Source organism: Prunus avium, chromosome 7, assembly GCF_965620075.1.
Source record: "Prunus avium chromosome 7, drPruAviu1.hap1.1, whole genome shotgun sequence".
Classification (NCBI taxonomy): Eukaryota; Viridiplantae; Streptophyta; class Magnoliopsida; order Rosales; family Rosaceae; genus Prunus; species Prunus avium.
The window spans coordinates 38,600,146-38,654,535 of NC_142290.1; the positions used below are offsets into that span (position 1 = coordinate 38,600,146).

Sequence of the window (54,390 nt, forward strand, 5' to 3'; positions counted from 1 at the left end):
TATAGAAAAATCGCAGATGCATACTTTTTGTTTAATTTTGACAGAACATGTAAAAAGGGTTAACTATTTATGCGGGGTTAGGTCGATATATAAAAGAAACCCTAGATCTTGTTCGTTCAATCAAGGGATTTGAAATGTTGGTATGTGGTTTACATGTATAGTTTGCGAAGAAAATTAAGTGAAGGGGTGGGGGTGTATGTAATATGTATGGATGTGAATGTGAGCGGATAGCTAGGTTTCAGATCTGACTCTTTCTCTCTCTCTTGGTGTGTGTGTGTGTGGATGTGGAATATAGTAAAGTAAAATAGGGGAAGCTCAAGCTTGAAGCTACTGACAGAAGAGAGTGAGCACACAAACGCAGGCAATTGTATAAAAGCATATACCTTGGTGCGGTGCGTGCTCACTTCTCTCTCTGTCAGCTGCTGCTGCTGCTGCTGCCGCCCTTGCCCTTCCATTCTTTTTTCTCACTTAAATTCACAGAGAAGGGCACTGTCCACAGATGCTTTCTCATCAGCGGCCCAGGAAAAAGGCAGGAAAGTAAAGCCAGGGGCCAGGGCCCCCTCTTCTCTTTCAATTCTCCTTCTTCCAGGTGTCTTTCTCTCCAGAACATTCATTTATGTACTCTTCCATATGGCACACACGTCCATCACACATCTCTATCCATCTCTCTCCATCTCTCTCTCTCTCTCTCTCTCTCTCTCTCCATTTACTCAATTTTTTTAATTATAAATATTTTCTTTTTCCATCCCAGCTGACCTGATGGATAGATCATAGATAGATTCTATATATATGACACATTTCTTGCAGGATTTAGTACATGGATCATCATCTTTTTATGTGGATGTATTTTCTTCTCATCTCTTTCTCACTCTCACAGGTGTCTTTCTGTTTGTAATTCAAGCTTACTGGATGGATCTACGTGGCTCCTGGAGTTCACAACCAAATGTAATTTTTTGCTATTTTTATTTGTATGTAATTTTTGCTACCCGTGCACAATTAGATCTTCATCCATCTATCAGACACACTCCCTTTTTGTTCCCTCTTCCCTCTCCCTGTTACATATAATTTGTTTTTTCTTTCTTTTATGTAGATGATTTTTATTGTTTTTTATAATTATGATTAGTATTAAATCATTTCAACATATGTTATTGAAATTATTTAATAGTAATTATTAGTTATTCTAAGTGTGTGACTGGAGTTTGAAAGCGTGACTTTTGATGGTCCTTGCTAGATCTTCTTGAGCAGTTGAAGAGGACGAATTGGGTTTTGAATATTCAGTAAGGTACGCCTTCCTTCGTATCTACTATCTCACTACTATTCACATTATAACGGAACTTTTTATCTTTCTTCTTCTTCTTCCATGCGAGCAGCCTTTATCTATGCACTCATGTCATATAGAACTTTTTTTGAAAGTTAAAAACCAAAATTGGATCTGTTTTTTTATATTATGCATTTCTGGAACTATCCATCCACGAAAACTACCAGTGGGTACTTTTTTTTTTTTTTTTTTTTTGGTGTGGAGAAATACCAGTGGAGTGGGTACTTTCTTCCAAATAGAACCAAACTAGATTTAAGTTATATTAATTTCTGACGATTTTTTATTTTCCTCTTTGTTGATTTCATACCCATATGGGCCATATGTCCATTTTTCGCTCTCGTTCCCAAATCGGAAACATAAACCCTACCGTCAGTCCTCAGGGAACTGCTAAATATGGAATACATCTCATTCTTTCCTCATATGGCCAGATCTCAGCTTTTCTTGTGTCAGAAATTACATTTTCGAAGATGGGATGAATTTCCTTATACAGGTCAGTTTATTTTCCTAATTTCTCATTTATTTCCCTCTCTCCGAAGATCTTTCCTTGGGTACCAACCAAGGTGAATGAAATGAGTAGGGCTTCAGTTTTTTTTCTTTACAGGAAGAATAGGGTTTCAGTTGTCTAAACTCAAATCAGGTTTTTAATTGTTCTTACGGTATTGATTATGTTTTGAAATTATATTTGACAGGAAGTATTTTTTTTTTGTTTTGGCGTCAGGGGCAGCAGATTTATGCTTCCATTCATTTGCAGAACGTTAATCATCAAGGTAACACTTGTAATCTCCTTAGTATTCATGATACTTTAGTTTATTGATTTATTTTCTATCACTTTTTTTTCTCTTCTATTTTCATATATGTGGGTTTGTAATCTCTAAATTTGATTTTAAATCCGTTTTTTTGTTGTTGAACAAATTCATTAAGTCCAACCTGTTGTGTGTGTTTGTTTATTGTTTCTTTTTTACAAAACTAAATATATTTTCAGAGATACCTTCACAACGGTCCAACACACTCACAACAAAGTTAAGCCAAAACTTGGCATCAAACCCAGCAGAGGATTATATTGTATTCGCATCCATGTGATGTTGAACTTGAGACCTACACTAACGAAGTGGAGACAACTACCTAGACCAAAAACAAATGGGAGCATTTGCTCACCACTTTAACCCGAGGTGTATACTCACCACCCTTGTCAACATGTGTCCATAAGCATAAACATGGTTATATAAATCAAAGCAAAAAGTTAACCATAGTTATGCCTATGGACACATGTCAAGTATAAAGAAGGGTGATGAGTATACACCTTGAATTAAATTGGTGAGCAAAAATATTTCCAAAACGAATTGCTAAAACATTAATCCAGTTTGTCAAACAAAACTTGATCCTCTCCATATCTCAACTACGAATGATTAGCAAAGAGAATTTGCTTGAATTAATAATTAAAGGATATTTTATGAATAATCTTGGGTGGAAAGATAGGATCGTGTTTTTCTCAATTTACATAGTGGGTGGGGAAATAGGACAAGGGGTGGAAAACACTCTTTTTTCTTATAATGGGAATGAGAAGTTGGTAATGAACTTGAGTCATTGAAGATGATTTAATACCTTGATTACACATTAGTAGTAAGCATGACATGAGATACCCTCTTTCTCTGGACTTTATTTGAATTACATTAACTTTCTGTTCTTCACAAATTAATTTTTTTTCATCTCGGGTACTGTTTCTTACATATATTTTTATGTGATATCTTTAATATGAAGCTCTGCACAGCCACCTTTTTTGGAGAAACTAGTATTGAGAGGCTCATTTAATACATGTTCTTGCTGTTGCTATTGATTCTATCTTATTGGTATTTGCTAATTATTCGAGATTATAGTCCACTATACTCTTCAGCATTTTTGTAGGCACATTGTATAAATTCGAAACTTTTGTAAGACTGTTTCTTGAGGAATTAATGACGCTTGAATAAGCACTGAAAATTTAGAACTTTCAGGTAAAAACAAAGGTAATTGCATTCTATGTTTCTGTTGTTTTTTAGAAGTTCTATGTTGGTTTTTAGATGCGACACATTCCGCATGCTTGACTTGCTTTTCTTTGTCATATTTTTCCTTCAAGTCCAAATATGAATAATGCAAAATTATTTTAAGCTTTGTGGTTATCTTGAAAGAATCTTGAATAATAGTATGTTTTTATCAAAGGAGGAATGCAAATAGAATGACTGAAAGTAATTTCGCAGTTGTGGGAAACAAAGGTAGTAACGATTATGACATCTAATTAAGTAAAAGTACTCCTAGTCCTAGCCTTGGTCAATTTTATCATGATTGGTCATAATTTATATATTGAAATCAAATGGTTTGATTAACCTTGTGGGATATTCAGTAGTCATAACATTGTAATCGAATAGGGGTACAGTAGTCTCTTTTTTGGTTTTTAGGCCTGCTTCCAGGTGAATGATGATTTTTAGTTGTGTCCGTATGTATTGGTCTTGTTTGATATGAGTTTTAAGTTTTGGGGATTAATTGTCCCAATGAGGAGATTTTAAATGGTGTACTTGACTTTTGTCCCGAGGCCTATCCTAGGTTTGAGCAGGACCAACATCTGGTGCTCCATCATGTTGGTCAGAGTTAAATGGCTTGGATATTGCATCAGGATATACCTTTTTTGTTTCCTTTTTTCTGATCCAATCGGAATATACCTTCTGTAGGGTCATGGAATTTGTATGATTTCAAATTTTATTCTGCCTTACATTAATATTACAATGTTACTTGTATTTAACTCTCAAGTTTGGGTTCTACTGTACTGTTCTCCATAGATATTAACATCCATGTCACTTTATTCTGTGGATGTAGGCCATATAACCTGAACAATCATCATCCGTTGTTTTCCTTTATCTTTTCCTCATCTTCTCTATATCTAAATTTGAACATTGTGTAGTGTTGGTGAAGGTTTCATCTTGCTTTTCTGTTTTATTTATATCCTTTGCACACTATTCTCAATTGCCTGTATCTATCACTTTCTAGCACCTTATTCGCAATGAAGGCTTAATGCTTCTTTTTTTCTTTCTATTCATTCTTTATCTCTCACTACATGATTCTCAATAATTGGCGGGTTTAATTGCTTCCTATTAAATACTATGCATTCCAGTCCCTGAAAAGTTTTATGGGTTCTATGATGGCAACTGTGCAGAAATGAGCTGAAAGTGTTTAAATTTAGAGTATCAACCCTAATCATAATAGAAACCAGATCTTCATTTCGAAAACTGTCTAGGTCATGACCACAAATTGCAATCTGCTTTTGTTCCCAAGCAAGGACAACTTGATAATTTTGGTACTTGTTGCTTTAGCTAGAGTAAATAACGTTTTGAATTTGGAAAGTTTGCAAAACCAGTACTCTCTGTACCGCATATGCAACATTTTAGGGTTACCTACCAAATCCTGTTTTATGTACCACTCAAAACCTGATTATTGTGTGGTTTGGTTTCTAGTTTCGAAGATACACAGAGGATGGGTATCAGTTTTTGACCTATGTGCACTTTTTGTTCCCTTCTGACTTGAACACTCAGGTTTGAGATGTACTATCAAGCCACCTTAAAGTGATGGCTTATGCGCTGAATTGCCAGCTTCCAATTCACCTTTCATCTTTTGGCTTAGCACAGATGAAGCAAACGGTAAAAATGCATTTCTTTTATCTTTTTTCCCCTTGAAGTGATGTTGATCATGGCTTAATAATCTAATTGGCCGATTTATAACTAGATCTCGCCATCATTTTGTGTTGGTTTAAAAATTAATGTCCTGGCAGTCTTTGTATATAATGTAATATTATTGGCTTTACCTTCCTTTGTATAGTGCAGAAATTACTCTTTGTTGGTGCGAGCATGCATGGGAAACAGAATATCAGTCTCTTCAAAGTTCAAAGGGTTTGGGATCAGCAAAAGGGTTTAGCTTGGCACTTAGAATTCCTGAGATGAGAGGAAGCTGCAATCTCAAAGCTTTATGATCGATATCATATGAGCATTGCTCTGCAAAAAGCTTTGGAGGGGAATTGAAGGTCTGGGCCTTTCTAAGACTACAGATTTACATATAGTTTCTGTTTGTGTATCTTTTCTTTTTCCTAATTCTTGTCCAAACGATAAGATATTTTACAGACAATATGTTATCCTTGCATTTGGTTTGAGTGAGTCGAATTTGAAATCTTCTGTGAGTGGAAGAATATCTTGATGTTTTTTTAATTATTGGTGTAGTTGGTGCGGATGGAGGATCTATTCTAAGGTGGATTGGATTTGGGTCTATTGCATTTGGAAGAGCGAATCAAAACAACAGACAATGGTGGAAGATCTGTCTGACAACCCTTTTTAACCCCAAACTCAAAGGGTCGAAGGTGGATTTGGGCTTATTGGAAAGTTGGTAGGAAATAGGCCCATCTGTGGTTCATTATCGGAATGTTAGGCCCAAAGGACAAGTCAAATTTCTGAAAGCCAGGCAGCCTGCCTGTGCTGTGGCTGTGCTTGAAGAATCAGAAAGGAGACTTTTAGGTTGATGAAAAGGCAAATTTTCTGCTGCTATGAATCAAAATTTGGCTCTCTTGTTGTGATAATTAATAAATCCAATCCAAGGAAGGAGATAATCTTTTCATTGCAGACAGAAAGAATCATATATAGACATGATTGTCTTTTAACTTCTTGTGTTGTCTGGATTCTTGATGAATATGATATTAACATGATTGAGTTGCGATATAATTATGTTGTTATTATTTCATAGCAGCAACATAACACTGTGGTGGCACATGCCGTGATGATCCACCACCTACTCAAAGGCAAATATCCATCAACCTTTACCTTACCTAGCTAGCTAGCCATTATTTGTTCGGACAGTGACAAGTGTACAATAATAATCTGAGCAACTCCTTTCTTACTTGGCTCTGACTCTAAGAGATAGAGAATACACTGCTGCGTACACACAAGACAGTAAGAGTTAATTATGAATATGAACAGCAGGAGCTGCACTGCTAAATAAATCAGTAGAGCTAGCAACCATTCATCACCTTATTGTTTTCATAATTAAGCAGTTGAGTAGTAATTAATCAAAGAGTGGAGTGGACCCCAGCTTTGTAATTATGATCATGCTTAACTAGGGTAGGTGTCAAGGTGAGGTGTTGGTGAATCGGTAGATGTTTGTCCTCTCCTGAGATTCCTTATTTCAAGTGTGCTACTGCTGCATATATAAGTCAATCAATCATCATTATTGTTATTTTGTTAAAGCGTGAATTAATTAAGAAGCTAGCTATTAATTACAATACAATTAGTGACTGATAGAAGAATAGATAGATGATTTGAGTGGAATAAAAGAAAAAAGATGATAAAAAGAAGAGCAAGTGGCCTTCCCCAGTATCAGTATGATCATCAGCAACACCAACAGACACACGAACCCATCGTCCTGAGTCGAATGTTTTCGTATTATCTTCTGTAGGTTTGCTCCTAAATTACAATTATTGATGGGCGCCTACAATAATAACTACAAAGGTTAAAGGCGAATTGAATTGGGAAAGCCATGTGCTACTATCCTATCCTAGTTCCTAGTTCCCAGTTGTTGCTGATTGAGTTGAGGCTGAGGAGATAGATGATGGCTGCCGCTGGCCCTACCCTGGGGACACTTGATCATCCACAGTCCACATCTCTTTTTTTTTTTTTTTTTTTTTTTTTTTCACACAAATATTGGTTTAAATTATTCTAAATGAATATTTAAACTTAAATGCAAGGAGTGAGTTGATTACCCTGACGAAATGACCTAACTTACGTCATGCAATTTTAGTTTCTAGTAACTCATAAGATAAGATGATGAGTAGGCAGGCTTCATTTTTTTAATATTTTATAAATGGTAAATGAAACTGAGATCATATCCAATGTGAAGGATCAATCAAGGAAGGACAACGTTATCTTATACCACATGTATCAGATCATAATTGATTATGAATGTTAACAAGTGCTTATGGAATAACTCAATTCCAAATTCAATTCATTTTGCTCATGGACAAGTAATATTCAATACCAAATCTGTAATTCCATATCAACATCAAGCTAAGTAGTAGGATAAAAGAGAGAGAGAGAGAGAGAGAGAGAGAGAGAGAGAGAGAGAGAGAGAGAGGATAAGCGCAGCTCACAAATCAATTCACAGTTTACTTCTTCCACCCTCACAAACACACAACATACACAACCATAACAAAAACAAACCACAGAGATAGCTTGCTTTGCTTGATGGGTGGCTCGGCTTTGGCTACAACTTACAAGCCCCAAAGCCCCAAAGCCCCAAAGCCCAGACCCAGTTTCAATTTGAACTTAATAATTAATTGAAACAACAACAATAATAATCACATCATCAATCACAACAAATTATAATCTTAATTCTTCTATCAATCAAGCAGCCGTTGAACCGTCCACTGGGGAAGTCCACACGATGTCCTTGAGCGCCGGTCTCAGCTCCTTGCTGCAGAACTGGTTGTACTCCAACGTATCACCATTGTCCTTCTTCACCTCCACCACCAAAAACGACGGCGTCACCGCGAATATCTCCGCCGCAATCGCCAGTTTCCCCTTCCGTCCGCTCTCCTCCCCCTGCAGCCTCACCATAGAGTCGCTCTTCTTTATCCTGAACTTGCCAGCCTTCGCTACCTCCTCCAGCGTCGATATCACGCTGCTCGCCGGCTGCGTCGTAACGAAACGCAGCTCCTCCTTCTCCTCCCTCTTCTTCTCCTCGAACAACGGCGACAAATCGAACCCCTCCGACAACGATATTATATGAAACGCGTTCAACGTCTCCGTCTGCTTCCACGTTATCTTCTCACTCGTCTCGTCGAATTCCTGCTCTTGTTTCGTCCGCACGATCTTCGGCACTGATTTCTTGAACCATGATGAGTCCATCACCTTCGATATGGTAATTCTCGTACTCGGATTGGGGTCCAGAAGCTTCGTCACGAGCCTTCGGGCTTCCGGTGAAAACCAGGGCGGGCATTTGAAATCTCCTCTGTAAATCTTCCGATACATGGCCACGAGATTATCGTCTTGAAACGGCAAAAATCCGGCGAGAAGCACATAGAGAACGACCCCACAAGACCAGAGATCGGCCTTGGCTCCGTCGTACCCTTTCTTGCCTATCACCTCAGGAGCAACATAAGCCGGCGTGCCACAAGTTGTGTGTAGAAGCCCGTCTTGCTTCAAGTGCTCGGAAAAAGCACTTAACCCAAAATCAGTGACTTTCAATTTGCCATCCTCGTCCAGGAGGAGGTTCTCCGGCTTCAGATCCCGGTGGTAGACGCCGCGGCTGTGGCAGAAATCGATGGCTGAGATTAGCTGCTGGAAATAGACTCTGGCCACGTCTTCTTTGAGCCGGCCTTTGGCGATTTTGGCGAAGAGCTCGCCGCCGCGGACCAGATCCATGGCGAAATAGATCTTGGACTTGCTGGCCATGACCTCGTGGAGCTCGACGATGTTGGGGTGCTTGACCATCCTCATCACGGAGATTTCTCTCTTGATCTGCTCCATCATCCCAACTTTGATTACCTTCTCTTTGCCCACCACTTTCATGGCCACACTTTTCCCGCTCTTCAAGTTCCTGGCATGGTAGACCTTGGCGAAAGTACCGTGACCCAGAAGACGGCCCAGCTCGTACTTGCCGTGGAGCAACGAGGAGCCATCTCTGCCTTTTTCATCCGCCATTGGTAACAGTAACTAAAATAAAACTAACTAAAAATTGAAGCTGAGATGTTTGATGAAAATTTAACAGTTACCAAAAACAACTGGGGCGAATGGGTCACCCGTCTTCTACGTGTTTTCGGTGGCAATTCCTGCCGCCGATGCAGCGCTTGGCACGTGCAGATAGCTCAGGTTTGTGCAGCGATGCTCCTCTCATCTCTCTGCATTCCCTAACCACCTTCAGCTTGCTAAGATTGCTTAAATTTTAGGGTTTGTAAAAGGACCACCGAGCAGCAGAGCTCTTTTGGCCTCAAATCTCTTTTTCTGTATTTTCTTTTTCCCCGTTTCATGGCGTCTGGTTATATAATGGTGTTGGTGTTCAAAATTACGATCTTGACTCGCCTATGGGGTTTCGTGGATCAGACGGGCTTGAGGCCACTTCGAGGTGGGTACGTGTCATAGCTCAACTGCCTGGTAGTGGTTTTGACGTAATGGATTACTGACACGTGTTAGGCTTTACATTCGGTTTCGGTCACAGCAGCGGACAGCAGGGCAAAGGAATGTTATTACGTTTCTGTCCTTGTGGGTGATTTTTGCCTTATTAGGCCGTTTTTTCTTTTAATTCTGTGGGCCACAGGCGCATTTTGTGATAAGCTTTCCCCGAATTTGGTGACGATGATATGTGATGGGTAAATGCCATATGAGATAAGTAGTAGTAAAATCACGAGAGTTGGTTTGGAGCGTAATTTTATTTGCTTAGACCATCTCAGGTTATATGCCAAATATAATTCTAAAATAATGTAAAATTCATCTCTAATTGACGTCATCGATGATTTAGATTTTTTATTTTATTTTAAATAATCTTGTTAAATTCATTTTGTTTTTAAAATATATATACAATTGGTTGGTTTCTGATCAATGGAGAGGTAAGAATCATTGATTAAAAAGTTATTTTTTATTTATTTATTTAAAATCTTTTTAAATGTTTTAAATTCATTTTGTTTAGAAAATATATATATATATATATTAAAAAATATTGTCTCTAAATCGTAGTTGAATTAAATTAAACAATACATAATTGTGGAATATATGAGTGTTGTACCATTGTTTTTCTCAAAATAATAAAATATGAAGAGCCCTAAAATATAGCCATACATGGCTGGATATGGAAAAATTTTGCTTTGCACTATTCTTTAAAAAATTAATATTTTAGAGGGCTAAATTTTTAGTCTTAGATTACATTTAGCCCTATAATTGAAGATGGCCTTAAGTATGTGTTATGTATACACTCTCCTCTAGATGGTGTGTATTATGCATACCCTCTCCTATAGCGTCGAATTGAATTCTCTTTACGAATATTAGAGTAGTTTAAAATATCACTTTGTTAGATAAAAGTAAAAAGAACAAGCTGAAGGATGAGTTGCGGTGATATAACCGTGGAAAGAATATCCTGTTGATTCCTTAATAATAACATAGTTGGGTTGGGTTCATGTACGTGCGAGTATATTCAAAGGTGAAATGCATTTCAAAGCTACCCATTCCGGAACTGACGCCTGTATCCATTATTGAAGGTGGGCCCTCCTCGATTTCCCGCTGTCAGTTGGTGTGGTAAGTGATCAGTCAGCTTTGAGAGGATGTGGACCTCATGCATGCATGGTGCCACCTGGCGGACAGTATCACTACCTGACCTTGAATTTTGTTTTATGTGTATGGAAAATTATAAATTCATAATCCAATCTCAGAAATTTAAAATTATTACGCAATTCCTTTGGTAATTCCTTGGTTGAGAGCATGTATTTTGTATTCCAAGTTTTAAATTAATTAATCATTTTCTTAATTCCGCTTGTATTGTATGTATCCAAATAATAAAACACTACGAAAAGAGATGAAGTGTTTTATTTTTTTTCTAATGGATGATTGGTTTGTGAAGTTTGACCCCGAAAGTTGATTATTTTTCACAAATATAATTATCTGTAAACTTAAGTCGGTCTATTGTGTAAGAGTAAGAGTCGGTGAGATAATAATACTATTATTAGTAATAGGTGTTGAAGCAATGCATTTTGATTTATGACCACAGAAAACAGAGTTACAGAGAGCGAGCGAGATGATTGCAAATTGCAATGGTGACTTAACTTGTAGCCGCTAAAGAAACAAGATAGCTTTCCAATGGAATGGATATGTTGCTTTCTTTGTCTTCAGAGACAAACAACACCAACTTGTATATACAAATATATAATTTTTCATAAATATCTTAGCTTGTCCCCCACCACCAATAATTACAGTGAGTGAGTCAGTATTATTATCTTTCCACTCATAAACTTTGTTGTTTGTTTCCAACTCCCAACTCCTCCCAACTCCCAACCCAAGTAAATATATATTAATCTATTATAAAGAGGAAGGAAACTGATATGAAATTCATATGGCATTGGCAGCTTCAGCTCAATTCTGTGAACACGAGTCAAGTCTCAGAAAATCTCTTGAGTCTTTTGTGGTGTGCTTTATATATAATACATCAGAGACCAACCTGACTGGTCACTGGCTGCTGAGAAATTGCTAGGAACTGCAAATTGGGTTTGGGCGGCTGCAGCCTGCACTGCACCTTCACCCTTTTGGCCTGTCACTCGGAGAAACAGCTGACCGGGCCCTTGCATCTTCGTTATGACGCCCAAGCATGTTATTTGTCCAGCACTAATTTCCCACCCACAGTTTTTATTTTTTTATTTTTAATTGGATTCTGTGCAGCCATCCACAGTTTCTTTTTTTTATTGAAAAGTAGTGTCACTCGATTTAAGTAATGTCAATTTGTCAAGCACTAATCATGGGCTTCATTCAGGGTTCGTTAACCATAATCACTCACTTCTTAGAAGAGAGAATCGTCTTCACCTACTTTTCTGTAAAGTAATTTTTTGAAAAACTAATTCTTTCATATAAGTGATTATTAGTCTATCTCTTAAATGAACTCTAATTCCGTCACGTTTAATGTTTTACCCACGGTATTGAATATATACTTAAGCAAGCAAGGAGCAAACAGGAATATTTAAAAAATGACAAAAATAAATGAGAAAATAAAAAAGGAGGTGGTGGGGGAGTTTTTCTGGTTCAGGTCACCTTCTCGACTGTGTTGTTGAGTGGGAGTGTCCCACAACAACACATAAACATACATGCTTTGTGTTTTACTGTCCTCTGGTTAATTGATCAAGTTGAAACTTGACCCCAACATGCCCTTCAAATTTGCAAGTCTCGTCATATTCATATTTAATGATGAACACTTGTTGGGAAATTTCAAATTTTGAGTAAATGGCTGCATATGTTGTGCATGAGCATATATATATATATATTGAAACGGATTTTGAGTGATATTTTCACATGGGTGCATGCATGGATGGTCGACAAATGCATCCTTAAATCTTGATTAATTATGTCTCATCTCATGAACTAATAGATAGAGATCTGCATCTGCATCTGCATGCAGACTGCTGTCAGTTTTATCCTCACGAGTCACGCTAACTAACCATTTTGAAGACTCTGTTCATTTATCGGATTTTGAATATGAAATATTATCTTGTAACGCTGGTTGAAGGCCCCGCGGTGCGGTTCCCTTTTTATTGATCTTGACATATACATAATTGAGCTGAATAATGATGTCTCGCCTCTTTCTTGGTCGCTGTCCTTTTTTTTTCTTTTCTTTTTTTTCTTTCAGATTTGCTTTTAGCCTTTTAATTAGGTCGATTGTGAATAAGTTGATGATGATATTGTTGAGATTATTTGTCCCACATTGAAATGTTAAGGGACCTAGCCTGGGTTTATAAGGAGTTGGGCTACTCCCCCCATTGCCAATTGATTTTGGGGTGGAACCTCAACTTCCTTCAGATATGATATCATGCAAATTAATTACATAAAAAATTAATCTAGAGCCATTATTGATTCTCTTGAGTCACATTGTCTATCATGTAGATAAAACCTGTCAGTTTTGTGAATTGTGAGTGAGCCATCTGCCATCGTCATTCATTATCATCATCTTGACTATTATAATAATAAGCATAAAAATGGTTGATGAGTTGCTTATGTATCAGTTCAATTTTTATTCTTAATTACATTGGTGTAGTCTTCATCAAACTCATAATAATTGTGAAGTACACAGATTATTTCGAGCCAATTGAATTAAAGGAATGTTATATATAATTTAAAATGTCTCGGAGTAGAGTAAAACCCTAGAACCTCATGATGATTTCAGGTTAGAGTTAAGAGTATAATTTTATTTTATTTTAGAGAAGAGTAGAACATTTTAATTCTAAAGCGGAGGGAAAGAAAGAAAAAGAGCGACAAAAATGTCATCCTCAAACTTTGTATATATAAGTGCAATTAATTTATATATACAATTCAAGCACGATGGCCATTTACTACACGCAAAACTCATAGCAAAATTGAGAGAGAGAGTGAGACTAGGTTTGGTTGTAGAGACGCGCACGCATCCGATAATATTCAATGTCTTGGGTCACTGCAATGCTTGGTAGTAATTAGCATGAACCTTCCACTCCAGTCTTCCGTTGAATGTCAACGCAGATCACAATCTACGAACAATTAATTATTGATTAGGGGTAGACTTGCACACGTGTTCAACACTAATCCCACATTTACATTTTGTATGTAGTATTAACGTGTTGATTTGGGGTGTGATGCATGTGCCTAATTAAGACTTATATATCATCGATCCATCGTGCTCTTCACTAGTTGAAGTTGAAGCTGTATAATTCGCAACGTCTGTTTCTTGAATATTCTTGAAGCAAACTCAGCCGCAGTTTGTGATTGCTTTCTTTGTGTGCGCGTTTGAAATTCATATGCATAATGCATGTTAATTATGAACTTAAAAATCCAAACATATATAACAAAAAAGAGATGAGATATTTATTCAAGAGAAACAGGTTGTTCGTTTTATTAAACATTTTTTCCTGGCACTGCTCTGCTGCTACTGCTTCTGCAGTTTTTCTTTGTGTGCTACTGCAGATGGTCCAATTTCATTAGTTAATGGCTTGTTGTTTTCAAAATGTAAGGCTCGCCCCACATGCAACAACAGGCTTGTTTTTAGCTTGCCCCCCAAAAAACCAAAAAAATTAAATTCAAAAAATAAATGCATTGCAATTTATAATAATTTGCATGTAATCATAATATTGAGCGATCGCTGGAGGAAAAGAAAAGGCATATTGGTTTGGGTGATGAGGGAGGGATCCCCTCCCCTCCCCTCCCCAGATGTTGCTTAAGATTAGATTTAATAATTATGTAATCTGATGAAACATTATTGCAATCATATCATAAAACAAAGTTAAAATCCCATAAAATTAAGTTTTCTTATTTAATATGTAAGGAATAAAAGCCGCCAAAAATTATCTTGAGAAAATGATTATTTCGAAAAATCATTTTTCATACTTAATCAATATTTTTACATAAAACAAATTTTCATGTATGATATGAATGCATGAAAGAACTTAAGATTAATCTAGATAAATAAAAACCTTAGATATTCAATTTCACAAAGAGTTTTTAGCTTTTTAAAATTACACATCTGCTAAAAAATTCATGAATCCACCAATGGATACCCTCCCCAGATGTTGCTTAGATTTAATAAATATATGATCTGATTAAACATTATTGCAATCATATAACAAAGTTATAATTTTGGCTTTCGTCCAAAAAAAAAGGTTATAATTTTGGTTTCTTTTTCTTTCTTCTGATTGCTATTTGTTGGTTGGACCGACACACAAGTCAGAAGACGTGATGTATAACAAATGAACAACACGACAAAAGTTTCAAAATTATTGCTACCTAATTAAACTAATTCTATTTCAAATACCAGAAGCTAGCAGGAATATTAATACAGCTTTCTCCACTCTCATCTCCCCCCCAATGAATCCATGATTATCTATCGATCTCAATATACACTGAAGATTTCATATAGTAAACCAAATTACAACAATTATTTGTTATAAAATAAATTTATCGGCCGGCCAGCGGTTTAACTGTCGCTTATAAGTTATATGCAAATGCATGCACCAAAGCTATAAACTATAAAATTCATTCTCCTACGTACTGATATATATATATTTCTACTAATTTTGTATCAAAACAGTGATGACGTACGCGCTGTGCAAGACAGATTCTCTCCTACTTATTATTATTGAGGAAAGTTTATGACAAGGAGATGAAGTCTAAGTTGAATAATGATTTTGTTTTTGTTTTTCACTGGAGATTTTTAAATGAAAAGCTGCATCCATCAGAATCAGATATATATATATATATATATATATATATATTACAATTTACAACCTCACGGGTCACGTGAACATGAGAGCTCATATGCCACCATGTGAAAAGATACATCTGGACCCTTTCATGCCCGAGGCTAGCCTAGCTTGTGTTTTGTTTGGAATACAAGAGTACCATAACGTAAACTTTGGTATCATTTACAAAGCAGCGGAGAGGTTTAAGATCTTAGGGTCTTACAATTAATTCATGTGCATAATAATTAAATCATAATCGATCTATCCAACCTTAGGTTAAAGAATTATTTAACTTAAGTTTTGAATGAATATGATCCACAAAACAAAACTAGGGTTTTTGAATGAATGTGAGTTCCAGCGGCATTGGATTGGAAGCAAGTAATTGATCTCCACCGCGTCATTATTTGTTTTGTCCCTTTCGCATATGAATACAATTAGGTTATTTATTTACGCCAATTAATAATGAATGCAATTCCTTCAGATTCTGGGTAGAAACCCAATTGCTGCTGCGTACAAAATATATTCATTTTTATAATCGGGTTGGGACTGGGAGGTGAAAAGATTCAACAAGCACTCATCAGGTGGAATGGAAAGATGTATTCATAGGGGAAGTGGTCCAACTGGAAATTGAGAAAGTTCTGTTTCTTCTGTTTCTCCTGTTGCTGTCTTTGTTTGATGAGGGGGTGACACTGACATTATTAAAGCTGAAGCTGAAAGCCACAAGCCTACAATTACAAAACCAGATATCCACCACCACCATCACCACCATGTATATATATATATATATATATTGTATTTTGTTGAAAGTGAAATTAAAATTACTTGGTCATGAGAATTCTGTATATTATTATTTGGGAAGACTAATAATTCGTGTAGTCTGTGGGTGGAGGAGACTGGGACAGGACAGGCACAAGTGGAATGGAGAAAGTTTGTCATGATATGCTGCCTACTGCCTGCTGCCTAGCTAGCGCTAACATTACCTTATCTTCAATCAATCAATATATCCTTCCTGTTACAAGCTCCAAGTGGTGGAGATAAGCTATCAAATTTGGCCACCCAATTCCAATTCCCTCACCCATAAAACAAAATGCTAGCTCTCACTTAATGATAGTTAATAGTAATAATAATAATATGATATGATGATAAAAGCCCCCACTTACCACCTCATCAAACTTCAAATCTTGAAATTACATATGGCAGCCACCCATCATCAATCCAATCAATTCCATAGAAAGGCACCACGTCACAATTATTACCATCAGGGGGGGTCATTGACTAATTAGTACTACTTAATTAGGATTTAGAAGGGGCCTAGCCTAGACTAGAAGCGCCTAAACCATTGTCCACTTTTGAATTATATTTGCCACGTCTCAAATGTTTGATGTTGACTGCTACAGCATGCCATGTCTGACGTCTTCTTACTTCAAAATTCAAACTTGAATGTTGGTTCTTGCTTTGCTGCCACAGTGGCACAGTGGCACAGTGGCACAGTGGCACTGGACTGGGCTCTGGAGCAAGCAAGACTCAAAAAGGCTGAAAACTCATCACTCAATATTGAAATTTTGGTTCCGTTTATATGTAAATGAAGAGGGGCCAGCTGAGCTGAGCTGAGCTGCTGCAAACCACACAGAAACAGGCAGGGTTTAAGAAAGATACAAGGATAAGGGTTATCCTTATTTAATTAGCATCCTTAAATGGTGATGGTGGTTTTTACATCATTTTCATTCGACTTGTGAACAAGATTTCATCCATTATCATATCCAACGTATCATTAAATGGTGGCTAGCTCTTGCGAGAATTGTGAGACTTTGATGTTATCTTCTTGATTTTAAAACATTGCATGCGCCAACTTTAAGAATCTTGTTTTTTTTCCTTCACTGGCATTATCGATCGAAAGGTATTGCCGACATTATTAGGGCACTCCAACAACAAATTGAAGAAATCTCTCACGCATCTGATCTGAGGTTTCTTCAATAATATTAATAACTTGGATGGCCCTATCTCCACGCGTCTCTTTCTCTCTGCCTCATTTTGACCTAATTAATTCACAAACTATACATTCCAAGTTCCAACCCCAAATATGTGATGCTCATCCAGAACCACCAGTCTCCCTTCTCCTTCAGCTCGTGGAATGTTGGATGTATATGATATATATTTATAGGGTCAACATTTTATTGTTTCTCTATAATATTTTGTTCATCTCTTTATTTGGTCACGGCTCACACACAATTACATAACTAAATGTTTTTCGATTTTCGAGAATCTTGACACGAACGGTCTTTGAGTTGGGACCTAATATCATACTAAAAATTGTGAAATTGATCAAAACGAGTAATTACCGCCGTACGAACATACCAACTGTGATTAGGGAGCACTAATTTCATATATAAGTTTAAAACAAACAAACAAATATAAGTCCCATCTTCCATTATATTATTCCTTTTGGTTTTTTTTTTTTTTTTTTTGGGTCAATGCGGAGCTTTCATTAGCAAACCTGGAGAGGGCCAGAACCACATACATATGGGGATGAAGCATCCACCAGGACAGCACAAGGAAACAGAAGTACTTTAATAAACAAGACAATCACAATAACTTCAGAAGGACGAAAGTCCAGCGGCAGGGGAAATAGCAAGGCCCCAGACAAAGAAGAAATGTGAAGAGCAAAAACACCATGAACTATGGAGGGCCAGGGAGGCCATCCATGGTAAGAACACCGACCAGAGAGGGAGGGGGTTGTGTAACCCAACAAAGCCTTTTGGTTAGTGTGTCGCTTTCTCGGTCGTGCTAGCCAAATAAAGGCTTTAAGCCACTAGGTCAATAAAGAATTAAAAAACCCGGACCAAAATTTAAAAATAAAAGAATTAAAAACCGTAGTAAGGTTTTCGGCCCTTGTCATGTTGCATCCTAATCGTTGTTAGGCCTGCAAAGGCATTCAGAAGCCCACTGGGCTCTATCTCGCGCTGTCATTAAGCAAATTTGACACTTTTGGAACCCTAATTTCGAGCAAGTCAAAATTTCGTATGATAGAGACAAAAGATCCACTATCAAATTGGCCCACCTAGTCAGCGAACATCTTTTCTATGTAGTGTAATAACAATTCAACAACGAAAATTAAACAACTTGAATTAACTTCTGGGACCATGATCCCCTCCCTATTAAGTGTTGGCTGGCTCCATGTACTCTTCACTTGAGAGAGCTGATTAAGCGAGATCAATGGAGCAACTGGTCTACACTGAACGAGAGGAGTAAAATATTCCAGACTGACTATGCACAACAAAAGACACGGTTAGCACGGAAGTAAGAGATCATTAGGTTTTCGTTTGCCTGACAGGGAACTTGTCTTCAGCTTGCTTTAACCACATATAATTTGAAGCTTCAATCCACTGTGGATGGACCAAAAACTTCTTCTCTTTCACTGCCCAACGAGACTTCTCTGTTCCAGCGTCTGTTGAAACCACATGTGTCACAAACGGGTCCAATTCTGTTGAACAACTGGCTCCCAACTGCTCTGCCATCTTCCACAGCTGATGATTCTCGGCCTGGAATTTTGAAGGAAAAACACGGCTGAAAACAATTTTACACCCCTTTAAGATTTCCTTCCGAAGAGTTTTCAACACCTACAAATAACATTCACAAGAATCCATATTAATAATCCTTGCAGACCTCCTGCATCGAAGTTGGATTGCGGTGAAAGCACCAGAAACAAATCACTCCAACAAAGATATATTCCAAATAAGCAGAAAAGAAAAGAGTATCAAGTTTTTGTGGTTCCTGAATAAAATTCTTCACCTGCCTCACATCTCTGTCAATAAGATTGTCCTTCGATTCCTACCAAATGGTTCACCAACAATTGATCAGCTCATAACAAAATGAAATTTATTATCATTATAGAGACAGGCAGCAGCGGTACTTACATAAAAGAACAGATTGTGGATTCGCTTAAGAACTTCCAGAACAGTTGCAAGAGCTCCTTCAGGCTCACTTTCATCACTCTTCAACTCTGAAAGAGACTTGCAATGGAACCCAAATTGGTGACAACTCGATCTAAAGAAATGATATCTTTCCATCAATATTAAATTGTCCTTGTGCTTTGTCCATGCCTACAATAACGGATAGCAACATTGATAACCCTTCAAAAGATAAACAACAGATTCAAAGACCATTAAATTCATAGCCAGCGTATCCAGACATAAAGAAGTCAAGGACGTCAGGTACTTACATTTTCTGTATCATCGAGGATCAAAGCAGCACTTTCATGCCCGAGCACAACATCTAGACCCTTTTGATGTTTTTGGGTGCCATCATCACGTGATATCACTCTATCACCAAAGTACTCTTTCCTGGGATCAAGCAGTTTAGCCATTTCCAGTGCATAGGCTCGTTCACCCATTGTGTATATGTACATCTCGAACATTTCGCTGGCCTCCTTTAAAAATTTCCTAACAAAGGGCCTCAACTTGGTCATCATATGCATAACGTCCACTCTGAAGAGGCTACCGTTTGAAACATCTACATGTAGCACAGTGGAGCGACAATTAAGTTGGGCAAAAACATAAGAGTATGCACATCCATGTACACACGATACTACGGTAAATGAATCAAGTCAAATAACACCTCATCAACCTTGTTTTAAGTCAGAAGCGTGCTACGGAAAATAAAACTAGGGAACCTCACTATAGTTTGCAAAGTCCAACAGGGACAAGAAACACCCCACAAAGAAAGGTGTATGCATTAATTGTGTTACAAAAGCAAAAACACATGAAGGGAAAACATTGGATACCTTGCAGAGAATCTGTTTGGCTGTGTAAATATTCTTCTTCGGCCGTCATATGATTCAGATGGGTGGAATTTAGCAGTGTGTGATCTAGATCAAGTACCAAGTAAAGTTTCTTAAGGTGTAACGATTTCTTAATGTCTGTGCTGCGTACCCGGTCAATTTCATCATTATTAAGCCAGAAGTCCTGCAGAAACATATAAATTCCAATTTATATCAATGTAAAAGAAGATAGCAACAGATCGAGTAGTCATTCTACATATAACTGAAAATGAAAACATGGAAAATTTATGTTTCTTTCCTAACAGTAAGTTTATCTTTTACATCAGGGATAGGTAATTCAAAAATTAAAAGAAAGAACTGACAGGAAATTAATAATGCCTCTACAAAACAAATTAATAGAAAACCATATGCATGTATACTACCATTATTTAAGCAAAAACATCCAAAATTCTTCTATCAACCAATTTGCCATCTAAAAGAGTACCTTGTGTATGTACCCAAGTGGCACACCAGACTTTTCATCCACCCTCTGGCCACAAACTATACACAAATCTTTTACTGAACCGGGATGAGTGCAGATATCCTTCTTTGGGGATGCTTCTGCACATAATAACATGATGAATACAATATTATGCACCTAAAGGCAAAAACAGGATGCTCACATCTATCCTCTGAGAATCCTTCAGCACGTAATAATTGCAACATTCTTATTCAATCCATACTTCTTCTAAAGACTCCACTTGTTTCTACATTAAAATTAAATAAATAAAAGCATTTCTGCAAAGCTTTTTCCATTTGAAACTTTTTCTCATGTTTGTTTGAGCAGAAACAAGAAAAAATGAGTATTCCCTTTAGTTTCTGAACAGCAATTTTAAGTTGGTCTTATGACCAGGCAGGGATTTGTTGTTTAAGACAGTTCACAGCATTTCACCCATTATTAGAAACCCTTCTTGCAGTGCAACGAGTTGAAAGGGTACAGAACATAGAACAAATCAAAATGCTATCCAACTGAGTTGAAAAAGTTACCTGAGTTTTCTTCTACAAATACTTGTGAAGTGGACCCATGAGTTTCCTCTATGCTTCCAAGATTCTCTACCTTGCGCCTTTTTGTACTGCAAGGTAATTCATAAGTTGCATCCAAGTAAAATTTTCGAACGCTAAATAAACTTTAACCTGCAGTTTTACAGAAAACTCATACTACATTAATCATAAAAGAAAGAAGATTTAAACACCTCCTCTCACTTCCATCATCGCTCTCATAATCAGCTTCTTCATCTGGTGAGGAATGCGAAGAACCAGAACCCAGTGCTCTCTCAAGAAACCCAGTAAAATCATCACTGCTAGACGAATGTACCGGAGATTCGGCAACACTCATCTAAATAAAACCCTTCACATATGTTAATCTCCAGATGGATTTGATGAGGGGAAATAATGCATGCAACAGAAGATGCACATAGAGACAACTTTACAAAGATATTAATCACTGAAAATGATGAAAACTCACATGCAGTAATGCTGGTGACTTAACCAGTGAAGCAATTTAAGCTAAGCTCAGAACGTTATAGCTAATTTGCATCCTTCAAAATTTTATGGGTTAAGTACAGACAGTGATTTCTCAGCTATTTAAAAGCAAAATATAATATGCATTGGCAATCCAGTCCCAACTATCTAGGAAAACATGGTCTCAACAACTTGCACCAAGACTAAGCTACTGGCATGTTCCAGAGTTTCAAGAAATATGCTATTTTTATTCGGAAATGAAGTGTTTCAGTATGTACTTGTTCATAGAATGATAATGTGCAAAATAGCTTAATAACTGCACCTTCTACTGCAGCAAGATTGGAAAGGGCATATGCTAGAGGGCAATGAGGCCATGCTACATAAAAATTTATTGTGGTATACACAAACCTCATCAATTGCAACAACTTTGGAAGTGAGAGTAAATGTTCTTATGGAGATTCAGAGCCAGTTAACAATATGTCAGCCTAGTTAACTATCATTCTAATCCTCAATTCTAAAGCTCTGTAGTAAATAGGCCTCAGGCCTCTCTGTAGTTAACATGCCTCAGAGAGGCAACGCCGATGAATCCACCAAGAAGAGTCTAGATTCTTCATATCATGATTACAATGTTAGTATCATGATAATCAAAGATTGATGACGGTGAAAAAAATCTGAGGATTGGAAATTATGAAGGTTTGTCAAATATTTAAGAGTGTTCTCAAACACGTCATCATTGATCAATAAATTGCATGTTCTAGCAATATTACTCGAGAAGAGTATATAAATAGCACATTTACTACTGTTCCTCAATAATTTCTTCAAGAAAAAATAAAACTTATAGAGCAGGTTATTGCCGCAGTTGTCCCCCACAGCTAAGCCTAGGTAGAGAAAAGTAGTTACTGAAAGTGTAGAGTACGGAAAAACCAATTTCATAAAATGTTTCTCCCCATTTTGTATTTTGATCAGTGAAGATCTTCTGCAAATTCCAAACCCTTCTATCAGAAGACAATCTACCGAAAGCAAAGGCATCTACTTGGGATTTGTTGGGGGGGGGGGGGGGGGGGGGGGTGTGGGGTTGGTGGAGGAATCATAATACAGTGCACTTCATCAATAAGGTATGCCCAGCTAAGTTAAATTCAATTACTCAAGAAACACAATCGGAGAAAGAAAAAAAAAGACATGTTTAATTCTGTATAGAGCAATTCCACTCGCTGTAGAGACTTCCATTCAAATACCATCGATTCAAGTCAATGCCACAATTCTGAAACATATTCAAATTATTAATTTTCACTTCACTGATAATCAACTACATACTAACATTGTACAAATCATTACAAAGCGTAACTTACAATTCTAATCTCTCATATACAGAGAGAGAGAGAGAGAGAGAGAGAGAGAGAGCGAGCAAATACTCAACAAGAATCACGGCAAGAAGTAACCACATTATAAATAACCGAATAATCAGTAATCAGATGGGCAGCAACAAAAGATATTGATTTAACAAGTGATAACAAGAAAGCTAAAGTATTTACCAGAAATTCATATGACAGAGAAAATTTAAAGACACATGAAGAAAAAGAAGTAGTGAACATACCGCGAACAAGAATTTACAGGAGATTTGATAGTTGACCAAGAAGAAAAGCTTTCGGGTGCGGATGGGTTCCGACAGTGTTGGAATGGATGCGTTGGTGGGGTTAGGGTTGCGGAGTGATAAAAGAAAGCCTCGTCAAAATTTTGAACATTGGAGAAGAGAGAAAAGAGGAGAGAGAGAAGATGGAAAAGCGGGTTTGATAAAGACAGACAGAGGGCGTAATATGAAGAGACGAGCAATGGTATTGTTGGTATTTAATCCGACCCTTGTACTTATTACTGGTACTCTTATTATTTATTTATCTTTTTTCTCTATTAAAACGATGAATTGAGATTTAAAAAAGCTATGCAAAAGTATAAAATGAAGACGGAGTTTCCCAAAATTAAGGCAAGACGAGGATGAGTTTGGATTGATAGTATTTCTGTTTCAGCCATAATATTCGTTCAAAACCACATTTAGCTCATTATTGCAATTGTTATCGTTTTTAGAAATATACGGTAATTTAAAATATTTGAAATCACAGAGGCGAACTCATTATTGCAAATCCAAACTCAACTTGAGCCGAACTCATTCATAAACAGCGAATTCGGAAATGTTATTTTTGTGACTTACCCTTTATACATAAGCTGTGTTAACAAAGTAGTGCTAGTTTAATACATAAGTTGCAATTTGTTTACCTCCACAAGACAAGTAGTGCTAGTATATATATATTTGGTAATTATTTCCCTTTATATTTGTAAGAGCTACAAACAAAGTAGACTGAAACAAACTCACAATGTCCTCCCAGACTCGTTAGCAGGACCAATAAATCTCCCTAATTAAACATATTTAGTTATTTACAGTAAAAGGAGGGAAAGAAGATTAGAAACAAAAGAAATACTGTAAAATTTAAAAAAGTTGGAAGAAGATTAACAGCAGCACATGATAGAGATAGAGGCTTGATCTAGAATCCTTTCTTTGGTTTGGTAATATTATTATCCACTTGAGATGATTGCACATGCCTTTGTCTTAGTCTTTGTGCTCCTAGTGCTTCTTCCCACTTTTCTTCACCCCCAGCATCATCCTCATATTCTTCTTCTTCTTCTTCTTCTTCTTCTTCTACCACCCACTCTTCCGTCACCAATTTCTGCTGATAGTATCGGAAGGCCACCACCAATATAAACGCTGCAAAACAACCCCCAATGACTTTGAATATTCTATTGTTTGAAATGACTATAAAAAAAAATAGTTTGGGTTTGTTTGTTTGTTTTTGTTTACCAGCCCATATTCGAGCCACGACGGAAGACAGGTTCCAAACCAGTAGAAAGATGGCAACGGTCAAGGCCTTCTTGTGAGTGCATGATTCCCAAGCATCCCGAAACCGTCGAATCCAAAATTTAGCTTCACATAAATAAATTCCGGTGTACGTTAGGTCATCTCTCATTGTTGTTATATATGAAGAAGAATTGAAATGTGATTCTACATTTCTACTGAAGAATTTCATGATGCTCTCTTATTTTGTTATGAATCATGATGGTATTGGATTCTACTAAGAGGAATTAACCCATTGGGCTAGAACACATGTGGGCCCATAAGGATTGAGGCCTCTCCAACACCCCCAACTCCCAATTCAATTTTGAATGAACCCAAAACGAAAGGCCATTGAGCCTAGCCCTAGTCAGAGACTCAGAGCGTATGAAAGTGGACCCTATTAACTATTATTTTGTTGTGGGCCCTAACCACTATTATTAAGCAGTATAATTAATTGCCCGGGAGAAAAGGATGCCTAACCAGTTTGCTTATATAATATGTGGGACCAAAAACTTTCTTGTAGCATGCTACGAAAGTCTCTATCCCATCATAGAGCCGTTACATGATGAGCTAGAGCCTAGAGCCTAGTGGTAAGTAAACAAGGTTGGGTGAGTTTTGGTTTTGAAAATGCGTACTTGAAATTTATTGGGCCGACAGAAATTATGTGTGAGCAGAGCAAATATGGGTGGACCGTGGAGTGGAGGAGATTAAAAATGAAAGGAAATCGCTTTGCCGGCGTCAAAATTGTGGAAGAATTGAATTGAATGACATAAATGATCCCATCCCATGCATTGAGTTATTGGAGGAATGATTTACCGTAAACCGTTAACTGGGCTGAGTACAAAGAGCAGACTTTTGGCAGGGTGAAAACTCCGAAAAAGCCTGTCAATTAGCACAACCAAGCCAGCGTCAGTGAAAAAGTTAAAACAACATCTCCATCTCCTCACTCAGACTTGGAGTTGCAGAGAATTTGACAGTTGTCTCTCTCTGCTGCTTTGGCTGCTTCCCAACTTCTAATCAAATTAAAATTAAATAAATAAAAGCAGCAGACAGATACTGTTTCACTCTTCTTTATTTTACTCTTCTCTCTCAGTTTTCCACTAATCAAATTGGTTTTACATGCTAATAATAATAATAATCCGTTCTTTTTCTTTTAAAAAGAAATAAGAAGCAGCAAAAGACTCTGATTATGAATGTGAGTGAACTTACCCACTTTGGTCATCGTCCAAATGGTTATGGAGCTGCCACACCTGGCCAGAACAAAGAGCAGCACTGCCAACTGCAAACGTTATCACAATTTAATTAGCCTATTATCTTTCCTTCCTCACTGCAACATTGCTAAAAAGAAATAAACATAAAGGAAAGTTACCTTAATTGTGGTAGCAGGATCCCCAGAAAATAAAGCTTTCATCTTTAGAAGGAGCTCATTCAAGTAAGGGAGAACCAGTTTTAGCAACCACATTGCTTCTTCTTCGCCCACCACATAGTTTGCATTGTCTACTTCAACAGCTCCCCTGCCATTCAATTTCCAAAATAAATTTTAAAAAAGCATGTTGATAAGAGAGAGATTCGGTAACATACTATAGCACTAATATGTTGATAAAAGTTAAAGAAGCTTTACCTGCAGATAATGGACTTAAAGAGGAAGATGGCAGCTAGATAAAGAAGCCCCAGATAGGATATGACAGAAATAAAGCTGCAGGAGACAAAGGTCAAACAGATTTAGATTAATGCTATGCTTCCAAGGAAATGCACAATTCAAGGTGTTGGTTGATCTCTTTTATTGACAACTTTCCTGACCTGATATTAAGATCCTTGGTGTAGGAGGATGATAGTATCACAAATGTTCCCATTCCAAATACAAAAACCGATCTTGATATATCTTTCCACATAATTAAATCCACTGAGAAAAATAACAAGAAATTAAAAATGGGAATGCTATAATTGAAACAATTTGCAGTAGAAATTGCAATTCAACATGTCAGGAATATGAAAACTCACCTAAACTTTGCAATCTGCTATGTGTTTCTTGGAAGCTGGTGTGGTTATGGTACTCATTTGAAGCTGCAACTAATTGATTGGTAAAAACAGAAACAGTCAAGACTTAACACAAAGGAACAATCCCAAGAAACTCAAATTCCAAAAAAAAAAAAAAACAATGCTACATTAGAATTTGAAAGAAAAGAAGAACTTACACGAAGTTTGTTTGGGGATGTTTGAATGAACTGTTGCACGTTTTATAACAGGAGGTGGTTTTTTCAAGTTTAAGGAGACGGGTTCTGGCTTCTGATTTTGATGAACTTGATAAAGCTTTTTCACTTCTTTGCGGTCAAGGTGAAGAAGCTTCTTGACCTCATTAACTTTCACTACCTTCTCTTCATTCACAACCTTGGTGGTCAATTTCTCTTCTGTTGCATTGACTTCCTTAATATCAACGCTTTTCTTTTCAACCTCAACCTCAATTTCCTCATCCACCTCTACCTCCAATTCATCTCCATCATCTTCTTCATCACCCTCTTGATCGTCACCATCATGCACCGATGCTTTTGGATCAGATTTGAGCACATCCACATTGCTCTCGCCGCTTGAAATGACCATTTCTTGGCACACACCGAACTCCTTGCAATTCTCATCAGATCCACTGTTTTCAATCTCAACTGGGCTTTTCTCAATTACCTCAACAGGCGTATCAATTTCCTTATCAGATTCATCCAAGGCCTCCTTATTGGACTCAGATTTCGCTTTTCCCAATTGAATTGCATTACCAGAAGCATCAAGTCCCTTATTAGACTCTGATTTTACCTTCCTTAACTGAGCTGAATTTTTCTCAATTCCCGCACTAGCTTCACCCAAATCACTAGCACTTTTCAATAATTCATTCCTTGGTTTCCTACTCCCAACTGGGCTTCTCTCATTTTTATCAGAAGCAGCAGCACCAATCTCCTTGCTTGCCTCAGATCTAAGCCTTCTCAGCTGAGTTGGGCTCTTCTTGATCCCATCAAAAGACACACTCAGTTCCTTGCACTGTTGGCCAGAATTCTTCAAAGACTCTGTTTTTGCTTTGGATATCTGAATTGGGTTCTTCTCAGAACCTTCAGAGTTGTCAGATTTCCAAGTCTTTCTCTTGCCAGCAGCAGTTAGTGCACCACCAGCTTGACCTCTCTTCGACCTTGTACGAGTTCCAGCAACCCCATTGCTAGTATTACTCTGATCTTCAGAATTCTCCTGATCGCCATTGAAGACCTTAATCCCACCTTTGACTTCATCAATCTTCATTCTGCTCTCCCACACAGACCCTGCAACCACACCACTCCTTACTCCGTCTCTCCTGCTACCCACATCCATTGCCCTTTATATATATCTTGGTAATCTCTCTTTAGCAATGAATAGTAGAATAGGACATATAGATGGCACCGGTCATGACTGGATAAAAAGAAAGCTTTAAGCAGAAGAAATGGCAGTTGGTGGGGCGTGAAACATTGGGATCTCTCTCTCTCTCTCTGCCTTTGAAAAGGAAAGCAAGCGAGAGAGCATGAAAGATACCGGTCTTCTACTAGCTAGATTGTGTTGTTAATAGTCGTATCTTGTAAGGCACTGGGTCACCGACCCACTGGGTTTCTTCTTTTTTTTCTTTCTGTGTGTGTGTGTGTGTTTTTTTTTTCATAAATTTTTTTGTGGATTGATGATGTGCGAGTGTGAGTTATAAAGTAAAGTGAACAAAAGTGAGAGATAAATAATGGTTTAGGGGTTGAATGATTAACGATGATCTCTTTTGCTCCTTTTTTGGGGTATTGATTCCTTTTCTTAAGCCTGCTTATAGCTTTTGTATCGGAGGATCTCTATGAACACTGTGACCGAGGCAACCAAAAGTCATCCCTCACATGCAAATGGAGAACCTTGCTTCCTAATTTTAGAGAGGGATGAGAGAGGTGGACTTTGGAAGTATATGGTGATTTGTGGTGTTGGCAATAGTTTCATTTGCAAATGTAGTGTGCCCTCTACATTGTTGTATCCGAGTTTGAATTCCTCCCCACACATTACAGCCGTTTAAACTATAAGACGTGGCAATAGTTTCATTTCCTGTAACCAAAACCCATTTAATCTAGTATGGCCAAGCTCCTCCTCCTCCTCCTTCTCCTCCACACATGCAATCTAATGCAGACAAAGGGACATAAACTTTTCTCTTACTTTTGTATTGGAGATGTTAACTTGATGCTCTATTGATTTGTGCCTGCCTAGTAAATTATGGCACAGTTTGTTTCCTTTCCTTTTATTGCTTTTTGCTCTAATTTGGATATAAAAAAAAAGGCCAAAAGGGATGCCAACAGCAACAGCTAACGTGAGGAAGCTTCATTTCGTACATTTTCTCCTGACATCACTTTATATATATACAATGGCGTAGGGTCAATATTATTAGACTAAGAAAGACTTGGTGAACATTAACATAATATATATTTTTTATATGTTATAATTTAATGTCATCTTCTAAAATCACAACTTCATCGCATAATGAATTATGAAGAAATAATTTGACATGGATCAAATCATAATGCATTGCTCAAAAGAAAACTGAATAGCTACTATTGAGAAATTTACTCGATTAGGGAACTCAAATTGTGCCATAATTTACTAGGTGCTAAAATTTACATGGTAGTTCAAGAAAGTGCTAAAATTTCAATAATTTAATTAAGTGGTTATATTATATCGAATTGAAGTGATTTTTTATAGGAGTAATCTTTGAATAAATATCTACTCTCCCTCTCATAATTTCATTGCATTTCAAATTCACAGAGCTGTGCATTATGATGCATAAGCTAATCGGCGGTGATCCATTTAATGCAGGCAGTGGCAGCTAGCTAAACAACCTAATTATTTGACCCACCCATCCACCCACCCCATGTAATTAGAAAAGAAAAAAGGCAATTTTACTGCTGTGATTATTATTGCTTTCCCTTTTGCCTTAAACATGATTTTTTAGCGAGTGACGTGATGAAATATTGATGGGATGGAAACTTTTTTGCCAAAGTTAAAAAAAGAAAAAAAAAACTCACACATATGGATATTATGAAGGTTTGAATCCATGATCATTACGTCAATCCAGAGGAAAAATTAAAATTCTGCACTGCATGCATTTATGTATTTAGCATTTAGTAGGAAATCCACTATGGCAAAGGGGTGGATAAGGACAACCACCGGGATGCAAATACACAAAAAATAAAATAAAAGGTATATTTGTGAAAAGACAAGGCCACGGGAGTGATGTTTGACTAACTGATTGATGCTGATATGGAATCCAACACCAACAACATTGTTTACGTTACACAATTATGAATTAATACATTTATTTGTTTGTGTATAAAAACTATCAAGTATTAAAATTATATTAAGGACTTCAATCATAGTCCTTAACTTTGTATTAAAATGTAATGTCGATGTTGAAAATTCTTCACTTTAATCATTCATTTTATGAATCCGGGTGGGGAAGACAAGATTATCCATATATATAAAGTAAAATGCAAAGAAAGATGAAATATTCAAAATATCAAAAAATTCCTTTGGTTAATGCAAATATTAAGAATTGAAATTATTAATTAAATGACAATAATATGATAAATTCATAACTTTTTATATTTTTAAAAAATTAAAATTAAAAGAAAATTCAGATAATGGATCCTATTTTTATGAAACACAACTATCCATTATTTTTTTTAATTCTAAAATAAATTTAAATTTTTTTAAAAATCCTCTCACAGGCACAGAAACGCATACGTAAAGACTAGTCAGAAATAATACATAACATATAAAAGTATTTATCATTTGATTTTGATTTGATTCATTTATAAATAAATAAATTAGCATGGGGCCACCAGATTTTGGAATCGGCATACGTGGCCAAATAATACGTAATTCTGCAGCACTCACATCAGATCCCGACATGTAGATTGTAATATGTTTTTTTTTTTCGGGTCAATAGTAAAATTGTAATATGTTTTTCAGCCCAACTCTCACCGGCTACCGCTGGCTCCAAAACCCACCGACACACACCCAATTATTTTTTTTAAAAATATATTTATTCTGTTTTTAATAAAGGAAAAAATAATGATAACCTGGCAGGAAATGAAGGACCAATGTTTTATTTTGGTTTTGTGCACACCGTAACTTGTGAAAAACCCTAATATTTATATAGTTTGAGGAGGGGGCTGGACGTTGTTCGTCTATGGGGATTTGCTTTGGTATTTGGTAGCAAATCACCAACAACCGAAAAAGGCTTGTTAATTTCCATAATGCTATGGTATCATATGGTATTGGGATTGAAAGAGAAGGGAATCAAATCATATACATATACAGCTGACCTGTACATAAAAAAATATAATTTATATATTTAAGACATTGATGAGATGAGAGAATCGTAGAGTCATATGGATTAGAAAAACTTTCTTGTAACGGAAATAGTATAATTATATGTGGAAAAGTTATCATGTATGTCATTGCACTATTATTAATTAGAGATAACAAAAACTGCTATCATCATTGCATGAAAGTCTCTCTCCGTATGGAAGGCTGGACAGCGGGCAGAATTTGTAACGTTGCGGGCACGTGATTTACCAGCACTGTTTGTTGGTGTTGGGGACTTAGTAATCCCACGCACCAGTGCACCACCTAAAACGCACGTGACAACGACCCCGATCCAATGACATAAACTAATACTATTTATAGTTTTGACCCGACCAAACGTTTTAATATTGAGTGGGTGGCAACGCCCAAATATAAAAAACTAACTCACAACAAACCCAGCCCACAAGTCAATCAAAGTCACATTCTGTTTTTGTTGATGAGCAATAACATATCTACCTTAAACTACCATACCAAAGTGTTGTAAATATTAATTAGGCATATCCTCCACGTTTGCTATTGCTATAAACCAAACCTTAAACTAGTTTCCAAACTTGAAACTTGAAACTTGAAACTTGAAACTTGAATATGAAATTGGGGATTGAAATCCAAACTATAAGTATTAGTTTTAGATGCAATAACAGAACACCTCCCAAGTTCCCAACTCCAACAACACAAGTCTGTCTCTAAGTGTTGGTTAGTTTAATTTAATACATTACGATTCATTCACATAGGTGGAGTGGAGTGGATGAACCAGCATAGATATCAGAATTCTTAAAACAATGTTAATGGAAAGCTTCAACTTGGTCCTTCAAGTGTTGGAGTAGACCCTTCACGCTCATTACTGTCACCTCATCCTTATCTCTAACCCTTACGCTCACCTGAATCAATCAAAATCAACACAATAACGTAACTTCACAGGAGGATCAATTCAAACATTAACTTCCCTGAATGAAGACAGAAGAACAAAGGAAATCAAATGATAAAAAAGTTACTAACTACCTACCTGTCCATTTTTAACTTCCTCTCCACCCACAACTAAAATGTAGTTGTACTGTGCCATCTGAGCTTCTCGTACCTGCAACAACAACACCATCGACAAGAACAATATCTATCAGTAAACAAACAACACACAAGGCTGCCTGCCTGCCTGCCTGGCTTAAACAATCAAAATCACTTCCTTCAGTTATTAACTTATGAATGCTCACCTTTTTCTGAATTGTCTTATCACTTGTGTCAACATCCACATAATAACCAGCTTCACAGATGTGATCCTTTACCTACAAAAATGCACAACCTCACATAATTAAGAAACTTTCATGGCTCATTGCCTTAAGACGATAGACAAGCTATACTCGACCAAAACAGCCAAGATAAACCAACCTCTTCAGCATAACGCATAGAGATTTGCGAGACAGGGCAAACAATTGCCTGACGTGGACTGAGCCACAAGGGCCATTTCCCCTTGTAGTGTTCCAACAGTACAGCAACCATACGCTCAACAGAACCTAAAATAGCTCTGTGTATCATAACAGGCCTCTCCATCTTGCCTTCCTCCGATGAGAAACACAGCTCAAAGCGCTCGGGAAGTTGATAATCAAGCTGCAATCAACCACCAGCATTTTTTCAAATGGCAAACATAACAGCAACAAAATCAAACATCAACAGAAAGAAAAAAATAAAAGTGATCAACAACATACCTGTAATGTTGCCAACTGATGATCTTTATTCAATGCATCAGATACAGTGATATCTATCTTCGGTCCATAATATGCACCATCACCTTCATTCACCTGCACAACATGACTAACCATGTAAGCACATCCAGACACAAACAAGAAATTGCTTAAATAATATTAATAAATAAGTTAGACGCCCATGGGGTTAGCCCAAGTAAACATACCGCCCAGGGCTCGCCGAACTCAATTAAAGCTTGTTTAAGAGCAGCCTCAGCCTTCTCCCATGTTGCCAAGTCTCCTATGTGGCTTTCTGGCATCTACAACATAAACGCGCAACGCATGATAAATATGAATTCCCACCCATCCTTCATTGACGAAAAGTAAAAAGAGAAACTAGATAGATGCCCAATGCTTCAATCATATAGGGATCAAGAACCTTACTGTTGAAAGATTCAGCTTAAATGTGAAGCCAAATATATTATAGGTATACTTGATAAACTCTAAGCCACTCCTCACTTCATCTTTTATCTGAAAACAAAACACAGAGAGATATAAGTGTTACAAACAAAACCAAACCGCAAAAACAAAAAGTTTGGAGTATGTGAGTAAAGTTTGACTCACTTGGGACTCCCTGCAGAAGATATGAGCATCATCCTGTAGCATATTTTGGAATAAAATAGTCAGAAGAAGAGACACTTTACCAGCAAATGATAAATGGCTACGAACACAAAAGTATCAAGGAGCATGGACCAAGTACACAAGAATATAAGCTCTTAGTGACCTGAAAGAACTTTCAATTATATATGCTGAGAACTGGTGCTAATACTCTAACTATGACCATCTAACAAAGTAAATAGCCAGAAGATAAAAAAAACCTCGAAGTATACCTGCTGGAATCTCCTGACACGTGTTAATCCAGTGAGTGCGCCACTGGCCTCATTCCGATGTAACATCCCAAAATCAGCCATTCGTAGAGGTAGTTCTTTGCATAAACATCACACACACATAAGTAACAATTTCAAGTCCTTAACAGCAAAGAATGGAAAGCTAGAAATATCGATGCACAGAATTCCATTAACTATTCCTAAACAAACTAGTGACAATAGATAATGCTGTCAAGCAATTCAAGTGAAGAAAAGAAAAATACCTCTGTAAGAACGGTTCTTATGCTGAAATATTAAACAGTGCCCTGGGCAATTCATTGGCTTCAATCCAAACTCCTGCTTCTCAATCTGCAACGGAAACTTGACATTGTCATATAAGAGGATACAAACTCAAGTAAGTTAAACTTAGTCCTGTTCATTTACATAGCATAAATCTTAGATGATGATATCAATCAATCATCTGCATTGAATTTCACATTGTTTTACTGTTCAAGCAACAGAGCCCTCTTCTTCATGACATTAGCCCCACAAAGATCCCAAGAAAGTAGTTGGACTAATATAGGCGGCACCAGTTCAAATATGTGTATCGACTTATTTTTATGTTTGTCCATCAATCTGCCTTCCCTCATTACATAATCCCTGGCAGTAAGATTACTTTTAAGCATAAAGTTGCTTCAACATAAAAAACGCAATGGTATCAAGTTATATAAAAACTCACCTCCAACAAAAACATGTTCTCTTTGTATTTGTCAGCATGACCAGATGTTTCCCAGAGTTTCATATTGTACAAGTTTGGTGTTACAACCTATCAAAGGAAAGAAAGTGATGTGCATATTATTTGACATTAATAAGGTGATGTAAAAACTAAAACATTCCCCCCTATCTCATAAAATAAAATTTTTTTTTTAAAAAAAAAAAAAAAAACTATAACATTGAAGCCTGCTAACCTCTTCGTATCCTCTCTTTTCATACTGATTGTTTATGAACTTCATTAATTTCTTGTAAATCCGAGCCCTGTGAGGAAGGAAGAAGCAACTTCCCGGGCTGAAATTCACAAGTAGATATAATCAAATGGAAATCATTGACACTCTTGATCACTTAAAACAATGAAGAAATATGAACTCAATACATACCTAAGTGGGTGAAAAAAGAAAAGTTCTTGATTTTTACCCAGCACCCTGTGGTCATATTTTTTTGCTTCTTCTAGCTTCTGGTAATGTGCCTGCAGAAAAAAGGTAGATGTTGGTAAGAAAATGAAATATTCAAGAACTATCACAATCTGGCCATTACAAATAAAATAGAATTGCACTGTGAATTAGAAGAAAGCAGATAAGAAAAACCAAAACCGAAGTTATGGAAGGTCAAAGACATAATGACACCTGCAAACGTTTTTTATCAGGGTAAGATATTCCATAAACTCTCTGTAAACTTTCACGATCTTTGTTACCCCTCCAGTAGGCTGCAGAAGCCTGGAATTGCAAATTCATGAATTAAATAAAATACAAGCAATACATTAAGAAACAGATATGAAAGAAAATCTTAGAAACTACAGCTATAACACACTGACAACACATGTCTTCAAGCATGTAAATGCTTTCACAAATGATGTATTTGGTATATGGGGTCCACGACACAAGTCAACCAAGGGGCCACATCTATACACAGTGATAGGTTTGTCTGTTGGAAGACCATTGATGATTTCAACCTGATTAAAAATAGCCCAAAACCAAAAAAAAAATCTGAAATCAATTTTGAACCCATGGAATGCATATATGAGAAGTAGTAAACAAATCATTTTAAGTATAAGAAACAAAACTAGGCACCTTCGCTTACCTTGAATTCATTATCATAAAACATCTCAAGTGCTTGTTCCTTCGATACTTCAATGCGTTCAAAGGGTTGTTTCCCCTGGAAAATAAATCAACTAAGAGTCAAGGATCCACAACAACAAATAGAAAAAATTTCAAAGAAGTTATCATTTTGCAAGCTGTAGAGGAGCAACATTTTCCTCCATATACAACAAATTTACATGAATTTTATTAAAAGAGAATAAACACTACCTCAACAGCCTTCTCTGCCCATGATTCGATTTGCTTAAAGTGCTCATCATTCAAGCCCAAATCTCCATAAAATGCATCATAATAGAAACCCTGGGATTGAATTCAATCATTTCAGCAGGGAGCCAAATGAGAAACCACGACATATTTTTTAAAAGACCAGCAAAAAACAATTATTTCTCAAAACCGGGACCACAAACTTGGAACTATCCTAGTAGTTGAATTGCACACGAAGTAAACCACATATGCAAACACATTTCATGCAAAGTCAACCAAAGAAAGAGACAAAATATACACATAAAATATAAAATAACAAACGAAAACAGAGATTTGTTAAAACATATAAACTAACAACTAGTACGATAATTCAAAAACCTCTTTGCTAGATGAACACATATCCACTTTGGTGTCGATTCTGGCGCACGGACCGATGCAGAGCTTGCATCCATACTCCACCTCAAGTGCCTGCATCGTATGAAAAGTTGTTATGTATCCAATCCAATCCAATCCAAATCAATACAGTAAATCAAACCAAATCAAAATCTCGATGAGAACTTTTGGTACTTACCTGCCCAAGAATGTGGGCGCTGGAGTGCCAGAAGGTATGCCGAACATCCACATTGTCATCGAATGAGTCCAATGTGAAAAGCTTAAGCTCAGCATCGCCCTCCAAAGGTCTGTTGATGTCCCATAGAACCCCATTGACCTCAGAAATCAAAGCTTTGGAAGCCAAACTCTTTGAAATCTCACTTGCAATGTCAAAAGGGGAAGTTATCCACTTTTTGCCCTCCTTCACCTTCCCGTCGGGCAATGTAATCCTGAAAAACACCAATAGAATCCATTGGTAATAATTTCCCTCCAACTCGTATAGGCCCTAATGAATTATCAGATCATGAAAAACAGAGATTGGTGCAGTGGTTATACTTGTATTCATGAGGAGTCAAGGGACTAATCACAAAAGGAGAAAAACAATAATATAATTGTATTCAACGGATCTCGTGAAACACGCGAAAATCTTAGTATTATAGGAACAGTAGGTATAAGAAATATAAAATAATAAATAAAAAAAGACCAGCGCAGACAGTAACAAAAGTAACGCCAATTATTGGGTAGAAAAGAAAGAAGACGTAAGGAAACAAGATGTTCTTTTATTAACACAACTAGCCTCCGCACGTGCTTCCGCACCTGCGAGAGGCTTTCTTTTTTTAAATTTAAATTTTTTTTAAAATTTAAAAAGATAATGGGTAGTTGTTTTCCATAAAAATAGGATCCATTATCCGAATTTTCTTTTAATTTTAATTTTTTTAAATATGAAAAAGTGTGAATTTATCATATTATCCTCGTTTAATTAATAATTTCAATTCTTAATGTTTGCATTAATCAAGGACATTTTCTGGTATTTTGAATGTTTCACCATTTTCTGCCTTTTGCTTTATATATATAGATGTACGTCAACAAGTGTCACGCAACAGATTTTTCACATGTAATAACCTAGATGACCATAGCCCCCGGTCTACATGTTGGTCTGTTCAGTAGAACATTTGAAGTTATAACTTATAAGTATATATATGATCCATATATATATTTGACGAGCAAGAATGACTTAATTTGAAGTGGGAAAAGCTATCAGACTTACATCAAGGGTTACAGGTGAGTGCCTTCGTCATCACATTCCATTGAATAAATGTAAGACTCAAAGAAAGACATAGAGAAGAGAAGCATATATAATTCAAATAGAGGTTTAGAGGTTTTAGGGTTTACTTCGTAGTATCTGCCAAAGATAGTGTAATTGTTGAAGTAGGGAATGTGAAATAAGATAGGTTTGCAGAGAATACAATTCAGAATTTTCTCATTGCACATATTGGACATATATCTACAAGTATAGGCATAGCTAGATAGCCATCCGTTGGTTACAACCCCAATTCATTTACAATAAATTACAATCTCCAAAGCATGAATTATGTCTCCATGTTTCCAGCTTGTTGTGTTCCCCTTGTGTTCCCCTAAAACATGGAAATGAGTTTCTAGGTGGTAGACAAGCTTTTCCATGTTTCCAGCTTTGTCTATTGTCAACACTCCCCCTCAAGTTGGTGCTAAGATATCACGCATGCCCAACTTGTCAAGTGAGTCATAAAAGACTTTGCTTGATACGGCCTTCGTCAGAATATCAGCAAGTTGGTTTTCCGAGTTTACAAACGGAAACTTAATTATACCCCTTTCTAGTTTCTCTTTGATGAAGTGTCGGTCGACTTCCACATGTTTGGTACGGTCATGTTGTACTGGGTTATGTGCTATCTCGATGGCAGCTTTGTTGTCACAGTACAAGTTTGTAGCCTTTAATGATTTAACTCCAAGGTCCTTCAGTAATTTCCGCAACCAGAGCAATTCACACACTCCTTGAGCCATTCCCCTAAATTCTGCTTCAGCACTTGATCTAGCTACAACTCTTTGCTTCTTTCTCCTCCAAGTGACTAAGTTGCCCCCCACAAATGTAAAATATCCAGAAGTAGAACGTCTATCTGTGATGGATCCTGCCCAATCCGCATCTGTGTATCCTTCTAGGTCCATAGGTGTATGTTTGGAGAACATCAACCCTTTTGCAGGGGCAGCCTTCAAGTACCTCATAATTCGTGTTACTGCATTCATATGTGCCTCACTTGGTTGGTGCATAAACTGACTTACCATACTCACAGCATAAGCTATGTCGGGGCGTGTGTGTGATAGATAAATGAGTCGCCCAACCAATCTTTGATACCTTTCTTTGTCAGTGGGTACTTGATCTGGATACATCCCTAACTTGTGGTTCTGCTCAATAGGTGTGTCAGCTGGCCTACAATCAAGCATTCCAGTTTCTGTCAACAAATCTAACACATATTTTCATTGGGATAGAAATATGCCATGTTTTGATCTAGCAACTTCTATGCCAAGAAAATATTGTAACTCACCTAATTCCTTCATCTCAAATTTACTAGCAAGGAGCTTCTGCAGATTCTTCATTTCTCCATAGTCATTACCGGTAACCACCATATCATCAACATAGATGATAAGGGCCGTAAGTTTATCACCACGACGCTTTAAGAATAAAGTGTGATCCGAGTTGCTCTGAGTGTACCCAAAGCGCTTCATGGAATCGGTGAATTTTCCAAACCAGGCTCGTGGTGACTGCTTTAGCCATATAATGATTTTCTCAGCTTGCAAACGGTGTTGGGACCGAATGTCATAGAGGTTCCTGGTGGTGGTTCCATATACACTTCTTCTTGCAAGTCTCCGTGAAGAAATGCATTCTTTACATCATACTGCAGAAGTGGCCAATCAAGATTTGCAGCTAATGACATGAGAACACGAATGGTGTTGATCTTGGCAACAGGTGCAAATGTCTCCTGGTAGTCAATCCCATATGTTTGTGTATACCCCTTGGCCACTAATCGGGCTTTGTATCGGTCTATGGATCCATCAGCTTTGTATTTAATGGTGTATATCCACCGACATCCAACTGGTTTCTTCCCTTGTGGTAACTGAACCATTTCCCATGTAGAATTTTTTTTCTAGAGCTTCCATTTCCATTGCCATTGCTTCAGCCCATCTAGAATCTGTTATAGCATCCTGCCACTTATTTGGAACACATACAGTAGATAATTGATTGACAAATGATGCATATGACTTTGACAATCTATGAGTTAAAACATGGTTATTAATGGGATATTTAGATTTGGCAGTAAGGTCAGGACAATATTGAAGTTTGGGTTTTCCTCTAGTGGTCCTAGGTGGGAGAGTGTATGGTATAGCATTAGGTGGTTCGGGAATTACCTCGAGTGTTTCTTCCTCATGAGACGATTGGTCCGATGGTTGAGAATGAGGGGTTGTATTTTGTAGTTGATCACAGCAAACATTTGGATTGTCTCCTCCGGGATTGTCACCAAATAAGAACGACAACTTTTCAGTGTCTTCATCGCTGTCCAAATAGCTATCTTCAAGTTCACAGGGGGATCGGCGACCGGTCTCATGGTTCTGAGCGACCGGTCGCTTTCGGGCAGATTGGCATTTCATCACTGGAGTCACGCGACCGGTCGTTTTTGAATCTGTGGAAAAGCGACCGGTCGTTTCTGGGATGCAACCGGTCGTATTTGGACAGATTCGATCTTCAGAATTGCTGGAGCCACGCGACCGGTCGCTGAGGTCCGTGCGACCGGTCGTTTTTGAATCTGTGCAAAAGCGACCGGTCGTTTCTGGGCTGCGACCGGTCGTATTTTGACTGTCTTGAATTTCTTGAGCTTCTTCTTGAACCTTTTCTTGAATTTTTTCTTCCTTCTCTTCATTCCTCCTCTCCCCCTGAAGAGAAGGGGGTGTAGAAGCTTCAAAGTATGATAAATCTTCATGGAATGTGGCATCCATGGTGACAAAGAGCTTATGAGTAGGAGGATGGTAACATTTGTATCCTTTTTGAGTTGATCCATACCCAACGAACACACAACGAATGGCACAAGGGTCCAGTTTACTTCTTTGATGAGATGGAACATGAGCATATACAACACAACCAAAAATGCGAGGAGGCAACTTGAGGACTGTAGGAAGAGAGACGTGACGAGCCAAGGTGTTCAGTGGAGTTTCAAACTTCAAAACACTACTAGGCACTCGATTAATGACATAGACTGCAGAAAGAAGGGCATGTCCCCATAAGTAGTGAGGGACCGATTTATCCAGCATGTATGCACGAGTAACCTCAAGTAATTGTCGATTCTTTCGCTCTGCGACACCATTTTGTTGCGGAGTAAAAGATGTGGAGGTTTGATGAATGATGCCGTGGTCTCGGAAGAATTGTGCCAAGACATTGTTCACATATTCCCCACCATTATCAGACCGGAATACTTTGATGGAGGCTTGGAACTGTGTAGTAATCATAGCATGAAATTCACGGATTGCAGCGGAAACGTCACTTTTATGAGCTAGTAAGTATACCCAAGTCATGCGAGTGCAATCATCAATAAATGTAACAAACCATCTTTTGCCATTGGAAGAAACTTTAGCAGGACCCCAAACATCAGAGTGAACCAAATCAAAAGGGAATTCTGTTTTATTATCACTTAAGGGAAAAACAGTTCGATGGCTTTTGGCCAATACACAGGTTTCACACTGAAACTGATGATTATCTAAGCCACGAAACAAAGACGGAAACAAACGTTGAAGATAGCCAAAGGATGGATGTCCTAGGCGACGATGCCAAAGCCAAATCTGGTGTTGATTGCGAGCTTGTGAGCTAGAACCATGAGTATGAGCTGCCCTTGGTGGTGAAGAGACCGTCAAGGAATACAACCCCCCTTTTCGTTTACCATGCCCAATCGTCGCGTGAGTCGTGAGGTCCTGAAAAAGACAATGGGAAGGATAGAATGTGGCATAACATTTATGTGAGTCAAGTAATTTTCCAACAAACAGCAAATTGCAATTGATGGAGGGAACAAGTAGTGTATGAGATAAAGATAAGGAAGGGGAAAGTGATATAGTTCCTTCACCAGCAACATTAGAAGGAACTCCATTGGCACTAGTGATGTAAGGATGACGAGACTTAGAAGATAATGTGGAAAACATAGTAGAGTCGAAAGTCATATGATCAGTGGCACCTGTGTCAATTATCCATGTAGTGGGTCGTGTACCTGATTCGGAGTCGGAGAGTAGGGTGGAAGATGGAGAAGCGATCTTGGTGGAGTTGATTGAGACGTTGGTGTCACCCATGAGGTAAATATATAAAGAGATGTAGAGGAAGAAATAGCTTAAAACTTCAGCATGAGAGGCAACCAATATAACAGCAATTATGGGCAAGGATAGGTAGAGATTAGGCAGGAACAAGGTTATACAGAGGCAATCAAAATCGATTGCTCTGATACCATGCCAAAGATAGTGTAATTGTTGAAGTAGGGAATGTGAAATAAGATAGGTTTGCAGAGAATACAATTCAGAATTTTCTCATTGCACATATTGGACATATATCTGTTAGAAATGTGCCCTAAGAGCCAATACATTTGATGTGATCTCCTTAGAATACATTTCGTATATGATATATAAAGGGCAAATTTATTTTGTTATCTTTTACATCGTGTAAAGAAACAAATGTCCAAGGTATGCTAAATAAGAGATAAAGTAATCTAAAGAAGATTAGATTCATGAGACCTTTAATCTCTAATTGTAGTATCCCAAAATGTTCCTAATCATAGGTTATCAAATGGGCATTGATAAACCGTCAAGATTAGCGCATATTATGTATGCTCAATTGGGAGGATGGTTAGTCTCAAACCATTTGTGTAGTTGACACTAATACAAGTATGTGGGTGCTCATTAGTAAATGAGTACACTGAATGCGATCAACCGTAGTTCTCGTATGGAGTATTTATCTATATGTCAAACGAGAACTCATAGTTGCAATAATGCAAATTAGTCCTTAGACCTGAGGCATCATGGTTGTCCTGTGATGCGTTATTGATCTTTGATAGCTCTTAAAGGCAAGCCGTAAAAGATTTGTCTTAAGTGTTGTTGGGATCTCTTAATTCATCATAGGGGCATGTGAATGTACAATAAGGAATCTCTACTTTCGATAAAGAAGGAGAATGTTTCAAGATGTGATTCAGTAAATCTTTGGCCAAAGTATTTTGAGCTTGATTTAGAAAGTTGTTCTTAATCATGTTCTTTCGAATCACATGAGGTTGTAAATCATATTAGGGGTTTGACATAATCAATCCGTACCCTAATAATATGATTTGAAACATTGTATAAGAGAAGGACCGTATTGCATTGCAATTCCAACTGAATAGGTTCTTCATCTATTCTGGTTAGCTTGGGTAGCCTTGATATATTGCTAGATGTCACTCTTGGCTTGTGGAAGTCCTAGGATTGATTGTGATCGATCCAAATAAAGGAAGAATTAAAAAGGGGTTTTAATTCCAGTTGGTTAGAAAGAGTTCTAATATTTTCCCACTGCCTTGCTAATTAGAACCTAATGGATCGCACACCTTAAATGGTTAACTTTGAGTAATACAAATGAGAATGAGGAAATCAATTTGATTGATTTGATGTGGATGATTTACTACGTGTAAAAACGTATTTGGGCTAAGTAATAGTTAACGGAAAGCCCAAATGGTTGGGTATCAAGCCGAAGGGCTTAAGACACCTAAATATTATGGTTTAAGTGTCATAAGGCCCAATTTTGGAAGCCCAATGGGGTTTGGCCGAAAATGCTTAAGTGAATGTGTATGGGAATTGTTTCCATAAGCTCATTAACAAAAAAAACACAATCCAACATCAACCAAAATAGGTTTGGGAGATCAAAGAGAGAAAAATGATAGTTTTCAAGAGTGAAACACTTTCATCTTTCAAAGTGGTTTAGATTGAAACCAATCTTGAGAATCTTGCACTAGCATCCAAGTATTCTCAAGATACTTATTCTCATCTCAAGGTTCCATTGGTGTGGAGACTTAGAGGCCATATACTTTTGTGGCTCACATGGAGGAGAAAGATCAAGGAGCAAAGATTAAAGATCAAAGAGGAGATCAACAAAGAGGAAATCATCAAGAGAAGACCAAACACAAATTGGTTCATATAATTGCTTCAAGAGTAATTAGATCTTATCCTTTCTCTTGAATTTTCATTTATGAAAAACATATCAATGTTCATGGCTTAAGATACTTGGAAGAAGTTTTGTTTTTGAATTTAAACAACCACCTTAGACTTCCGCTGCGATTAATTTGATTAAATGCATGTTTAATATTCAAATGAACTTTGGAAAAATGTTTTGAAATTCCTACAATATCTACAAGTATAGGCATAGCTAGATAGCCATCCGTTGGTTACAACCCCAATTCATTTACAATAAATTACAATCTCCAAAGCATGAATTATGTCTCCATGTTTCCAGCTTGTTGTGTTCCCCTTGTGTTCCCCTAAAATATGGAAATGAGTTTCTAGGTGGTAGACAAGCTTTTCCATGTTTCCAGCTTTGTCTATTGTCAACAGTATCGGAGGGGAGGGACTGTCGAGCAGCATGTTGCTGGGCCTGTATGGATTCAAAGAGTTGGATGCGCTTGGGAATGACGGCATCGAGGTAGGCATCATCTTTGGCGTGGACCACCATCACCATGGCAGCAGTTTAGTTTTGAAGGAGGAGGAGGAGAGAGCAGTTTAGTTCTGAACGAGGAGGAGGAGGAGCAGAGAGAGAGAGAGAGAGGAGTTACGCGCGCGTAATTATAATTTAGGATTTACGGGTAAACCCAATTATATTTTTATACAGCAGAGCAGCCTAGCTCTGCTGTTATATTAGGAAATCCTTGTTATATATTTCTTCATGTATTAGGAAATCTTTTTTTCTTGGAAAACAAGGATTTCTTTTTTCTTTTTTTTGGGTAAGTAAGGAAATCCTAATTCTACTAGGACTTAAGAGTTACATCCTAATTCTACTAGGACAAACGGGACCATGGACGCCGGAAAACCTCCATGGGAACTCCGACGAAATGCCTCAAAAACAAAGAGCCTCTGTGCGCTGCGTGAGGAAGAAGATGTGGCTTTCCGACTTTTTTTTGGGAAACCGCGCAATTGACCGACGTCATTTCAAAGCCGCTAATATTTTACGTGAAACGCACGTTTTTTTTTTTTTGGGTCAAACACGTTTGGTATAAATTACAGGTTTTGTTTTGTAATGAAAATAAAATATAAACATAGAGCAGCCACTTATACTCCCCAAAAATTCTAGATACTTCTTGTTATTGTCATTACTCACAATCCAAACCAGCCATTGGAATTTATCATATACTTGTGTGTTTATCAATATATTTTTAATTGTGTAATTTATGTTTATTTAATTAGTTACGAATTTGCAGTCCCACGTCCCAGGCTTGGCTCCTTGGGCATACTGGAATAGAGGGTAACGGAACCAAATGGAGCCCCTCTAAAGCATACCAAATTATCAATGAAAAAAACCAAAATAAAAGTCAGCAAATTAAAACATATTAAATTTATAGAAAGCTGTGGGATGGGAACTATGGCAAAAATCCCTTCGTTTTATTTACAGCAATAAAAGAAACTGGCGCATCATCTATATATCGTACAAATCGCCTACTCAAAATCTGCATTATTGAAACTCTCCTATACGTACCTGGTCCAATATGAACAACAAAAGGCGCCTCTCGGAGGACAAAATCAGCCTTGCATTGCAGCATCATATTCTGTCACTTCATCACAACTCTATACCTACATCCGAGACTCTAGCTAATTTATATTACATTCCCAATATCGATCAAAATCTATGCCCTCTTGGCAATGCAAGTGGGAAAATGAGAAGGAAAAAGAAACTATTTCTGCTCAATCTAATGCTCATATTATAATTTTTGTCCGAGATGAGAAGCGCGGCAGATTAGAAACTGGATCATTATGTATTGCCACTCTTGATTGGATTACGTGACAATCGTTCAGACTCCTTTGAAGCACCCATCTTGGGCTTATTGCTTTCTGCTGCTTTTTTCTTTTCATTCTCACTCTGCTTGCAGTTTTCGTCATGGGCTTTGATGAACATTCTAACAAAGTTCAGCAAAGTTGAGACAACTGCAGCAGTAAATTGAAATGGTTAGAAAGGTAGCACGTGATTACAGTAATTAAAGTTTAATGCTGACTACATTCTATTAAGCACACCACCATATACGCATGGTCGATTTTTCATGAATTGACAAACCACCACATACATGGCCATCAGTGACCCAAGGAAAAAAAAAAAAGGATAGCAGTCTTCACTTTTGTCGGCAGAGAAGACAACAGTACTCTTATGTTTAGAAGTAATATGGCGCCAATATTTTAATATCACATGATGAAGGAAGATGGTCAGTCTCCTTATAAACGGTCCATATCGTAAACAAGCCCCTAGTGGAATGGAAGGTCTAGAACTCTTGGTGAATACCTTGTTCGAAAGGGCAGCGAGCAGGATCCTCTCCAAAATAAAGAATCAGTGCATCCACATTTCTACCCTGCGACGTTCAGCTCCAAGTCAAGAATACCATATCAAACATTATAAAACCTTGAATCAGTGCTCATCAAGCAAAGACTTACCACAGTAGAATATAGTGAAGCCAAAGTCCTCACTTCCGCTTCAGCAAAACGGAGGAACTCCTTTAGAATCTGAAGGTTATGAGAAAAACTACAAGTCAAAGCCTGAATGTCAAGCATAATATCTGTGACCGTTATTACTGCCACAAAATTACCTTACGGAAATTTTCTGATATAGGACCATCATTTTCTGAGGTGGATAGTTCCTGTACAACTTTCTCTAATCCTTTACTTACAGCTTGCATTTCCTCAGCCAAAAATTTCAATTGTATCTATAAAGCATAGAAAAGTCAGTCAATAGATACCCAACAAAATCCTGAAAATTATGGACCAGACACAAAAAGAATACCTTTGACGCAGGTTCCAAGCTGGCTAGGTCTTTAGAGAAATCTAGAACCTCTGGTAGTTGGTCAATGAGTACCTAGAGGCAAGACCAAACAAACCAGAAATGCATATTAAAAAGTAAATTCAAAGAAATACACACAAACAAGATTTTGCATTCCACCGCACTACAACACAGTTGAGAATATACTTAAACAAACATACAACTGCAGTAGCACTCAGAAAAGAATGTAATGAGAAAACCATAATTAAAACAGACGGTCTAACAAAGATAGTCCATAAGAATCTACCTTACAAAGATAGTGCATAAGAGTCATCTTGTGGTTCCTTGCGCGAGTCTCAATGAGTTTAAGAAGGCTATCCAACCTAAATCCGATAGCAGAGCCTAAAATATAACATTAACTATTACACTCAGAAGGAATGAAATTAGTAGTGCAAATCAGCAGCATAAAAACTGTTGCATGTGTAATTCCGACCGAACCCGTGAAATATGAACGAATATGAGCCTGGATTCAGACAAAGTACTGAAATATGTGCTTGATCTTATGATATCGTATAATGCTAAGATGACAATTTAAATTAATTTCAACCTACCCCGAGCTGTCCCCTGGTTCAGAGCATTTCCTAGTGAAAGAATTGTCTGCATAATTCTTTTCAATTTGACAGAATTCCTGATCTGATAAAGACCACATGTAGCAAGAAAAATGAGACTTCAATAATCTTTGAATGATTACCATCAATGGTTGAGGAAAAAGAAGGATGAACTTGCCTCTTCTGATGCAGAGTTCACAACATTCAAGCTATTTCTAAGGTCAGAGACCTACATGGCAGTTATTTGCTGTCGTTAAGTCTTAATATAAAACCCAACTATTAAGATGATAAAAATGCTAGTTTACCTGAGAAGAGAATTGTATTTTGAATGAAAAAACTCTGAGCTTTGATTCTACTCGAGGTACTTTCATTAACTCTAAGAGGAACTGCCATCAACATTTAAAAATCAGTAAAGGAGTCCACGTGTATTAATGCATAAAAAGTACACCAGATAATAACTCGATCATCAATTTGATGATGATTCTAAATGTGTTTACAATTCTAAGAACCCCATATCCACCATCAACTACATCTAAGAAAACAGACAACAAATTAAACCCATGAACATGATATGTAATGTTGTATATCAAGTAGTGTTTGGATGATTATTCATCCTGTTTACGAGGCCATGATTAACTAGCATAATGCCACAGTGATATCCTGCAAACCTGTTCACATTTTCCTAACTTCTCCTTTTCTCCAGTATAGCCCTGAAAACAGAATTATAGATTACAACCTTGAAATGAATTAGCGAACCTTTTATCTTGAGTAACAGTTTTGATGACCCACCTTAAGCAGTTCCATCTCCTCTTTTGTTGGACAGAACTTTATGAGGTTCTCAACCTGGTCAGCATCCAATGCTGTATCTTCCAGGGCAAGCACTGATTTCTGTCAATGTTACAGAAGAAGGCATATTGACAAGGATAACCAATAATCTGATGAAATAATCCACTACTGTGAGATGCTTCTAAGACCATACAATTCAGATATTGAAAAATATTGCATTAATGCTGAAAGAAGGTTGCTTAGAATTACAGCACTGTCTGTGAATTAGACACCATTGCTTAGTGATAAGAGGTGATACATGCTACAGTAGTTTGCAATGGCACCTCAATCATCACTAGAAGAGAACTGAAGAGTTGAATGCAACCATTCTGGCAGCAAATGGGGAGAAGTTGACTAAAGTTGGAAAAGACAAATATAACAATAAACACAGACCATAAAATGCCTCTGTACGGAATAAGATGTTTTATGTTGCAACTTAAACGGAATAAAGTTCAAGTACCAACTAATGTGAAAAATATAGCTACATAATGACAGCACAATAAAGGAGTGGAATAAAATAAAATATTTATAAGAAAAAAACCATAGCGGCTCTTAAGACTGCCATCATTTAAAGCCATTACCCATGCATTTGTTGGGGATCATTCAACTACTTCAAATATTTGGTCAGATATCGTGCCCATAATGAATTTACAATTCAGTAGTTAGTCTTTTTCCATTTTTAAATTTCACGATGCACGCACACTGTGTATGTTCATGTGTTTTGGACAGTATCGATTACATCAAGCATCCATAGAGTTGAATTCTATAGTGGTTGAAAATTAGCCTGGAGTAAATCTTAACTACAAATTATTTGTGTACAAATTTGTAAAGTACGATCAAGCTTACCATTAACTCATTCAATGGAACTTTCACCTTTGAAAGCATGATTTCACAGTTATATGCCCGTCTGTGGTCAATCTGCATTATACAAATAAAAAGCTAGATATAGATATACGATTTTCATGATAATATAGCCAACCAGGCTGAGATGCAAGCCAGAAAACAAAACACATATAGCTCATTCATGACATGACCGCTATGAAGTATAAGGATGAACACAAACCACGTCAATAACAAAAATCCATATAGGCAACATGTTCTTCATCAACTGAAGGTTGAAAGAAATTTACCAGTTGAACTTTATCAGATTTAGGGGCAGCTGAACCCTGTGTAGTTGTTTTCCTGCCATGATCTGAAGTTGGAACTGCCGCTGAGAAAAGATTCTCAAGCTCTGATATGTCAATCTCTGGAGCTCTGTCTCAATAAAATAAATAAGAATGTCAGACGCTGCAATATTTACATGTGATAAGTCTTCTCTTGTAGCAAGTTAGTTCATACTTGGAGGCTTCACCAGATTTTTGTGCCTCAGCCCATAAGCTTCCCTGAACTGCTCTTGATAGTTTCAACCAGTGCAATGGCTTCAGTTTCTTTGCATTATTATTTTTTGAACTTATGGTACGTGATAGACGTCCTTTCGCATTACCCGGAGAAATAATTGGTGGCGGTGGAGGATTCCCCATCTTCGAGCCTCCTTTACTAAAAGGAGGTGGAGCAGGGGGGGCAGAAGGAACTGATGCAGTGGCAGCAGTAGGTGGTGGTGGTGGTGGTGGCACTGGAGATGAATTTGTAGTGCCTCCAGCTTGCCCTGAGTGAGTAGGAGGAGGTGGAGGTGGAGGTGGAGATGGAGGAGGTCCAGAACCATCAGCAAGGTTCTCTTTCAAAGGCAGCGTTGGAGGAGGTGGTGGAGGAGTTGGAGGAGGCCGAGCTGATGTAGTAATTTGAGAATGTGGAGGAGCGGATGGTGGATCAGGTAAAACACTGCCAGAAATGGTACCTGAGATTGGCATCCCATGGGCACCTGGATGACTAGTAATAGATGGATGGGTTCCATCCTGTGTATGGGTTTCAGAGTCTTTGGAAAGGGATGAGTCCTCAGGTTTTGAAACTAAAAGACAATCAGGTGGCGGCACTTGCTGTGGGGGAGGAGAAGAAAGAGTTTTTATAGTAGAAGTAGTCGTGGAAGGTCTCAGTGGAGGAGGTGATGAAGGTGTTGGTGCTGTAATTGAGACACTTTTGACTTCTGCAGATGCAGGTACACGTGAAACATTCAAGGTTGCATCTGGGACAGCAGGATATGCAGTGACTGAATGGGAGACTTCCTGTCTCCCAGAAAAGTCATGATCATTTAACAGAGGTTTTATGCCACTAGCTTGGCAGGTGTTTTGATATTTTGGCGTGGGCTCAGGTAAATCTTTCCTGGAATTAGAGGAAACAAGGGTTGATTGAGACGGTTGGGGCATCTTCTGGCACACCGAATCACGTTGATTGGGTGACTGTAGTGCAGTATGAATGTCTTCAGGTTTACCATCCTGTTTACTCACAGCAGTATCTGGAGACTGCACAGGTGAGGCCACAGCGCTAAATATCTCCTGAACTTGAGTGAATGCTTCCATTGGGGTTGACTGAGAAGGTCGGGGCATCTGCTGGCACACTGAATCACATTTGTTGGGTGGCTGAAGTGCGGTATGAATGTCTTGTGGTTTAGCTTCCTGTTTACTCGCAGTGGTACTTGGAGACTGCGCAGGTGAGGCCACATGGTTGAAGATCTCTTGAACTTGAGCGAATGCTCCCATTGGGGTTGACTGAGAAGGTTGGGGTATATGCTGGGATACTGAATCACATTGACTGGGTAGCTGAAGTGCAGTATGAATGTCTTGGGGTTGGGCTTCCTGTTTACTCACAGTGGTATCTGGAGATTGCAAAGGTGAGGCCACTGGATGCACCTCAGCAGAGGAGAGAAGGTTCTTAGAATTATTTTCAAGATTTAACTGTTCCTTTTTCTTTTGGATATTTCTTGGACTTGATTCCTGCAAGGAAGTGTCATTTCCAGTACTTCGGGAAGAATCATTGTCCAACTTTTCATGGGCGATGTTTGATGCACCCATTTGTTGTAGCGCATTCAGTGTGGCATCCACCTTGGGATCTAACCAATCCACATAGTTAAAGATCTCCTGTACTTGAGCAAACGCTTCCATTGGAAGGCCCTCTTTATCCTCAAAGCATGAAATACCACCCAGAATAATGGATGCAGTCTTGACAGCATCCATCTCTGAAAAAAGGATCTTAAACCATATGGTAGCCAAACAATTTGTCAGGGAAAAAACAACAAAAGAATCAAAGGCAATCAGAAGAAGCAGAGACACACCTCTACTCTGAAGTTCTTTGGAAATTGTTCCTTAGCATCCCACAACATGTCAATTTCATCACGGTTGAGCATCAAAATATTAGACCTAATAAAAGCTGTATTAAACATGATGCGGAACATCATCTCTTCACGTTCTGTGTCATCATGTAAGCTAATGCACTCTACCACAACATCACCTTGAATATGGCAATTAATGTCAATTTTAACCAGTTCACACTCTGCCTGCATTGGTTTTGAACATTTAAAGATTAGACCACATCTTCGTTGCATTATATATGAAATATAAATGGGAAAAAACATATAAGGAAGTGAAGTTCCGCACAGATCAAAGCTAAGAAAATAAGACTGGAAGTTTTTGCTTCTCAAACTCACTACCAATCAAAGCTCCATGAAACCAAGCCTGGTCCATCACCCAACTTGCACAACAAATACCTCTTTGATCTAGTCTTGTGAGTTAACTACATAAAAGTAAGTTTTAGTTGACCAATATTAGACCTATTAGGATCCCAGTCAAGATCAAGCCAAGTTAAAACTTAAACATTACCCACTAATTGTTAAATCTCCAAAAAAAAGTACGTCAGGAACCAAATGTAACCAATGTCATAGTTTGGATAACATCTACTAATTCTTCTTAAACTTCTGACAAGGAAAGTACAAAGGTTTGCTTCAGGAAGAACTGGTGGATTTTTTCTTTTATTGTTTTTTTTGTCTTATGAGTGGACAGTAGGTGGTCGTTGGATTAATGGTTCCATTGGCCTAGGGCTGCAAACCAGACAGGTAAGACATCTCCTAGTTAAAATACAATTCGGCATCAGTTCAGATAAGTAGGCAATAAAAGGCTCTAAGCCTTGCCCCTTCAATGCAAGGTATCTTCCCTCAAAATCAGCACAGGTTTGACCCAAGTCAGATCCCAAATTACACCATTTCAAAACAATTGAGAACAAACATTTTAAAGCTAGGTAAGTCATCTCAAGGTAGACATTTTTACATTAATGAAAAGCAAAGTATGGACCAGGCAAATGAACCTAATCACATTTGACTGATTATAAGGGAATGATGAACCTAATAACATATGAACGTATAGTCAACATCCATTGAGGTCAGCAACCATTTAAATGAGTATATGATTATGTCTCAGTAAATAAAGAGAGATAACATCACCTGCTTGTAAGCCCGGATGGTATTGCTTCTTTTTGGAGTTGAGTATAAGACTCTGGGAGTTCGATCAGTAACAACAAAAGGGTCCTGCCCATAAATGCGAAATAGAGGACGGCAACCACCCTCCCCATCAAAATTAGGAATAAATCTAAAGATGACGCAGTCCAAGGTAAGCGCTCGATCCAGAGGAGGCCATTCCAAGGCTACATTCCTCCTCGAAACGTACTGTAGATACCTCAGTTGAGAAGGGATTGGATTTAGCGGTGATAAAAAATGCAAAAGCTCATGGGGAGCCTGCCTATAAACCATGTCTAACGTCCTCTGCTCTCCACTATACTGTTTCCGGTAAATCAAGAGCGCAGCTAGCATGAAAGCTAAAACAGGCCAACCTCCACGTTCACAGTGCATCAACAGCACATTATGCTGCCCAAGTGCTAGCCAACTTTCACTTGATCTAAGAAAGTGATGGATCAATTCAAGTGTGAGCACCGGACAACCTTCAAAGTGTCGTGGGTAATCCATTATGGTCATATCGTACTCAGACAAGATGCTGGCCATCTGGCTTTGTGCCACTCCATCATGAAAATTGAACACCAAGAATGAAGCATCAGGTAGGTGATCTTGGAGTTGACCAACTATCCCACCTATGTAAACTTTATAGTTTTCTTCCTTCCAAGCATCGGTAGTGAAGCAGCAATCAAAAACTATATGTAGACAAAGAAACAGCCGCTTACGGTCAGGTCATACTACATGCCTAGGCCATAACCACAACTATTCAAAAGGAATTCCAACATACATTTCCCCTTCACATAAGATGGCATCATCACTGTGAGAGTCTTATGCAATTAGCAAGTGTTAAAGCAATCTGAACACACCCATCTACATTCAAGACTGTTCCTTAGTCATCCCTCTTTCATCAAATGCAATACAGTACATGTATTTCAAAAGTTTTATAGACGAGCTGCTGCTGCTGTTTCTTCTTTTTTTATTATTTTATTTTTGTTGAGTAGACATAAAAATACGCAAGGTGTTCATTATTTAAATTAACAGAAAACATTGCTTAATTAACTGCAAACATAGTTAAATTCAGATTGGTATTATTCAATTAAGCACACAATGTAGCCACTGCCAAACCGGACTATATATATATATATATCATGATTCATGTGTGTGTGTGTAAATGTTCGACAGCCATCACAGAAGAAAAAAGAAAAAAGAAATATCGAATTCGAAACGCACCGTAAACTCGCTCAGAGATCTCGAAAAGCCCATCAGGCGGCTTCCGATAGAACAATTTGCGCAGCAACGCCATCTCTGCTGTCCAATTATTCCCAAACTCTGCCTCCTATCACAATCAAAATCACCCTGCCTACAATTGCCGATCAATCACGTATATGTACGCATATAAATATACATATGCATATATAAAAATGTAATGTTTGAATGAAATTTGTTAAAGTCGAAATGAGGAATTTGGTAGAGCAAAGGAATTTAGTTGGCTTCTGAGAAAAAGAATTTCGGATTTTTTTGCTGTTTTGGCTGGGTTAGAATTTCTGTCTGTCTGTGGATTAGATTGTCGAAGAAGAAGACGACGACGAAGAGTGTGATAGATAATTTGGTTTGTTACACTTTATTTTGTTTCATTTGCCTCTGCAGCTGTGGGATTTCACCAACCGACTTGGCACTGTCAGCTCCAGATGACGTGGACACCATCACTGCTCGACGTGTATGTCATATTATCCATCGACGTGGCTCCTGCTACTTTTCCTTCCCTTATTTTTGTCTTTTTTTTTACATTTTAAACCTTTTTTATACAATAAAAAATAATAATAATTCTAAAGATGGGCCCGAGTACGGAGCTGAGCCATAGCCCAAGGCATGTGGACTTCATTTTAGCATTTTGAAAGCTGGACTGAACAAATCAGTTTTGTTGTTAGGTCCAAGTGATAATCGCAGACTCAATTTGAGATTTGGCCTTAACCTTCTCAATTAGATCCAAAGTGATAATCTACTGAACAGTTAATTGGAGTGATTTCAATAATGTTGAATGAATTACCATAAGAAATATAATGTTAAATGAATGCTTCAATAATTTGAGTTGGTCTTATATGAAAGTGCAGTTGAAGTGTTGGGTTTTGGAAATCAATTGCTCATCTCTCTCTTGCGCAAGAGAGAACAAAACTAAATTGAAGGGTCTACAAGAATATTATTATATTTAAGCAGTATCGCCGTGCGGTTATACTCTTTTAATATATTTGAATATTTTATTTGAATATTTTAAACATATAGCCGACCGGCTGTACTTCTAAAATATTATATTTAAATCGTATAGCTGCGCGGCTATATTTTATGAATATATTCGAATATTTTAAACGTAGACATGGACCATGCAACCATGAGCAACGCAGCAACCACCATCCGGGCCAGCATGAATTGCTGTGCCATCACCCGGAGCTTGGCCTGCTACTGTCCGCGAAAGCCACAACCTGTTGCCATCAAAGGGACCCCATTTGGCTGATCGAACGTGATCGAGAAGGCCATAATACAAGGCCTCTCTATAAAGAAGCTTTTCAGACATATTGGCTGGGATATGAAGCTCTTGGGTTCTTAGAAGATCAAGATGACCGCAAAGCAATCCGGGTTGCGATCAATGAAGTATTCATTGGAATTATAGGATTGTAGATTCCAGTTCTCGTCGAACATCGCTCCAAACATAGAATTACGACCGGCATTTGCGAGAGTTGTGGTT

At 37.7% G+C, this 54,390-nt stretch overlaps 5 protein-coding genes and 1 long non-coding RNA gene across 11 annotated transcripts; 1 reads left to right on the forward strand and 5 right to left on the reverse strand.

Annotated features, from left to right (window-relative positions):
- The first annotated feature begins 463 nt into the window (after window positions 1-463).
- Window positions 464-6,177, forward strand: LOC110756879 (uncharacterized). 4 transcript variants are annotated; one of them, XR_002526733.2, is made up of 8 exons: window positions 464-589; window positions 878-945; window positions 1,232-1,282; window positions 1,692-1,808; window positions 2,037-2,085; window positions 4,879-4,983; window positions 5,167-5,363; window positions 5,557-6,172. It is a non-coding gene; the product is annotated as an uncharacterized LOC110756879 (long non-coding RNA). The 4 variants fall into 4 exon arrangements; XR_015836999.1 differs by lacking the exon at window positions 464-589 and adding an exon at window positions 3,221-3,309 and having other exon boundaries at window positions 649-945; window positions 5,557-6,177; XR_002526732.2 differs by lacking the exon at window positions 464-589 and having other exon boundaries at window positions 653-945; window positions 5,162-5,363; window positions 5,557-6,173.
- A 1,291-nt stretch (window positions 6,178-7,468) lies between these two features.
- SIP3 (SOS3-interacting protein 3) lies at window positions 7,469-9,344 on the reverse strand. Its single transcript, XM_021958356.2, has one exon. The coding sequence runs from the start codon at window positions 9,022-9,024 to the stop codon at window positions 7,726-7,728; it is 1,299 nt and encodes a 432-aa protein (XP_021814048.1). The 5' UTR covers window positions 9,025-9,344; the 3' UTR covers window positions 7,469-7,725.
- Window positions 9,345-18,301: 8,957 nt separating this feature from the next.
- On the reverse strand, window positions 18,302-23,366 carry CPL4 (C-terminal domain phosphatase-like 4). Of its 3 annotated transcripts, XM_088244353.1 has the most exons (10): window positions 23,147-23,366; window positions 22,732-22,813; window positions 21,285-21,427; window positions 21,079-21,164; window positions 20,537-20,652; window positions 20,056-20,236; window positions 19,495-19,784; window positions 19,190-19,375; window positions 19,065-19,103; window positions 18,302-18,892 (listed from the first exon to the last, which is right to left on the reverse strand). In XM_088244353.1, exons 2-10 carry the CDS (start codon window positions 22,777-22,779, stop codon window positions 18,584-18,586), a joined length of 1,398 nt encoding a protein of 465 aa, XP_088100479.1. In that variant the 5' UTR covers window positions 22,780-22,813; window positions 23,147-23,366; the 3' UTR covers window positions 18,302-18,583. The 3 variants fall into 3 exon arrangements, with proteins under 3 accessions (XP_088100479.1, XP_021814085.2, XP_021814084.2); XM_021958393.2 differs by lacking the exon at window positions 22,732-22,813 and having other exon boundaries at window positions 21,285-21,439; XM_021958392.2 differs by lacking the exon at window positions 22,732-22,813 and having other exon boundaries at window positions 23,147-23,365.
- Window positions 23,367-23,851: 485 nt separating this feature from the next.
- LOC110756876 (Reticulon family protein) lies at window positions 23,852-28,285 on the reverse strand. Its single transcript, XM_021958352.2, has 9 exons — window positions 26,629-28,285; window positions 26,435-26,503; window positions 26,234-26,336; window positions 26,055-26,129; window positions 25,803-25,947; window positions 25,643-25,712; window positions 25,250-25,315; window positions 24,401-24,523; window positions 23,852-24,307 (listed from the first exon to the last, which is right to left on the reverse strand). Exons 1-9 carry the CDS (start codon window positions 27,776-27,778, stop codon window positions 24,087-24,089), a joined length of 2,022 nt encoding a protein of 673 aa, XP_021814044.2. The 5' UTR covers window positions 27,779-28,285; the 3' UTR covers window positions 23,852-24,086.
- Window positions 28,286-31,413: 3,128 nt separating this feature from the next.
- On the reverse strand, window positions 31,414-35,574 carry LOC110756835 (threonine--tRNA ligase, mitochondrial 1-like). The gene is made up of 17 exons (XM_021958307.2): window positions 35,450-35,574; window positions 35,223-35,297; window positions 34,957-35,094; window positions 34,769-34,858; window positions 34,523-34,611; window positions 34,337-34,433; window positions 34,108-34,194; window positions 33,653-33,737; window positions 33,393-33,487; window positions 33,127-33,159; window positions 32,947-33,033; window positions 32,730-32,822; window positions 32,527-32,619; window positions 32,210-32,428; window positions 32,035-32,106; window positions 31,833-31,904; window positions 31,414-31,707 (listed from the first exon to the last, which is right to left on the reverse strand). The coding sequence occupies exons 2-17, from the start codon at window positions 35,244-35,246 to the stop codon at window positions 31,612-31,614; spliced, it is 1,470 nt and encodes a 489-aa protein (XP_021813999.2). The 5' UTR covers window positions 35,247-35,297; window positions 35,450-35,574; the 3' UTR covers window positions 31,414-31,611.
- An 8,849-nt stretch (window positions 35,575-44,423) lies between these two features.
- On the reverse strand, window positions 44,424-53,269 carry LOC110756858 (formin-like protein 13). The gene is made up of 17 exons (XM_021958333.2): window positions 52,881-53,269; window positions 51,645-52,345; window positions 50,484-50,705; window positions 48,617-50,400; window positions 48,409-48,532; window positions 48,125-48,196; window positions 47,243-47,341; window positions 47,122-47,163; window positions 46,759-46,839; window positions 46,632-46,682; window positions 46,457-46,538; window positions 46,153-46,247; window positions 45,870-45,941; window positions 45,676-45,792; window positions 45,524-45,592; window positions 45,375-45,441; window positions 44,424-45,025 (listed from the first exon to the last, which is right to left on the reverse strand). Exons 1-17 carry the CDS (start codon window positions 52,951-52,953, stop codon window positions 44,853-44,855), a joined length of 3,924 nt encoding a protein of 1,307 aa, XP_021814025.1. The 5' UTR covers window positions 52,954-53,269; the 3' UTR covers window positions 44,424-44,852.
- Between the last annotated feature and the right edge of the window lie 1,121 nt (window positions 53,270-54,390).

Bases quoted from the DNA above. Each gene is read 5' to 3' on its own strand.
- SIP3 (XM_021958356.2), bottom strand. From the start codon at position 9,024: ATGGCGGATGAAAAAGGCAGAGATGGCTCCTCGTTGCTCCACGGCAAG.
- CPL4 (XM_088244353.1), bottom strand. From the start codon at position 22,779: ATGGAAGTCTCTACAGCGAGTGGAATTGCTCTATACAGAATTAAACAT. The intron at 19,376-19,494 runs GTAAGTACCTGA...CCGTTATTGTAG, and splicing joins TCCTCGATGATACAGAAAAT to GCATGGACAAAGCACAAGGA. The intron at 19,104-19,189 runs GTAAGTACCGCT...ACCATTTGGTAG, and splicing joins TCCACAATCTGTTCTTTTAT to GAATCGAAGGACAATCTTAT.
- LOC110756876 (XM_021958352.2), bottom strand. From the start codon at position 27,778: ATGGATGTGGGTAGCAGGAGAGACGGAGTAAGGAGTGGTGTGGTTGCA. The intron at 25,948-26,054 runs GTAAAGCTTCTT...ATTGAATGGCAG, and splicing joins TTTAAGTCCATTATCTGCAG to GGGAGCTGTTGAAGTAGACA. The intron at 25,316-25,642 runs GTAAGTTCACTC...GCTAATTGACAG, and splicing joins TTGGACGATGACCAAAGTGG to GCTTTTTCGGAGTTTTCACC.
- LOC110756835 (XM_021958307.2), bottom strand. From the start codon at position 35,246: ATGTTTTATGATAATGAATTCAAG. The intron at 32,107-32,209 runs GTTGGTTTATCT...GCATTTTTGTAG, and splicing joins CTATGCGTTATGCTGAAGAG to GTAAAGGATCACATCTGTGA. The intron at 31,905-32,034 runs GTGAGCATTCAT...TTGTTGTTGCAG, and splicing joins ATAAGACAATTCAGAAAAAG to GTACGAGAAGCTCAGATGGC.
- LOC110756858 (XM_021958333.2), bottom strand. From the start codon at position 52,953: ATGGCGTTGCTGCGCAAATTGTTCTATCGGAAGCCGCCTGATGGGCTT. The intron at 46,840-47,121 runs GTTTGCAGGATA...TGTTGATGGCAG, and splicing joins AGTTAGGAAAATGTGAACAG to TTCCTCTTAGAGTTAATGAA. The intron at 46,539-46,631 runs GCAAGTTCATCC...GGTCTTTATCAG, and splicing joins TGAACTCTGCATCAGAAGAG to ATCAGGAATTCTGTCAAATT.